Genomic DNA, 70,823 nt, shown 5'->3' with positions numbered 1-70,823 from the left:
TGGAGGAGAACCTCTCTGACTTACTAACCACAGCCCTTTCCCACTCCACCTTCCTTGTAGTGCTCTGGTCTTTCACACAGTGTGTCACAGAGGGCAGGAGAGAGAAGTTTCTTTGCTCCAGAGGGGAAAAGATAGATTTGCTCTCCAGATTTGTCATCTGGAGAAAGTGGCAGCTTGCTTTGATAACAAATAATGCAGAGAGCCATAGCCCTGGCACAGCCTGCAAGTTATGACTAACATGGGCAGTTTGTCAGTGGCAAGTTAGGAAGAGAATTAAACACACACCACCATGGCCCAATACCTATGGACTCAAAACTTGGTAGACACCTAAAGCCACCTAATTCATAGAGATTGAAGGTGACATATCAAACCCAGCAACTATAACCAATGGTTTGTTCCAGCCCTTCTTCTAATGCAGGGCACAAGAGAGACAGAACCAGCAGGTGCAAAGAGCTCAGGGGTACAGCTGCTGCAGGCTGGATGCATATTTCACACTGCTGGTCAATACATCACCTGGTGTCATCACTGGGACGTTTGCTTGGCATAGAATGGAGAGTAATGGGTGCCAGAGAAAATGCTCATGGGAAGGAACCTTACGAAATCAGGGCCAAAGACATTTTTCAGTCATCCTACCTCGACTTCAGCAGGGCTTTAGACACTGTCTGCCATAACCTCCTCATAGTTAAGTGTAGGAAGTGTGGGTCAAGTGAATAGACAGTGAGGTGGGTTGAGAACTGGCTGAAGGACAGAGCTCAGAGGGTTGTGATCAGCAGTGCAGGCTCCATCTGGAAGCCTGTAGCTAGTGGTGTTTCCCAGGGGTCAGCAGTGGGTCCAGTCTTGTTCAACATAGAATCACAGAATTGTCAGGGTTGGAAGGGACCTCAAGGCTCAGCCAGTTCCAACCCCCCTGCCATGGGCAGGGACACCTCACACTGGATCAGGTTGCTCACAGCCACATCCAGCCTGACCTTAAAAACCTCCAGGGATGAGGCTTCCACCACCTCCCTGGGCAACCTCTGCCAGTCTCTTACCACCCTCATGGGGAAGAATTTCTTCCTGACATCCAATCTGAATCTCCCCATTTCTGGTTTTGCTCCATTCCCCCCAGTCCTATCACTCCCTGACACCCTAAAAACTCCCTCCCCAGCTTTCCTGTAGGTTCCCTTCAGATACTGGAAGGCCACAATAAGGCTTCATCTTCATCAGTGACTTGGATGAAGGCACAGAGTGGCCCCTCAGCCAGTTTGCTAATGATACTAAACTGGGAGGAGTGGCTGACACCCAGTCAGGCTGTGCTGCCATCCAGTGAGACCTGGGCAGGCTGGAGAGTTGGGTGGATGCAAAGCTGCAGCAGCATCACTTCTTGGTGCTTAGGTCAGTGAAGTAATTGTAAGTCGTAGGAGGAACTTTCTTAACCCCAAAGCACCATTGTGAAGTTCCTGACTCTGCCTTGGAGCCAGAAGAAGATTTGTCTGATTATTGGTGGTTAAAGTGTTGCTCTCAGAGTGTAGCTGCTGCTTTAGACCCATTTCTATCGAGGTTGGAAGTGGTCCTTGAGGTTGGAAAGAACTTGAGGTTACTGTTCCTTTGGCTTGCTCCAGAGGTGTCATGGGTTTTGCTCCTTCCAGTACCTGAGCAAGCAGTCAGTAGTTACAGTGAGACTGTTATCTCCATCATTAAACAATGTCTGCTCTAATGAATATTATTAATTTCTATGCAGCTGCTGCAATTTGTGCTTTCAGGACTTTTTATGGCCAGATCTGTGGCTTTGTTGTTCCTTTGCTTCTTCCTCCTGACTCCTTAAGAGTTTTGCTTTGGTAGACAAAATGCCATTTTTATCTCGGGGCGTAAACTGCTTCCCTGTTTTTTAGCAACAATGGCAAGTTCTGATTGTGACCAACAAAGCCATTCTGTCCAGTTCTGAACCTCCCACTGATCTCTGCTGGCAGGAGCAAGGCTCCTCTGGTTATAAAATACCACAGGGCACTGCACACTGCTGCAAATACTCCACTCTAGGCACAGAAGCAAGTGGTTTTCACAGAAGCTCTTCTGAGGTCTCTTGGAATCTTCATGTTTTTGAGGTTTTCTTTTGTTATTAGAGGAACTGTTGTGACAGCTCATTATTAAACCAGCATTAAGCTACTGAACTAGCTACAGAAACCATTCCCTTGCCCTCCACTTCCCATGGCTCCTCTCCTCTCCTCTCCTCTCCTCTCCTCTCCTCTCCTCTCCTCTCCTCTCCTCTCCTCTCCTCTCCTCTCCTCTCCTCTCCTCTCCTCTCCTCTCCTCTCCTCTCCTCTCCTCTCCTCTCCTCTCCTCTCCTCTCCTCTCCTCTCCTCTCCTCTCCTCTCCTCTCCTCTCCTCTCCTCTCCTCTCCTCTCCTCTCCTCTCCTCTCCTCTCCTCTCCTCTCCTCTCCTCTCCTCTCCTCTCCTCTCCCCTCCCCTCCCCTCCCCTCCCCTCCCCTCCCCTCCCCTCCCCTCCCCTCCCCTTTCCCTCCCCTCCCCTCCCCTCCCCTTCCCTCTCCTTTCCCTCCCCTCCCCTCCCCTCCCCTCTCCCTCCCCTTCCCTTCCCTCCCTTTCCCTCCCCTCCCCTCCCCTCCCCTCCCCTCCCCTTCCCTTCCCTCCCTTTCCCTCCCCTCCCCTCCCCTTCCCTTCCCTCCCTTTCCCTCCCCTTCCCTCTCCTCCCTTTCCCTTTCCCTCCCCTCCCCTTCCCTTCCCTCCCCTTCCCTTCCTTCCCCTCCCCTTCCCTCCCCTCCCCAGCCCTCCCCTCCCCTCCCCTTCCCTCCCACTGCCCCACCCCTCCCCACTGCTCCCGTCCCCTCCCCTCCCCTCCCCACCACTCCCCTCCCCACCCCTCCTCTTCCCCTCCCTCCCCTCCCCTGCCTGTTTACAGCCCCTGTAAGTTTTAATTCTGTTCCTTCCCTGTCTCCTCAAGTACTTGGCCATTTCAGGGGTTGGTATTTCCAACAGCCTCCTCTTCTCCAGACTAAACAGCTGCAGTTCCCTCAGCTGCTCCTCTGCAGCCCTGTTCTCCAGACCCTTCCCCAGCTTTGCTGCCCTTCTCTAGGTATGCTCCCACACCTCAATGTCCTTCTTGGTGTGAGGGGCCCAAAACTGAACCCAGTATTTGAGACATGGCCTCACTACTATGAAAAGTTTTTATGTGGAGCTCCTCAGACACAGCCATCCAGGATCTTCATTCCTCTGCAGCAAGGAGCATGACACAGCCTGACATAAAAGCAACCAAGGAGACGTGATGAAAACTTGACCCTCTCTGGTGATCTCTATTGAGCTATAACTTCCATGTCTCCAAGTGCTCCTCTCCAGCAAGGAAATAACAATTTCATTCCTTCACTCATCGTTCAGGAAGCTGTGGGGACCCAGGCACCTTGAGTCTCAGAACATCCTTCCTCTCCAGATACTGTACTTCAAGTGTGGTGCCAAAGACAGGGAAGAATGCAAAATCCAATCTTCTTCTTTAAAAACAACAGGAAAGGTGGCTTCCCTCTGTCACACTGGGTGCTTATGGCCTTGCTGGAGTGAATTAGCTTTTCTGTGCTGGGTTTACTTTGCCTCTCCATGTGCCAACTGGAAATCCTGGAAGGGCTGACCTAAATCTATAAAGAACTGATAAACACATGGGTTTACCACTCAGATAGGAGTGGTTCCACTGTTCCATGGGATGCTGAGTGCCTGGCAGTGGAAAATGTATGCTCTGACAGTCTGGATATCATTTATCTTCACATGAAACCTGGCATGGGTTTTCAAAACACTTTTAGTTTATGTTAACAGATTTTTTATTTGACTTCCTCCCATTGTTAGAGGGAACACATCCCCTGATGACTGGCTGCACAATGCAGCAGTAAAAGTGCTCAAAAATAGCTTCTGGTCTGCACAAGTGAAAAGAAAAACAAAACAAAACCAAGAGTTGGATGAGTTGCCACATGTCGGAAGTGCTCAGTTTACATTTGTGCATTGAATGTATTGCAGTGAAGCACAAAACCAGTGCTGCTCACTTCAGCCATCAAGTGCACCTTTACTGGTGGTGTCCAGGACCAGAATTACAGAATCACAGAAACGTTCAGGTTGGAACAGACCCTCAGGAGCACCAAGTCCAACCCAGAATCCTACTCTGCAAGGGTCACCCCTAAACCATATCCCCAAGCACCTCATCCAAACCACCTTGAAACACAGCCAGGCTTGGGGACTCCACCACCTCCCTGGGCAGCACATTCCAATCCCTGACCATTCTTGCTGGGAAAAATGTTTCCTAAGGTCCAGTCTAACCCTACCCAGTGGCAGCTTGAGGCCATTCCCTCTTATTCTATCACTAATTACCTGTGAGAAGAGACCAGCACCAACCTCTCCACAGGGTCCTTTCAGGTAGTTGTAGACAGCCATGAGGTCTCCCCTCAGCCTCCTCTTTTTCAAACTAACCATCCCCATCTGAAAGCACAGTGCTCTGCCAGCTTCTTGCTTTGATAGCTGCAGAGTTTCAAACGAGTGGATAATAAAAGTAGAAGAATTAATTCAGTTTTAAGTAATTAGGAAAATGGAATTGTTTCAGTTGGAATAGCTCTTTAAGCTCCTCCAGCCCAACCATTCTCTTAACTCCACCAAGGCTGGGGCTGAACCATGGCCCTCAGCACCACAGCTCTGCTTCTTTCAGACATCTCCAGGGATGGGGATCCAAACACCTCCCTGGGCAGCCTGTGCCAGGCTTTGAGAACCCTTTAAAGGATGAAGTTTCTTCCAATGTCCAACCTAAACCTGCCCTGATGCAACTTGAGGCCATTTCCTCTCATCCTATCACTTGTTACTACGGAGCAGAGACCAACGCCCATTTCTCTCCAGCCTCCTCTCAGGAGCTGTAGAGAGCAATGAGGTCTCCCCTCAGCCTCCTCTTCTCCAGACTGAACAACCCCAGTTCCCTCAGCTGCTCCTCCCCAGCTCTCTTCTCCAGACCCTTCAGCAGCTGCTTTGCCCTTGTCTGGACCTGCTCCCACACCTCAATGTCCTTCTTGGAGTGAGGGGCGCAAAACTGAACCCTGTGTTTGAGGCATGCCCTCACCACTATGAAAAGCTTTTATGTGGTGCCCCTCAGACACAGCCATCCAGGACCTTGGCATGAGGGGCTCAAACCTGAACCCAGTACTCAAGGTGTGGCCTCACCAGTGCTGAGTGCTGATTAATAGACCACTGTATTTTAAACCCCCCAAGCAACCAACTGTCTGCACTGTCAGTGAGATAGTGATGATGATGACCCTGAAGCTTGAAACTTCTGAGGACAGAGCAGTGGAGTGTTCTTAAAAGACATTTCCCATTTGCTGTGTTGTGCTATTTGCTACAGAACTGCAGGAGGATGTCCTCAAAACCCAGTGTATGAATGAAAGTGTAGAAATGGCTTCCTGATGAAGAGAAATTAAGTAGTGCTTCACCCATCCCAAGTTCTTGTGTGTTATGGAAAACTGTTCTCACTTTTCTAGGGCTCAGAAGTGCTTTTGTTTTTTTTGTCTGTTTGGTTTGTTTGTTTTTTGGTGTTTTGGGTTTTTTGTTGGTGTTTTTTTTTGCCAAAACATTGAGAGGACAGAAGAATATAAAGTGTAGAAGCAAGCTGGAAGCCAGGAATTCCCTATGCACCCAGCTCTGACTCAGAGGGACTGCAGAACCCATCCATGTCACTATCTCAGTGATGGCAGCTGGCTTTGGCAGCAGCTTTTTAACTCTGGGGGGGCTGCAGAGGATGTTCTGCTCTTGAAGAGGAGAAAGCCTACAGAATCAGTAGGTTTCTGTTGAAAGGAAGGTGATGGAAATATTCCTGATACAGCAAAGCTCAGCAGTTTGTTCCCAGGCTGGTGAGGCATCTTTCATCATCTGTCAATTGAGTGCTGTTGTCTGAAGTCTGATGTATCTTACTGGTTGGGCACTTGGGACATAAGGGAACATGAGGCCTTCATTGCAAGGTGTAAAGGTATGAAGGGGGCTGCAGGAGAGCTGGAGAGGGACTTTGGACAATGACATGGAGTGACAGGACGAGGGGGGATGGCTTCAGACTGGAAGAAGCTGGACTGAGATCAGGCATTAGGAAGAAATTCTTCCCCATGAGAATGGTGGAGAGGCTCTGGAACAGGTTGCCCAGAGAAGTTGTGGAGGGTCTAAGCCTGAAGGTGTTGAAAGCCAGGTTGGATGAGGCCTTGAGCAACCCGGGCTGGTGGGAGGTGTCCCTGCCCATGGCAGTTGGAACTGGACGATCTTTAAGGTCCCTTCCAACCCAAACCATTCTGTGATTTCCACTGAACACCTCTGCAGTGAGGACACCAAGCTGGTTTACAGTTAATAGATAAAGAGAGATAAGGAAACAGCATCAGAGTTAAAAGAACTCTAAAGTCCATCTGCCCAGTCCTGTTTCAAGCTAAATTCTTTCTGAAGCCATGGGCAGTCATGTTTGGTGAAAAAGGATAATTGTCATTCCAGGCCCCATTGTGCTGCTTCTATCATCTACTGCATTAAGGCCTGACAAATATTTAATGGGATTAAACCTGTCTTCAGCTCCAGATTAATACAGCACTGAGAGGGCATCAACTTTATTAGAGCTCCATGTAGCAGATATTTGAATCCTGACTAGAAAACCTCCTTTGAAAATATCTCATCAGTTTTCCATCCCTGTTCTATTCCTGCTCCATCATCACTTCCCCAAATATGTTCCCATTGATTTAATAGTCCCTTAGCTTCAGCAGCTTTTGAGGTCCCCCTTTCAGCAGCTCTGCTCTCACAGGCCAGAGCTGAACAGAAATTACTCAGTGCCTAGCAAGGAGCTGCACTTTCTCAGCAACTGCTAAAATCAACGAGACTTGACATATTCAGTGCAAAAGGGAGCCTCTGCTTCTTCCAGGCTGAGATTCATGGAACAACTCCTCCTTCTTGCTGTTGAGTGAGCCTATGTACAGATTGTCCTGTAAGAACCAGGAAGAGGAACGGAAAGTTAGTCTCCACTTATCTACTGCTTTAGACAGCCAAATACAGCATTCATGGAACCACAGGATCATAGAATTGTTTGGGTTGGAAAACCCCTCTAAGATCATCCAGTCCAACCATCAACCCAACGCCACCCCAGCCACTAAACCATGTCCCCAAGTGCCACGGCCACACATTTCCTGAACACCTCCAGGGATGGTGACTCCACCACCTCCCTGGGAAGCCTGTTCCAATCCCTGACCCCCCTTCAGCAAAGATTTTTTTTCTAATCTCCAACCTAACCTACCCTGGCACAATTTCAGGCCATTTCCTCTTGGTTTGTTGCTGATACTAAGGAGTCATTTATGAATGAAAAGACACATAGGATCCTAGAATCATAGAAGGCATCTGGTTGGAAGGGACACTTGAAGGCCATTTTGGCTGTTAGGGGTTGGATAATACCTTCTTTCTCTTGATTTTCTTCTACAATAGGATACAATACTTACCATAGGATCATGGAATTACAGAATGGCTCGGGTTGGAAGGGACCTCAGAGGTCATCTACTCCAACCTCCCTGCCATGGGCAGGGACACCTCTCAACTACACTTGGTTGGTCAAGGCCTCATCCAGCCTGGCCTTGCACACCACTGGGGAGGAGGCAGCCACAGCCTCCCTGGGCAGCCTGTTCCAGAGTCTCACCACCCTCACACTGAAGAACTTCTTCCTCAGCTCCAGTCTAACCCTGCTCTGCCTCAGCTTCAAACCATTCCCCCTTGTCCTGTCTCCAGACACCCTGGTGAAAAGTTCTTCTGCAACCTTCAGGCAGCTCTGAGGCCCCCCTGGAGTCTTCTCCTCTCCAGGCTGCACACCCCCAGCTCCCTCAGCCTGGGAGCTGCTCCAGCCCTTGGAGCATCTTTGTGGCCTCCTCTGGACTCTCTCCAGCAGCTCTGTGTCCTTCTCCTGCTGGGGACACCAGAACTGGATGCAGTTCAGTTATGATTCTGAGAATCTTTTGAGTTGGAAAAGACCTTTAACAGCCAAGACCTCAATGCCTTTCTCATAGTGAGGGCCCTAAAACTGAACCCAGTACTGAAGGTGTGGCCCCAGCAGTGCTTGTCTGATTGCAACCAGGCAAGGCATCTTCTCTCCCTCAGGCCTCCTTGTAACCAAATGTACTCTGCAGGCTACACTCTGATTGTGTGGCCTTTTGCAAACAGATGTTAACTTCTCTGCCTGTGCTTCAAGCCAAGAAGAAACAAATGAGCTTCTATTCAGAAGCTGGGTGTAAATATTCAACAGATGCTTTAGAACAGGGGGGAAAAAATCCACAGTTGTGCACTATTTGAGCAAACATGCCTGCTAAAATCAATGCATAATTAATGGCTTTGCTGCCTCACAACTCAGGCGCTGGTTTGAACAGCCCAAAGTGCTGTAGAGTTTTTTGCTCCCAGCTGTGGCTGTAAATGAAATTCATTTGGCACATGCTAATACCTGCCATTGACAACCAGGTCAGGTGCTGAGCCCTGCACTGCTCCTCTCTGAACCATCAAGAACCTTTGTGCTCTTAGAGAGGCTCAGGGTTTGTTTCTGTCACACAGCCCTCACTCCAAGAAGGACATTGAGGTGTGGGAGCAGGTCCAGACAAGGGCAAAGCAGCTGCTGAAGGGTCTGGAGAAGAGAGCTGGGGAGGAGCAGCTGAGGGAACTGGGGGTGTTTAGTGTGAAGAAGAGGAGGCTGAGGGGAGACCTCATTGCTCTCTACAGCTCTCTGAGAGGAGGCTGGAGAGAAATGGGCGTTGGTCTCTGCTCCCTAATAACAAGTGACAGGATGAGAGGAAATGGCCTCAAGTTGCATCAGGGCAGGTTTAGGTTGGACATTGGAAGAAACTTCATCCTTTAAAGGGTTCTCAAAGCCTGGCACAGGCTGCCCAGGGAGGTGTTTGGATCCCCATCCCTGGAGGTGTTTGAAAGAGGCAGAGCTGTAATGCTGAAGGTCATGGTTTAGCCCCAGACTCAGCAGAATTAGGGAATAGTTGGACTTGATGATCTTAAAGGCTCATTCCCAACCACTGTGGTTCTCTGCTTCTCTCTCATCTCTTCTAAGTATCTTCCTGTTGCCCCCTCTCAGGCACACCACATTATTCCAAGGCTGGCAGAGCCCCCTCTCAGGCACACCACATTATTCCAAGACTGGCAGAGCCCCCTCTCAGACACACCACATTATTCCAAGACTGGCAGAGCCCCCTCTCAGGCACACCACATTATTCCAAGACTGGCAGAGCCCCCTCTCAGACACACCACATTATTCCAAGGCTGGCAGAGCCCCCTCTCAGACACACCACATTATTCCAAGACTGGCAGAGCCCCCTCTCAGGCACACCACATTATTCCAAGGCTGGCAGAGCCCCCTCTCAGGCACACCACATTATTCCAAGGCTGGCAGAGCCCCCTCTCAGACACACCACATTATTCCAAGGCTGGCAGAGCCCCCTCTCAGACACACCACATTATTCTAAGGCTGGCAGAGCCCCCTCTCAGGCACTTTATGAGCCATGAGAACATTTTAATCAGTTGGCATTTCCCTAGCTAAGGCAGCAGTGGTGCTGCTGCTGCACAGCTCTCAGGCTGCCGGCTGGCTTTGTGCTCTATAAATGATGGTGTCTGTCTGCAGAAGAGAAGTTTGCATTATGTGCTGATGAATGGACTGCTGTGGGTTTAATTTAAATGGATGATCATCATTTATTTTGCAAATTAATATCAACCTTTCTAGGAAATTTCCATTATGTTAAATTGCATTTTCAAAAGCCTGTTACACGAGCAACGTGAGCCTGCTCTGAGCCATTGAATTAGCATTTTCTGTCACGCTGGAGCCCTCCAGAATATCAGCTGAAGAAGCACAGATTGTTCAAGGTTTGCTGCCTTGCTGAAGTGCTAAGGAAGGCTCTTTGGGTGAAAAGATTTTTCACCTTACTGTATCAAGCTGCAAAGTGCTACACCACCTTTAGCTTCAGCACAAGAAGGATACGGAACCATTGGAGCGGGTCCAGAGGAGGCCATAAAGATGATTAGAGGATGGAGAACCTCCCCTGTGGGAACAGGTTGTGAGAGTTGGGGCTGTTCTGCCTGGAGAAGAGAAAGCTCCAGGTAGACCTTAGAGCAGCCTTCCAGTGCCTGAAGGGGCTACAGGAGAGCTGGGGAGGGACTTCTGACAAGGGCTGGGAGTGACAGGATGAGGGACAATGGCTTTGAGCTGGGAGAGGGGAGACTGAGACTGGAGATGGGGAAGAAATTCTTTCCAGTGAGGGTGGGGAGACACTGGAACAGGTTGCCCAGGGAGGCTGTGGATGTCTCCTCCCTGGAGGTGTTCAAGGCCAGGTTGGATGGGGCCTGGAGGAACCTGGGCTGGTGGGAGGTGTCCCTGCTCTTGGAAGGGGGTTGGAACTGGATGAGCTTTAAGGTCCCTTCCAACCCAAAGCATTCTTTGATTCTATGATTGCCTGTGCCAGTGGTGAAGCAGACCCAGTGACTCATTCTTACCATACACACTAATGTCAGGACTTCCAGAATCCCCCATTTTCCACCTGCTAACACATGTAAACAAGATCTATTCCCACCCCAAGCCATCACAGCAGGCAGAGGAAGTGTTTCTTCTGCACAAAATCACAGTTTCATGCTTTTAAAAAGGTGTGAGAGCTCTTAGAGAGATGATTTCACAGTCAGAATTAGGAGCCCATTTAAAATGCACCTGCAGTTGCTCTGGACATCACAATTCATCCCCAGAGCACACATGGAGGGTGGAGAGCAGAGGGCAAGGTCAGCTTACGCTGTTGAGAGCAGAGCTGAGCAGTTTTGCTCTGCCCTGTTATTTGGAAGGCAGTTTAGAAGGGCACTTGCTCCTTACAGAGCCACAACTGCTGCCTGAAGTCAAGCAAAAACCACCTGGATGAAGGGACAGAGTGGACCCTCAGCAAGTTTGCTGATGATGCCAAAGTGGGAGGGTTGGCTGCTACCCCATCAGCCTGTGCTGCCATCCAGAGAGCCCAGGACAGGCTGCAGAGTTGGGCAAAAAGGAACCTTATGAGGTTCCACAAGAGTGAGTGTAGAGTCCTGCACCTGGGGAGGAACAGCACCAGGCACCAGTACAGACTAAGGGTTGTCCTGCTGGAAAACAGCTTCATGGAGAAGGACCTTGGAGTGCTGGTGGAAAGCAAGTTATGCATGGGACACCAGTGTGCCAAGAAGGTCAATGGTCTGCTGGTGTGCATTAAGAAGAGTGTGGCCAGCAGGTCTAGGGAGGTTCTTCTGCTCCTCTACTCTGCCCTGGTAAGACTACACCTGGAGTACTGGGTCCAATTTTGGGTTCCCCAGTTCAAGAAGGATAGGGATATAGTAGAGAGAGAGTCCAACAGAGGCTATGAGGATGATGGGGGGGCTGGAACATCTCTGCTATGAAGGAAGACTGAGAGCCCTGGGGCTGTTTAGTCTGGAGAAGAGAAGGCTGAGAGGAGATCTTGTTAATATCTACAAATATCTGAAGGGTGGGTATCAAGAAGAAGAGACCTGGCTCATTTCAGTGGTGTCCTGTGATCAGACAGTGGGCACAAACTGCAACCCAGGATGTTCCACCTCGACATAAGGAGCAACCTTTTTGTTGTGAGGGTGCTGGAAGAACCCTGGGGCAGGCTGCTCAGAGAGGTTGTGGAGCCTCCTTCTCTGGAGACTTTTCAGACCCTTCTGGACATGTTCTTGTGTAACCTGCCCTAGGTGACCCTGCTTTGGCAAGGGGGTTGGACTGGACACTCTCCAGAGGTCCCTTCCAACCCTACCATTCTGTGGATCTCTGATGAATCCTGACTGAATATTGTTTCGCTACTGCTGTCAGTGTCCTTATGTCTTGAGGCAATCACTGCAGGACAAGATCACTGACTCTCCTAGGATCAGCACCCACAGAGGCTGAACTTACAGGACCACAATGTTGTATTAAACCCAAGCTCTGCTCCCTGGAAGTACAGACCAGTGTTGTTTTGTGAGGGTTTGGAGATTTTCAGATACTGAAGACAAAAAGAGGCAGCAGAAGGAGAAGTAACTTAGATCCATAGACTTTAATCAGTCTTAAATGTGCTCTGGAGGTATCTGGACAGATGTGGTTGTTAAGCTCTGTATCAACAGTTCTGCTCTGCAGTTAAAGTAGTCCCAGGGAGCTACTTCAGAGCTAATTGATGCAGTGTCCCTCCTAACAGTAGATGAGAGCTGGGAAAAAACAGCAAATGTGAGTTCTTCACACAGGTGCTGGAAGGAGACAGCTCCTTAGCTGCCAGCTATCAGGCACCAGAAATGGGTTCCCCCTGTCTCCACACATGGTTTGCTGAAGTTCTCACCCAGGCTCTGTGGCACATGTAGCCTTGGGGTCTTGGTGTGCCCACCAAAGCCCTTCCTGAGTGCTAAAGAAACACAGCAGCAGTTCTTTGTCTATGAGAAGCTGCAGCAAACAGTGCATGGACACAAGAATCCTCATTGTGTGCTTCTGTCTGGGGGTGTCCTGGAGCACAAAGCTTGTGAGAAGTGACTGAGGGACCTGGAGTTGTTCAGTCTGGAAAAGAGGAGGCTCAGGGGAGACCTCATTGCTCTCTACAGCTCCCTGAAAGGAGGCTGGAGCCAGGCGGGGGTTGGTCTCTTACCCCAAGTAACAAGTGACAGGATGAGAGGAAAGGACCTCAGGTTGCACCAGGCAGGTTTAAGTTGGACATGAGGAACAACTTTTTTCTCTGAAATGGTTGTAAAGGCCTGGCCCAGGCTGCCCAGGGCAGTGGTGGAGTCCCCATCCCTGAAGAGGTTTCAAAACTGTGTAGCTGTGGTGCTGAGGGCCATGGTTTAGTGGTGAGCTGGCAGTGCTGGGCTCATGGTTGGACTTTGCAAGGTCTCTTCCAACTAAAACAATTTTATGATGCTAAAAGTGGGAAATGAACAGAGATGGTGGAGCCACTCAACTCTTTTTCCAGAAGGACAGGTTTGTGCTTCAGGGGTCTGGTGGGATGTCAGATCAGAAGTTCCTGAGAAAACTTTCAAGTTCCTGGAGAAAACCTCAATGGACTGTACTGAGATTTCCTTCTGTTGTCCTGATACTTGTGCCTTATTGTTTTCTCTGCTGTGGAGACCCCACTCCTGCCTGCTCTCCACCCCTCAACATTATTGCTCTGGCTTACTGCTCACAGGTGTTCACATGAGAATCACAGAATGGCTCAGGTTGGAAGGGACCTTAGGGATCATCTGCTCTAACCTCCCTGCCATGGGCAGGGACACCTCTCAAATAGACTGAGCTGCTCAAGGCCTCATCCGCCCTGGTCTCGAACACAGGACAGCTCTGTCAGCTTCCTGTTCCCTGATGCTGAGAGCCCTGGGGCTTTTGAGTCTGCAGAGAAGACGAGAAGGGATTTAATAAATGTTTATAAATATCTGAGGGCTGGGGGTCAGGAGGGAGGGGACAGGGACAGCCTCTGCTCTTCTCAGTTCCACCTGGGATAGGCCAAGGGGCAATGGATGGAAACTGCAGCACAGGAGGTTCCACCTCAACAGGAGGAAGAACTTCTTGAGTGTGAGGGTCCCAGAGCCCTGGAGCAGGCTGCCCAGAGAGGTTGTGGAGTCTCCTTCTCTGGAGCCTTTGCAGCCCTGTCTGGATGTGTTCCTGTGTGACCTGTGCTGGATTCTCTGGTCCTGCTCTGGCAGGGGGTTGGAGTAGAAGATCTCCAGAGATCCCTTCCAACCCCTAACATCCTGTGAGCCTGTGATCCTGTGATGCTCTTTTCCTCTCACAGCACAACAGACCTGCATAATGAGCTCCATCTCACAGGGACACAGACAGCCAAGGGAGACTTTGAAGATGTTTCCTCAGCCTACTGACAGAATTAGAATCATAGAATCATTTAGGCTGGAAAAGACATTCAAGATCTTCAAGTCCAACCATGAACCTATCACTGCCTACTACTAAACCATGGCCCTCAGCACCACATCTACAGAGCTTTGAAACCCCTCCAGGGATGGAGACTCCACCACTGCCCTGGCAGCCTGGTCCAGAGCTTGATGACCCTTTTGAGGAAGAAATTGTTCCTCATATCCAGCCTAAACCTCCCCTGGTGCAACGTGAGGCTTTTGCCTCTTGTTCTATCACTTGTTACTAGGGAGCAGAGACCAACCCCCACCTGGCTCCAACCTCCTTTCAGGGAGCTGTAGAGAGCAATGAGGTCTCCCCTCAGCCTCCTCTTCTCCAGACTAAACACTTCAGCTGCTCCCCCCAGCTCTGTTCTCCAGACCCTTCCCCAGCTTTGTTGCCCTTCTCTGGACCCACTCCAGCCCCTTGGTATCCTTCTTGCAGTGAGAACTGCAATGGTAAGTTTTGGGCAGAGGATTTTTTTTATATTAAATTCACCAGCTTCTTTGCCCTTCTTTAGACACACTCAAGCACCTCAAGTATTTCTTGTACTAAAATAAAATGAGCCTACAGTGCTTCTTAATGCTTCTCTTTCAAATCCTTGCCACTTCTCTCCTGAGCCATTTTGTTCTGTGGCCAAGCTGAGATGGCTCCAAGTGCCACTGCTGGCTCCTGGGTCACACTTTCAGAGTTGGGGCTGTTCAGTGTGGAGAAGAGAAGTCTCTGAGGTGACCTTATTGTGGCCTTGCAGTATCTGAAGGGGGCTACAAGAAAGCTGGGGAGGGACTTTTTAGGATATCAGGTAGTGATAGGACTGGGGGGAATGGAATAAACCTGGAAGTGGGAAGATTCAGGCTGGATGTGAGGAAGAAGTTCTTCCCCATGAGAGTGGTGAGAGCCTGGAATGGGTTGCCCAGGGAGGTGGTTGAGGCCCCAGCCCTGGAGGTGTTTGCAGCCAGGCTGGATGTGGCTGTGAGCAACCTGCTGTAGTGTGAGGTGTCCCTGCCCATGGCAGGGGGGTTGGAACTGGCTGAGCCTTGAGGTCCCTTCCAACCCTGACTGATTCTATGATTCTACGAACTGTGGCCCAAACTCACTCCCAGGCCATCCTCCTCAGCCTCAGCCCTCACACCAGTGATTACAGGTGGCTAGAGCAATGATGGCATTGGGATTTGAGTTGCTGGAGCTGTACAGCCAGGCTCCCTAGGTGCTGCAGTTGGAGTGTGATGGATTACAGTGCCACATGTCACCTCCCTGCGCCCTCCCTGGCTCAGGCTGCGTTTTCAGCAGGGAGATCACACAGTCACAGAATTGTTTCAGTTGGAAAAGGACTTTTAAGATTATCAAGTCCAACCATTCTCTAAACTTTACCAAGTCTGGTGCTCAGCCTCTTTTTCTTCAAGCTTAACAACCCCAGTTCCCTCACCCGCTTCACTGCCCTTCTCTGGGCATGCCCCAGCCCCTCAGTGTCCTTCTAGTAGTGAGGGCCCCCAAAACTGAGCCCTGTGCTGAGATGGTGGCCTTTGAGCAGATTGCTTGCCAGCCTGAGTGCCCTCTGAACAGTTTGCCCTCTTTGACTAAGGCAGTGGTACCAGGGGATGGTGAGCTGAGCTGGAAAGGCTGTTGGATGTTTTCTGGATGGGTTATTCCATACAACAGCTTATTGAAAGCCACTTCCAACCTGGCCTTGAACACTTCTAGGGAGGGGAAGTTGTGAATGCTCCCTCCTTGAAAGTGTTCAAGGCCAGGCTGGATGAGGCCTTGAGCAAGCTGGTCTAGTGGGAGGTGTTCCTACCCATGGCAGGGGGTTGGAACTGGATGATCTTAAAGGTCCCTTCCAACACAAATCATTCTGTGATTCCATTCCACAAGAAGCTCAAAAGGAGCTCTGAGATGTGGCTGATTCATGCTCTTTTTGCTTGACAGCACCTGTTGACACTTAAGTATGTGAATGATTCAACTAAAGTGCTCTCCTCCCTCTCACTTATCCTTGCTTTGAAATTGGGCATTGGGCATGGGAAAATTACAGGTTAGTGCAGGGTGATTCACAGAGCAGCACAACAGGCAATTGTTGCTGGCATCTACTGATGACTTCATCCCTTGGTGTTGTTTCAGCAGCAGAAAGCAGCTTTATTTAGGATGGGTTTCTGACCCTTCACACAGATTCTTTCTTTGTCCTTTACTTCACACTTGTCCATGGCCAATCCTTTTTTTTTGGCTGTACTGAAACCTTAAAAGTACATCAGGAAGAAAGAGGCTGCACTCCTACTTTTGCACCAAATGCTAGAGGTCACTTTTCTCTTGTTTCCTTTGATGTCTTTGGGTCAGACACCAATGCACTGAGCCACCTTTGCAGACAGCTTGGTATCACACTGCAGAAAGTCACCTTAGGAGTAGGGTCAGCCACAGAGCCCCTATACACAAGCTGTATGCTGTCTGAAGAACTCAGCACCCAGAGGGGCCCAGGGGCACCCACAGACTGGTGGGAGGTTGATTGTCCCTGTTCTGGCACTGGCACAACAGCAGGAAATGTTGCACGTCTTGAGTCAGCACTGCAAACACACAAAGACCAACTTGGCTTGCACACAGATTCAGTGCAGGGACAGAAACGTGGCAGAGACACACAGCTAGGTGTGCCCAGCTCTTGGAGCATCTCCTGACAAGGAAAGGCTGAGAGCCCTGGGGCTGTTGAGCCTGGAGAAGAGCAGCCCTAGAGGGGATCTGATGAGTGCTCAGCAAGAGCTAAAGGGTGGGGGGCAAGAGGCTGGGGCCAGACTCTTGGCAGGGGTGCCCAGCCACAGGACAAGGGGCAATGGGCACAAACTGGAACCAAGGATGTTCCACCTGAGCAGGAGGAGAAACTTCTTTGCTGTGAGGGTGCTGGAGCCCTGGAGCAGGCTGGCCAGAGAGGTTGTGGAGCCTCCTTCTCTGGAGAGCTTTCAAACCCCTCCTGGCCATTGTGCTTCTGGGCAAGCTGCTGTGGGTGCCCTGCTTTAGCAGGGGGGTTGGACTGGATGATCCCCAGAGGTCCCTTCCACTCCCCACCATGCTGGGATTCTGTCACTTCTGTGATCAGCAGCCACTTTCCTGATGAAATCTGGTTAATGGTGATTCTTATGACTATAACATTTCCAGACCTTTCCAGTTCAAAACCAGGGGCATAAATTAGTGACCTGAAGTCCCATGCTTTGCTGGGATTATTTGTGTGGGCTTTACCTATCAGTGGAGTGTTTCAGAGGCGTTCAAGCAGCTCCTCGGGAGAGCTGTAACCCAACACCAAGCACTGCTTCTCAGTCAGCAGCTCTGCTTCAGGGGCTGCCATCCCGAGACAAGGCTGGAAAGCAAATCCCCCTCATTATTCCATCCTCTCTTCTCAGAAGGGTTTCATAGCAGAGGTAGCACTGCCACACAGCAGATGTCTACCCAGGGCTGAGCCTGTCCTTGCATCCTAAGAAAAGAAGATGGAACCTGTGTTTAAGGTCCATATGGGTGATGCTGGCCAAAATATGCGTGGCTGGACAGAACCCCATTTCCAGCTGTGCCTACACATGGACCAAAACACCCCACAGAAGCCTTCCCAGGAGAGGAAGTCCTGAATTTGCCTGGAGAAGATGAATCTCAAATCGTTCTCGCAGAGGATTTTTTCCCCTTTGCATAGATGTCAGTTGAAGCATAAAATCTGTTAGAGCCATGCCTCCAAACCCAGAAGGTTTGGGGTGTCATTGACACCTCATGAATATCAGAGCAGGCTGTGCACAGTGCTGAGCAGCTGCACTGCAGCACTCTCTGCTCCCTTCAGCAAGGCAGAAATGCTTCTCCCCTAAAAGAAGGCTCTGGGCGTTCACAGAATCACAGAATCAAAGGTAGAAGTTGGAAGGGACCTCTGGAGATCACTCAGTCCAACCCCACTGCCCAAGCAGGGTCACCCAGGGCAGGTCACACAGGAACACATCCAGGTGGGGTTAGAAGCTCTCCAGAGGAGACTCCACAACCTCTCTGGGCAGCCTGCTCCAGGGCTCCAGCACCCTCACACCAAACAAGTTTCTCCTCATGTTTAGATGGAACTTTTTATATTCAAGTTTGTTCCGTTAAAAAAAAATAGTCCTGAATAGAGGCAGCTCAGGTACATGGGCAGGAAAGAATAAAAGTTTAATCTGTTTGTGGTTTATTTGGGTTCTTTTGTTTTCTTTTGGATGCAGTTGAGCGGTATTGCACTCTAGTATCTGTACTAAGATGATACTGATCTCAGTGTGACAATCAGTCATGGACTAAGTTATATTTTCCCTCTGAGTTGTCCTGTCTTTGGAAGATTTTTGGCTTTCTGAATTAAAAATTATTTAGGGGAGACCTTCTCACTCCTCCCTGAAAGGAGGTTGGAGCCAGGTAGGGGTTGGTCTCTTCTCCCTGACAGGACAAGAGGAAATGGCCTCAAGTTGCACCAGGGCAGGTTTAGGTTGGACATTACAAGAAACTTCTTCCCTGCAAGGGTTCTCAAAGCCTGGCACAGGCTGCCCAGAGAGGTGGTTGAATCCTCATCCTTGGAGGTGTTTGAAAGAGGCAGAGCTGTGGTGCTGAGGGCCATGGTTCAGCCCCAGCCTTGGTAGCGTTAGGGAATGGTTGGACTCCATGATCTTAAGGGACTCTTCCAGCCAAATTAATTCTATGGGGCTGTTATCTTCTCTCTGATATCATGTTATAGGACAAGAGACAAGGTCTGAAATTGTGCCAGGGCAGGGTTAGCTTGGAGATTAGGAACAATTTCTTTGCTGCAAGAGTGGTCAGGGATTGGAAGAGGCTGCCCAGGGAGATGGTGGAGTCCCCATCCCTGGAGGTGTTCAAGAAACCTGTGGCCATGGCACTTGGGGACATGGTTTAGTGGCCATGGTGGTTTTGGGTTGATGGTTGGACTTGATCTTGGATATCTTTTCCAAGCAAAACAATTCCTTGATTCTGTGGCTCTGTGGTTCTCTGGCTCTATGGTTCTGTGATTCTGTGTGTTTTCCCCAGCCTGGAGTGATTCAGGTTTTATAACACAGGCTCTTGAGCGTTTCCTGCTTAAATCCCTTTGCGTCCTGTTGGAAATTTACCCCTTTGTAATTCCAGAGAGCATTTCGTGCAGATTTAATTTACTTTTGCCACCAGATGGCACTTGCAGTGGGTTTATGCTGGGAAAATAAGCGTGCAAGCTCTCCAAGGCAAAAGCATTAAAATCAATTTAAAGGCAGAACACTGTTTACAAACAAGGCTTTTGCATAACAAGGGGCTGCTCGCTCTGCCAGTTGGATTCTGCAAGAGCTGATATGCTGTGTGTCATCCAGCTGCATATTTACTCCCTTCTTTGTAGCAGGAGTGATGTGCACTTGCAGACCTTGTCAAGAATTCCTCCTAATTTTGCTCTGAATCAGGGTAAGATGAAGAGTGGTGTCTGAATGATGGCTTTGCTGACCTTGAGTTCACAGCATGATGCTGGGGATGGGGAATCTGGCTGATGAATAATGGCAAAGGCACCTGGTGGCAAATAAAAAGGAGAATGAGAAATGGAAAGAAGGAGAAGGGAAAGGGAAGAAGAAGGAGAAGGAGAAGGAGAAGGAGAAGGAGAAGGAGAAGGAGAAGGAGAAGGAGAAGGAGAAGGAGAAGGAGAAGGAGAAGGAGAAGGAGAAGGAGAAGGAGAAGGAGAAGGAGGAGAGGAAAGAGGAAGTAAAAAGACAAAAACCCCAAACCCAAGCAATCCCTTGTCAGATTACAGCTGTGGCCTTCAGCAAGCAGGACAAGGGCTTTGTCTGTTCCAGGTTCTGAGTTTGGCTCTTGCAGGGAGCAATCCCTTTTGTCAGGCTTACTCTGAGATGATCCTGAGGAACAAAGGCCTGCATGATGCATAAGCTGTACTTGTGCTTTGGGTGGCACCTGGCTTCAAGGAGCATGCTGACACTGGGTAAAGGCTCCACGCTTGCCCTCCTGGCATATATAGCACAGGTGGTGACAGGGATTCTGGGGGGATAAAGGAAAAAACCCCTAACAGACAATAACAGAAGCCAAAGAGGAGCATGCTGAAACCTGCTCACAGTTGTGGCTATGCCTTTTTGAAAGCCCTTTTTGCTCCCAAGGCCTGGATTTATTTCATTCTACATCAGAGACTCCTGGCCATCTGTGGTAAACGTCAATTTACAGCTAGCAGCAAACTCAGAAGTGGCACAAGGAGGAGCTTTAGACACCCAGCTTTTGAAGAACATTAGCCAGGGAGGGAATGTTTTGCACTGTGAAAGAGAAAGGCTGAAACTCCCTCCCCATACATTAAAGTAATGGAAGAAGGATGTTCCCTAACTGATCTGAGGAACCCAAACAACCTGAGAGATTTTCTCTGTGTTGCTTTTTGGAAAAAGGACTTTTCCAGGCATTTCAGACCCAGGCATTAATAATGCATCCTCTTCCTGTAGTAATTTGGAAACTAAATGCAGTAAGAGACTTTAAAATGCCTGTGTCACTGGCAGGCAACCCAAAGCTCACAGTTAACAGTCCTGTTATAGTATCCCTCAAAGACAGGTTTCAAGATCACTCACCCCAAAGTATTTGATTAGTGCCACTTCTGTGCTTCTGTAGAGCTACTCACATGAGTTAATTCAAGATCCAGAGGATAGTTCTTGATTACATGGAGCTGTGGAATGTAAAGCTCAGTGCAGTAAAAAGCTTATAGCGAGATCAGGATTAGCTTTGCCATGTGGGAAATGGATCAGATTTATCACATCATTTACACAGCACCTTCTCTATTAAGAAAGCAGCAGCATTTCCAAAAGCAGGAATTCACTTAGTTATCACACAGCCTCTTCTACCAGGCTAGGCTGAGAGAGTTGGGGTTGTTCAGCCTGGAGAAAGCTCCAGGGAGACCTTCTAGTGGCCTTTCAGTGCTTCAAGGGGCCAGCTGGAAAGCTGGGGACAGAGCTTTGAGCAGGGCCTGTTGTGACAGTACAGGGGGTGATGGTTTGAACTAAAAGAGGGAGATTCAGACTGGCAAGAGGGCAGAAATGTTTGACACTGAGGGTGGTGAGACCCTGTCCCAGGTTGCCCAGAGAGGTGGGAGATGCTCTGTCCCTGGAGCCATTGCAGGTCAGGTTGTTTGGGACTCTGAGGAACCTGTGGTAATTGGGGATGTCCCTGCTGACTGCAGGGGTTGGACTGGATGAGCTATAAAGGTTCCTCCCAACCCATCCACTTTGTTGGAGACCTAAGAGCTGATTGGGATAATTGTTGTCCAGCTGAATTTTGACAAAGCAATGTGCAGAGACTCATGAGGACAGGTGGTGAGTTTTCTGGGCTTCATCCCTTTGCACTTTTGCTTTCAGGTAGAATCCCAGTTCATCTTTAGGTTGAAATCAAGTTACTTTGGCCCTCAGATACTTCATTGACAGGCTGAGTTCTGAAGGTTCCTCAGAAAAACTCTTCCCTCTGCTGGTCTGTGATCCCCAGCAGAAGTGGTCAGTGAACGTTTCTCCTTCCATTGACAGATTTTCAGCCTGTGAACATCCTCTTTAGAGATGGTGCAGACACAGGGAGAAAAAAACCCCATCCCTTCCATAAGGAAGCACATGTCTTTTGTTAAACACTTCAGCTGGGCAGAAGCTAGCTGGGAAAGCTGCCAGAGACTACTGCATTCTTCTCCAACCTCTAACAAGAGCAGGATTGGTGCTTTGTAGGAGCACTGGTCCCAGTCAAGCCTTTGCTCTGACAGATCAAACTCACCAGCACCTAAAGAACCCTGTTGGTAGGACCAGCTGCTAGGAGCCTGTGGGGATGCACCACATTCACTGAAGCATTTTCCTGGTGAGTTTTTAACAGTGACAGGAAAAGTGCAGCCAAATCCAGAGCTCCCTGAGGACAACCTGCCCTTGAGACCAGAGCTCCCCAAGCATCCATGGTGCTCTGTGGCCCTTGCTTATGCAAGCCTAGGTTCTGACTGCAAGAACAGACAAAAAAAAAAGGGAAATAATTTTTAAAAGCTTCCCCCCCCACTCCCCCCCCACTATTTGGCAATTATGAAGCAGCAAATCTCTTTTTTCATGTTAGCTTTGACAGAAAGAACTCCCTTATCTCTAAACCTCCACAGAGTTCAACAGAGCTTAACCACATCACTCTGGGGCTTCTCCCTGCAGCTGCAGGAAAATGCTCAGCCCATGGAGAGAGGCTGGTGAGTTACAAATGCTGGTTGGAAGATGAAGTGATAAAGGACTTCCCAAGGCTTTGGGGCTGAAATGGTGAATAACAGACTGGTGTTACTGCCACGGGCCAGCATCAGTACATCTCATCCCCTCCTCTCTGCTTCTCAGCCCTGTGAAAGAGAAGAGATAAGGAAAGGTTGATCCTGCCTGACCTTAGCATTTTCTTGTTCAGCTTTTCATTTCCTGGGTTTGAATCTTTACCTAAGACATCTGGAGGTTTAGCACTGTTTATTTGGACAAGAAGCAATTGAAATTGATTTGTCCATGTTGTGATGTATTTTCTTCTTTGGCAAAGGACAGAAGAGTTTCCAGTCTGAATCTGCAGATCTATTTTTAAGCATTGCAGCAAATAAAATGAAAAGAACTTAAATTTCCCTCAGCTGCAGTTGGTGATGAAGCTGGGGTATGATTTTTACTCCTTGTTTACAAATGAAAGGTTATTTCTCCTCTTCACACATATATACACACACACACTGTCTTGGGTAACCATACATGACTGGAGTTTCTCCTCAGCAAAAAGGAAATGCTACGAAAGTCTGAGCGACTGCAGAACAATAGGAGTGAAAAAACAGTGAGAGCAAACAAAGACTCTTCTCACTCATTAGCACAAATACATCTGAATCTCAAGATCAGAGGATGTTAGGGGTTGGAAGGGACCTCTGGAAATCTTACAGTCCCATCACCCTGCCAGAGCAGGACCAGAGAATCCAGCACAGGTCACACAGGAACACATCCAGACAGGGCTGCAAAGGCTCCAGAGAAGGAGACTCCACAACCTCTCTGGGCAGCCTGCTCCAGGGCTCTGGGACCCTCACAGTAAAGTTCTTCCTCATGTTGAGGTGCAACCTCCTGTGCTTTAGTTTTCATTCTTTGCCCCTTGTCCTATCCCAGGGGGCAGCTGAGCAGAGGCTGTCCCCTCCCTCTTGACCCCCAGCCCTCAGCTATTGATAGACAATGATCAGCTCCCTCTCAGCCTTTTCCTCTCCAGACTAAACAGCCCCAGGGCTCTCAGCCTCTCCTCCCCAGGCAGTGCTCCAGTCCCTTCAGCATCCTTGGAGCCCTCCCTTGGACTCTCTGCAGCAGATCCCTGTCCCTCTGGAACTGGGGAGCCCAGAACTGGATGCAATATTCCAGGTGAGGTCTCACCAGGGCAGAGCAGAGGGGGAGGAGAACCTCCCTGGCTCTGCTGGCCACACTCCTCTGAATGCCCCCCAGGACCCCCTTGGCCTTCTTGTCCCCCAGGGCACATTGCTGTCCCATGCAGAACTTGCTGCCCACCAGCACTCCCAGCTCCTTCTCCTTGGGGCTGTTCTCCAACCTGTCCTGCTGCAGTTTATTCTTCCTCCCCAGGTGCAGGACTCTGCACTTCTCCTTGTTGAACCTCATCAGGTTCCTCTGTGCCCAGCTCTCAGTCTGTCCAAGTCTCTGAATGGCCTCACAGCCTGCAGGTGTCTCAGCCAAGCCTCCCAGTTTGGTATCATCAGCAGACTTGCTGAGCAGACTCTGTCTGTCTGTCTCCTCATCAATGGCATTGATGAAGATGTTGAACAGCACTGGACCCAGCACTGATCCCTGGGGGACTCCACTGGTCACAGCTCTCCTGCTGGGCTTGGCACCACTGACCACAGCTCTTTGGACTCTATTTTGTAACCAGTTCCCAATCCACCTCACTGTCTGTCACAGAACCAAGTCACAGAACCCCAATATGGAGGGGGGTTGGAAGGAAGTCTTCAGAGTAGGAGCCTCCACAACCTCTCTGATTTCTCTGTTGTTACAATTCATACAAAATAAGTAAATAGGGGGTTTGCCTCTAGGTTTTCTTGTTGACAAGGGTTCACTAAATGACACAAGCAGAACATTCTAGATGTTGATTAAGTCTCTTCATCTTCAGTCACATCAGTGCTTCCTGGCTCCTCTGTACATCTTCCTTTGAATGCTGCTGTTTTAAACCACTTGGTGGGACACAAGGTCTTAATGAGCACCTCTAAGGGCTGGGAGGTATGGAGAGGTATAGAAACACAGAATCATAGAATAATAGAATTATAGAATGGTTCAGGCTGGAAGGGACCTGGAAGCTCATCCAGTCCAACCTCCCTACAGTCAGCAGGGACATCCCCAACTAGATCAGGCTGCACAGGGCCTCATTGAGCCTCACCTTGAATATCTCCAGGGAAGAGATATTCAAAAGGACAGGCATGGCTGGATTTCTGAGCATTGAGAAGTCACTAAATGCTGTAATTTAGGATCAGCCATGCAACCAAGTTCTTCTCTTGGAGAGTGGTGTGCCTTGCTTCCAAAGTGCCCGCCATTTTATCCATTGGATTCAGGCAGAAGGACCAGGATACAGACTGAAATTATCATAGCCTGTTAGACTGAGTTTTCAGCATTTTCCCCATTATTACTTTTTTCTTCTTTTCCTAATTCAGCCTCTCCTTGAAGGCAGAATTATTTTCCTAATGAAAAAAAAACATTACTGTGCCATCTAAGTGAGTCTCTGTTCATGGCATCCTAGCAAGCAACGTGCCAATTACAGATATGAAATGAGAACAAGAAATTAATGAGAAAAATCATTTGTTTTCATCAAGGTAGGTGTCCAATTTAAAATGCCTGAGGCAGAGGAAATACACATTTCTGAGGAGTACATCTCTTCTCACAGTTGCTTCTCCTGACTATGCCCTAATTTCTCTTTCTGTGGATGCTTGAAAAAAGAAAAGGATATTATCTGATTTTCATGTTTTTTCATACTCTCACCTGTTCCAGTGTTCCACCACCCTCATGGTGAAGAACTTGTTCCTCACATCCAATCTCAATCTGCTCTGCTCTAGTTTGAAGCCATTGCCCCTGGTCCTGTCCCTGCAGCCCTTTGCAAACAGTCTCTCTGCAGCCTTCTTGTAGCCCCCTTCAGGTCCTGGCAGGCTGCTATTAGGTTTCCCTGGAACTTTCTCTTCTCCAGGCTGAACACCCCCAGCTCCCTCAACCTGTCCTCACAGCAGAGCTGCTCCAACCCCCTGATCATTTTTGTGGCCCTTCTCTGGACCCTCTCCAACAGGTCCACATCCTTCCTCTGCTGAGGGCTCCAGAGCTGCACACAGTGAGCGTGTACCAGGTGAGGTCTCAGCAGAGCAGAGCACAGTGCCAGAATCACCTCTCTGGGTCTCTGGCAATGCTGCTTTGGATGCAGCCCAGGCTGCCATTGGCCTTCTGTGCTGCAAGCTCACACTGCCTGCTCCTGTCCAGCTTCTCCCCCACCAGCACCCCCAAGTCCTTTTCCTCAGGGCTGCTTTCCATCCCCTCCTCCCCCAGTCTGTATTGGCAGTGAGGATTGTTCCAGCCCAGGCTCAGAACCCTGCACTTGCTCTTGTGGAACCTCATGAGGTTCACCTGGGCACCACCTCTGCAGCTTGTCCAGGTCCCTCTGGATGCCATCCTGTCCACTCAGCTTGGTGCCATCTGTACACTGCTGATGGTGCCCTCGATCCCAGTGTGTTGAACACATTCACTGCAGCTCTGCAGTTTGAGACCTTCTATATATTAATTGTTCTTTGGCTTGAGAATCTTCTTTTTCAAGTTGGTAAGTTCCATTGTTAATTTCACACTGCTGATGGTGCCTGGATCCCACTGTTTATAGCATTGATACAAATATTAAACAGCACAGGTCCCAGTATGGACCCCTGAGGTACACCTCCATGTCAAAGGATCTTTGTCCCCTTTGCTGTTCAGCCTTATCTAATGTGAAGCATTTCCTTCTGGCACTTACCTGCTCTTGACACCAGCTATTTCATCTTGTGGCATCCATTACACTCCTTCAGTCACAGTTTAGCCTACAACTTAAAAATATTAGGTTTTAATGAAAGGTGTCCTTCATTCCAGCTCTGATTTGGCTTTGCTCTCAGCCTAAGTACCCAGAAATTATTTTCTGCACCATTTCTAAAAGAACTTGTTTAATTAACAGAGGAGCAATTACAGCTGCACTGAAAATTCCATTATATTGATTACTAAATTGCAGTTATAAATTCAATTTAGTCCCCTTTTAAAAATTACTTGCCACTCTCACAGCAAAATTCTTTCTGGATTGAAATGGTCTCCTTTGGTTTCACTCTGAAAGATTAATTTGAGAAGAAAAAGAGCCACAAAACTATCCCAGAGCTCCTCTTAAGCCCTATTCTCAATATGAATTATCACAAACTGAGTTGTAAACAACTTGCTTTGGGCCTGTTTGTTCTCATAACTGGTCATGAAAATCCCTGTGATCACCCTAAGCAGGAAGCTTAAGCAGCTCAAGGTGAATTTGTAGTCCACATATTCCCAGGAAATTCCACCCAATTAGAGCTCAGGATTGTCTGACCACATATCAGAAGTAAATCTGGATGTGTGAGCTCCTATCTCTTCCCAACTGAACTGATAAGCACTCATCTACTGCCACAGAAGACTACTACACACACCTCACTGACCTTCAGCAGAAGCACAGGTGCTTTTCTTCTTGTGCTGACTCTCTGCTCCAGGATTCCCCAGGGTGCTGCTGGTATCCAAGGGCTTATGGAGTGGCTTGGAGCTCCTCTACAGCTTGCATCAGGAGTGCATTTGCAAGTATTTCACATGGGTTTATTCCCCTTCCTCTCACTTAGGTAGAATCACAGAATCACATGGTGGAGGTTGGAAGTGACCTCTTGGGGATCATGCGGTCTAAGGCAGTCCCCTGCTCCAGCAGGGCACCCACAGCAGCTTGCCCAGGAGCACAATGGCCAGGGAGGGTTGGAAGCTCTCCAGGGAAGGAAACTCCACAACCTCTCTGGGCAGCCTGCTCCAGGCCTCCAGCACCCTCACACCAAACAAGTTTCTTCTTCTGTTCAGGTGTCACGTCCTGGGTTCCAGTTTTGCCTGTTGCCCCTTGTCCTGTGGCTGGGCACCACTGACAAGAGTCTAGCCCCAGCTCTTGCCCCCCACAGGTCCTTTAGCTCTTGCTGAGCATTGCTCAGATCCCCTCTGGGGCTGCTCTTCTCCAGGCTCAACACCCCCAGGGCTCTCAGCCTTTCCTCCTCACAGAGATGCTCCAGGCCCCTCAGCATCTTTGTAGCCTCTGCTGGACTCTCTCCAGTAGTTCCTTGTCTCTCTGGAATGGGGGAGCCCAGAACGGGACCCAGTCCTCCAGATGTGACCTCACCAGGGCAGAATAGAAGGGCAGGAGAAGCTCCTTTGACCTGCTCTTCTTCATACACCCCAGGAGAACATTGTCCTTCTTGGCCACAAGGCACATTGCTGGCTCATGGGGAACTTGCTGTCCATCAGCACTCCCAGGTCCTTCACCATGGAGCTACCTTCCAGCAGGTCACCTCTCACATGTCCTGGTGCAGTGTATGGTTAATTCTTGCCTGGCAAAGTGTCAAGGACGAGTTAAAGAGGGAAGGGAACGTTCTCCCTCAGTAAGCAGGAGTCTCTTAGTCATTGGTCAGTAGTGATAGGAATGTCCCATCACAGTGGAGAAACCTTAGACTGTCTCCATTCTTGGCGTCTGCTGGCAGCTTCTACCTTGCAGAGCAGCAGTTGTGAGTGCAGGGGAATTTGCTCGGACAGCAGCCCAAATCCTGATGGGCTTCAAGAAGGATCTCTGTTGCTTGTGGACCTGTGGATGTTAGACTGTAGCTGTGAGCCTGTCCAGTCTAGAAAGCCTGGCTCCTGTGCTTCCTCCTGCATGCTTTGTCACCACAGTTCATTGTACTGCATGGAAACTGGGCTTCAGGTGTCAGTCTGCATGGTGCTTTGGTGTTGTGACAGTGCCACCAGCGAGCAAGTAGCTGTAATTCTTTTCCCCAAAGTAAGGTAAGACCAGGGAGAAGCCTCTGGGAGCTATTTTCCAATGAATATTTTTCCAAATGGATGAGGTCAGTGTCATATGAAAACCAAGGAGGCAGAAGTCATGCAGTGATTTGTGCTCAAGCTGAACTTTGCCCTCTGCCTTGCTCTTACAAAATTCTCTTGGAGGCCACCTCTTCATCACTCCTGCATCTCTCCTGCTCTGCCCACCTCTGATCCCCCCTCTCTCACATCAGGGAATGTTCTCCTGCTGTGAAGGCTTATCCAATGTACAGAAAACATTGGAGGTTTTCTGTAGGTGCCACTCTGTGTCACACCACCCTCCTTCGTGTGTCCTGACACATGGCATACATGGTCCTGATCTCATAGCTGGACACTCACCAGGGTTCATCTCCAGTGGGCTGATGGTGGGGCACCAGCTGAGTGGCACCAGGACACTGAACATTCTTTGCAGCCTGTTTGCTGCATGATTTTGAGATTCCTTGGAAGAAGAAGGCAATAGAAGCCACACTGCTGGGCTGGGCCACTGCTCCAGGAGGCCAGACACTGCCTGTGAGATGAACCCTGCCTCTAAGGTGTTAAATAAAAAATAAAGGAACAACGTTGGGCCTGAAGTCCTTTAGAAACTAGAACTTCTGGCTTGTTCCTTCTCCTGGTGACACAAAACCCACCTTTGAAACCTGGCATCTTGCTTCTCTTACTAGCATCTGATTTCTGCTTACAAGCCCCAAGCTCCCTTTCCTACCACAAGCCTTGTGACAATAATCTCTTGTAAACCACCATCAGAATGCCACACAACTTTTTCTTAGATCAATGAGAGACTCCTTCTGTGTACTCCAACCCCTCTTCTGCAAAGAAAGAATACTTGACCAGGTATGAGGTCAACCCTGGAGTTGCCGACACTTCATTCCAGGTGGCTGCTTGCCTCCCCTCAGGTGCCTGTACAGCTCTGTGGCACCTGAGCAACGAGGCTGAGGCTTTCCCCCGAGCAGCTTATGAACTGTTGGGAAAGGCACTGAGCTTTAGAAGAGCCAGAGGCACCCTCAGGTTGTAGAGCACACCAAGCTTGAGGGAGCGTTGGATAGGAGGCTCCACAGAAGGACCTTGACAGGTCAATGGGCTAAGGCCAGTGGGATGAGATTCAACAAGGCCAAGTGCTGGGTCCTGTACTTGGGTCACAACCACCCCATGAATGCTCCAGGCTTGGGGCAGAATGGTTGGGAACTTCCTAGTAGGGAAAGACCTGGAGGTGAAAATGCAAATGGGTGTTGGTCTCTGCTCATGAATAGCAAGTGATAGGATGAAAGGAAACAGCCTCAAGTTGCAGCAGGGGAGGTTTTAGGTTGGACATTAGAAGAAACTTCCTCCCTGAAAGGGTTCTCAAAGCCTGGCACAGGCTACCCAGGGAGGTGGTTGAATCCCAGCCCGTGGAGGTGTTTCAAAGGGGCAGAGCTGTGGTGCTGAGGGCCATGGCTTAGCCCCAGCCTTGGCAGAGTTAGAGAACGGTTGGGCTGGATGAGCTTAAAGGGCTTTTCCAACTGAAGTGATTCCATGGCTCTGTGCTGACTACCACAAGCTAAGGATGACAGCATTGCAGCCCACGACTGCAGGCATGTACAGAAGGCAGTAGAAGGTTCAGCTGTAGATGTGAGATCTGAATGCACCAGTCAGTGCTGCTTGCATGAACTGCCTGCTGATGTGTTAAAGAAAAGTTCAGCTGGCTCCTCCAGGGTGTGCAGCTCGAGCTGCAGAGTTTGGTCCAGAGCTAATCCATCTGAAGCACCTAACTTAAACCCAGTCTTGAACTCCAAGGAGCCTTTCATAAAAGCATTTCCTTTACCTTTTGTTGGTTTCTGCAAATCCTCTCCGTGCATCTTGTTTTGGGAAGAGGTACCAGGGAATGGAACAGGCAAAGAAAAATTACACCTTGCTGTGCAGAGTCCTTGGGAAAGGATTGTGGCTGCTTGTGTCCTGGCTGATTACAAACACTGTCGATGTCAGGCAGCCAGGGACTCCAATGTGAAAGTGTGGCATGAATTGGCGAGGAATGTTTCCTGCTTTGGGGAAAGAGGGAAAATCAGAAATGGAAATCATCAAGGAAAGGGAGTGCAGAGATGGCTCCTGGCTTTCACTGGGCAGTTTGTGGTGGCAGAGGCATTGAGTGCAAGGCTTCCCATGTGCTGGGGGATATGCCTGCTGGTGCTTTGGGTTGTGGGACAGGTCCTGCTTTTCCAGTTGAGGGAGGTTCTCCTCCCCTTCTACTCAGCCCTAGTGAGGGGGGCACAGTGCTGGGCTGGGTCACAACCCTGGGAGTACAGGGTCCAATGCTGGGCTCCCCAGTTCAAGACAGATAGGGAACTACTGGAGAGAGTCCATCAGAGGCTGCCAAGGTGCTGAGGACCCAATAGAGATTTATTTACATTTTACTACTTTCTGTTCAAGATCTGTGAAAATTTTTAAAGGCATAGCCTAAAACTACCACAGAGGAGGAAAGGCTGAGAGCCCTGGGGCTGTTGAGCCTGGAGAAGAGCAGCCCCAGAGGGGATCTCAGCTAAATGGTAGGAGGCAAGAGGATGGGGCCAGACTCTTGTCAGTGATGCCTAGGGACAGGACAAGGGGCAAGGGGCAATGTTCCATCTGAATAGGAAGAGAAAATTCTTTGTTGTGAGGGTACTGGAGGCCTGGAGCAGGCTGCCCAGAGAGATTGTGGAGTCTCCTCTGGAGAGATCCAGCTCCCCCTGGCCATTGCGATCCTGGGCAAGCTGCTGTGGGTGCCCTGCTTGAGCAGGGGGGGGTTGGACTGGATGATCTGCAGAGGTTCCTTCCAACCCCACTATGCTGGGATTCTATGTGCTGCTTAGCTTATGAAAAGGGACAGTCTGAGACAAGCTGTGAGCCAGCCATAAGAATGCTCTTCTGGTAGTTTTTGTGTTTAAAAAGGTTAGGCTTGGTGTCACTTAATTTTCTAACTGAGCAGATCTGAACAAGCTGGATCTGCTTTTACAATCAGTGTCTTACACACAGAGATTGAATACATTAGTGACTCCATGAATATGCTTATCTTCTAAGTTTGCCTCTGCTTGTTCAGCTATGGAGCGTGATGGAGCACACAGCCCCTCTGAGGCTGGCAGAACCATCCCCTCAGAACGGAGCACATCTTCCTCTTTCTGAATGCTGAGTGCCACCAGCCTACAAAGCACACCAGGAACATGCTCTGGGAGCCAACCCCAGGGCACTTCTGGGGGGGTGGGGGAAGGGAGTACTGTATTTATCAGTCTAATTTATGTTTTCCTGGGAGGGCTGTTTCCAGTAGGTTTCATTTTCTCCATAGGAAAGCACAAGCAGCTGAGCTTCTTTCCAGTGAGGGTGGGGAGACACTGGAACAGGTTGCCCAGGGAGGTTGTGGATGCTGCCTCCCTGGAGGTTGCCCAAGTTTGGATGAGGCCTTGAGCAATCTGGTCTGGTGGAAAATGTCTCTGGCCATAACAGTGGAGGCTGGAACTAGGTGATCTCCAGCCATGACAGTGGGGGTTGGAAGTAGATGATATCTAAGGTCCTTTCCAAACCAAACCATTCTGTGATTCTCTGACTCTGAGTGGCAGGTCAGTTCATTATCTTGTCACCAGTATCCTCACAAAAAATCCATCCAAAGTCACCAGAGAGAAAAGAGAAGCCAGTACCCTCACAATCCATTATTCCTCAGTCAGCTCATCCAACGAGGCTGTAGGACACCAACCAAGACACAACGTTGCCATTTCCTGTAGCCTGTAAGAGAAAGAAGGGAGCTGATCCCACTTCTCACCTCCCTCCAGCAGCGCTGCCCAGGCCTTGTGGACTCAGTGATTTCTACCCAAAAAGATCCTTACAACAGATCTGTACTGAGGTGCTGCTGCTCCACTTCAGCTGTCCTTCCTCTGAACTGCTTAACAGGCTTTTACTGTCTGCAGATACATTAACGAGGTTTGAGTATCTTACTTTGCATTTTATTTTGCATAGAAGAAGCAGGTTCCCCCTGGCTTTATTTATCGATTCGACCGCATTCTGCCTGCCTCCAACACCACTGTGCAGGTTGCCTCAGCGAGCTGTTGTGCTAAGCATTTCTTCCACAAACTGCTCTCCAGCAAGCGCATTCTGAGCCAAGAGTGCTCTGAGAACAGTTACTGTCAACACTTCTTGTCAAAAATACTGACCAAGTTGTTAGAAGAGGAGCTTGGGCTCCTCAAAGGGCAGCTAAAGGCTTTCCGGGGAATCCAGGGTCCCCACTAGAACTGGAAATCAGTCATAGAATCACAGAATTGTTTCAGCTGGAAAAGGCCCTTCAAGGTCATTGAGTCCAACCATTCTCTAACTCTACCAAGGCTGGAGCTGAACCATGCCCCTCAGCACCACAGCTCTCCCTCTTGGAAACACCTCCAGGGACAGAGAGGCTGTGTAGAACCTCCCTACTCTCAGGCAGATCAACATTTCCCACCTTAATGTCATCTGAAACTTACTGAGAGTGCCCTCAACCACCTTCTCCAGACCCTTGACAAAGAGAACTGGCCCTGGTGCAGAGCCTTGATGGAACACCCTTGTGACCATTTGGATTTAACTCCATTCTTCACCACTCTTTGGGCCTGGCCATCCAGCCAATTTTTGACCCAGCAAAAGACCTACCCATCCAAGCCAGCAGCCATGCTTCAGCCCTTCATGCTTAAGTCACTTCGACGGACACCACAGCCCTTCGTTGTTTGTATGTCCAGAGCAAAACAACTGTACTGGTAACTTGTTTCTACCTGCAATCAGAAGGCTCCTGAAGCTTGCCAGGTGAACCCCTGTGGTCCTGGGCTGCAGCCTTTCTCCAAACTAAGCTGTAAAGGGCAGAGTGAGAAGCTAAGACATACACCTCGAGTTTGGAGCTCCATCCCAAGAGCTCTATTCCCTCATGCTACGGAGAGATGTGGAGAGCCTGGAGACTCCAATGTTTTCATCATGCATGGCTGCTGCTTGTCTCCACTGCCTGGCTCTGCTGGATCAGACATGCTTCAACGTTGTGATTCTGGCACATGTTAGTGAGAGCCGAAGCCACAAGCTAGTGCTTTAGTGACAGCAGAAACAACTGCTCTGAGGAGGTGTCACTAATGGAGCCAGGAAGATGCTGAGGGGCCTAGAGCATCTCTGTGAGGAGGAAAGGGTAAGAGCCCTGGGGCTGTTGAGCCTGGAGAAGAGCAGCCCCAGAGGGGATCTGATGAGTGCTCAGCAAGAGCTAAAGGGTAGGGGGCAAGAGGCTGGGGCCAGACTCTTGTCAGTGGTGCCCAGCCACAGGACAAGGGGCAACAGGCACAAACTGGAACCCAGGATGTTCCACCTGAACAGAAGAAGAAACTTGTTTGGTGTGAGGGTGCTGGAGCCCTGGAGCAGGCTGCCCAGAGAGGTTGTGGAGTTTCCTTCTCTGGAGAGATTCCAAACCCACCTGGATCCTGGGCAAGCTGCTGTGGGTGACCTTGCTAGCAGGGGTGTTGGACTGGATGATCTCCAGAGTTCCCTTCCAGCCCTACCATGCTGAGACTCCATGAACTTGCAAAGTTCATGCAAAGGTGGAGATAAGAGGTAGAAAAAGGAGAAGAAAGAAAAGAGATATGTAGAGGAGGGAGGAGAGGGTCATGTCTTCACATTCCTATTTTCTTCCTGCAGTATCTCCTCATTTCCCTTTTCCACTCCCGGTTCCCCACAAGCATTCCCAACATACATCCCCTCCAGATGAGGCAGGACCCACATCTTAGCAACTTTCCTTGGCTTGCTCTAGCCTTCACAGGAAGCACCCACGGTGCTTCCATATGTCAGTGCTGCTGCTGGGCGAGGCAGGGGGCTCCGCTGACACCAGCTTACTCCCGTCCCACTCGGGGCACGGGGCTGGAGCCCCCGCCTCGAGGGGAGCCCGCACCCCGGGTGCCGTTACAACCGTAAGCTCCCGTTCCCAACCGTGCATGGACACCTCTGCTATCCACTAGCTCTGCAGACCGCCTGCATGGCCGCCCCTGCTCCACGCTTCTCGCCGGGCCCTCTCCGGCTCGCCCGGGATTCGCCGGGGCCGCCCCCCACCGCCCCGCTGCGCTGGACAGAGGCATCCCGGAGCCGAAAGCTCCCCCGGTCCCCCAGCCCGCACCCGCCACCCCTCTCGCGGCTCTGCCAGAGCGGGGCCGGGCTGGCGGCATCCCCCGCACCCACAGAAGGGGACTGCGGGGCTTCGCACCGCCGTGCCCCCGCAGCCGCCGGCCCCCCGCAGGAGGCGGCCGCGGTACTTAAAGCGCGTCCCCCGCGGCGGGCAGCGCGGAGCGAGCGGGGCTGGGCTGCCGGCTCTCATGCCCGGCTGCGGGCTCGGCGGGGGTGCGGGCTGCGTTGCCAGGCGCCCAGAGAACCAGGCTGCGACTCGGGCAGGGCGGGACAGCGGCCGGGCGGCGGCGGCCCCAGCGAGGCTCCGAACGGCATTAGCAGCTGCAGACGGCGGCTCAGCCCTCGCTCGGTCGCGGGAAGCGGAGTGGCAGCAATGGCGGCAGGGGCCGGGAGCCGCTGCGCGCCTGGGCAGCCGCGGCTCTAGGAGGGGAAGCGCGGAGCTGGCGAGGGGGGCCGGTTTCCGGCGGGTGATTTATTTCTGCCCTCTCGCTTAAGTTCCCAGAGGAGCGGGGCTGGCCGGCACCGGTCTCCCCCCGCGCCGCCGCCCCACCTGCTCCGCGGCGGCTGAAGGTGCGGGGCGGCCATGGAGAGCCCCGCCGAGAACCCCAGCAGGGCGGCGGAGTACCTGAAGGAGCTGAACAAGATCATCGAGACGCAGCAGGAGCTGCTGGAGAAGCAGAAGCGGCGGATCGACGAGCTGGAGCAGCAAGTGGCCAAGTTGTACCACGAGAACGCCCGGCTGCAGGACGAGCACCACCGGCACCTGGCCACATGCAGGCTGCAGCCGGGCGGCCCCCCCGCCTACCCGGGGGTGCTCAGCGCCATCCAGGAGAACGCCCAACACGAAAAGTAAGCGCTGCCCGTGGTCCCCGGCCCGCTCGCCAGGAGGCTCCTGCGCCGCGGGGCTTCCCTTGCCCTCCCTTCTGCCCGCTGGCAAGCCGCGGAGCTCCCTGCGGGTGTGCCTGGGGTGAGCCCCGCTGGACAGCGGCGGGGACACCGTAGCCTGTGCGTGCGGACCCTGCCTGGCTGCCGGTGCCTTGTCTGTTCTCCAGCTGGGATGGCCCAGGGCGGGGATCTGAGCCGCGGCAGCACGGCTGGGGCTGCCCTGGCTTAGCTCCATTGCTTATCGTGCCCGTGCCGGCCGGGCCCCGGTAGCCTCCGTGCTGAATAGGGACCGGACACGCCGCCGTGCCTGCGGGGCAGCGGGAATGGGGTGCTGGGAGGAGCGGGGAGGGCTCTGTTTAGCTTCCCGCGGCCTGCTCCGTACTGGGGGCACCCCGGGAAGCTGCTCAGCCCTTCGGGGATGTCCTACGGGGGATGCTCGGCGCTCGCCGCCGCCGTGCGCGGGGATCCACGGCGCTCGGAGGAGCCTTGGCCGGGCGGAGAGCCCGGGCTGCCGCCGCTAACGAAAGTGACCTGGAGCGGGGTCAGTAAACATTGGCAGCTCGCCACCGCGGGCTGCTGCCCCTGCCCCTGCCAGCTCGCCCTCCGCGGAGCCGCCTCCGCCCGCTCCCCGCCGCTGCCGCTCCCCAGCCCCGCGGAGCCGCCGTTAGCCGTGCGCGTTCCTAGCCCCCGGACAGCCCCTCGGTGCCCGCCGCTCCGAGGCAGCGGCAATTCAGGCAGGGCCGTGACCAGAGTCCTGGCGCTGTTCCGGCGCACAGAAAGTGCCTGGGACTTGGGGATCGACAGAGCGGGGCGGGCAGAGCACGCGTGGGATCAGAGCCCGCTCGGGCAGCTCGCAGGGGCTGCTTGGCACCGGCTGCCCTCCGGCGCCTTCTTGCTGCTCCTTAGGCACCGACTCCGGGCGCTGCTTTTCCGCCGGCTGGCACCAGCCCCGTAGGAGGCAGCGAGGGGCGAGCTACGGCTGGGAGCGCCGGCCTGGAGCCGCGGTGCCCGAACCCGCCCGAAGGCGGCGGCTGAAGGGGCTGTGGAAGGGTCGCCGGGCGCCCAGAGCCCCCTTCGCCTGCTCCGCGTTCCCAGCGCCTTGCCCTGGGCGCTTTGGCAGAGAGGATAGGGAAGCACCGCTTCCCCCTGTCCACTCCTTGCTGGCGGCGTTGCTCTCAGGAGATTTGTTGGTGATGTTGGGCTCTTTCCTGAACTATGCGAGTAGCTCCTTAAACACACTGGAGAGCACCAGGTGTCAATTAACCCTCAACCCCATCAGGAAAAAGAGCTATTTCCAGGAAACATGGAATGTTTGCACAGATCCTACCCCATGCATCCACCTCCAGTACCCAGGGATTTTTTTTTGTGTGGCTGTGCTTCTATTCCAAGACGTCAGCTCAGCTATCTGGTCCCATTTGTCTCTTGCAAACGACGTTACTAAACATTGTACAAATGGCTTGCCTGGCTTGATCATATTTCTCTTCTCCAGCCCCGGACTCATTTGTAGAGTCCTTGCTGGACAGGCAGCTCTGGGGACTCGCGGGCTTTTAAGTCTCTTAAGTGGATTTGATGCTGGGATCAGAATTAATCTGGGATATTTATGGCAGAGTTGTATTGCTGTGATGCATAGCCTGTGGGGCTTACTGGGGAAGCTGGGAGACAGCCCCCTTGGTGAGTCTGGTCTTGGGCTGGACCCTGTGCCCCATCTGTGTGTCTGCAGGGAGTCAGATTTTCAGGGCCTCTTCATCTGAGGAACCCTGTCCCCTTGGCTCGACCCATCTCTGTCTGTGAGCCCAGGTCTCCAGGAGGGCCTCGTTGGCGGGTGGGTGGGGCTCTTCCCAGCTGCACAGGATGGGAGCTGTGGGAGTGGCTGTGGAGCCCCTGGCTCTGTGGGAGCACGGGCAAGAAACAGCCTCTGAATCAGTTTGTTCTCTGCATATGGAAGATGGAGGAAGTGTCTAGCTTGGAAAATAGAAAATGCTCTTGGTTTAAAGTCTTATCCCAGGCCCCCCAGTTACTTTGGGTGCGTGAAGGGCAGGTTCTGGGTGTCTGTCTTCCCCTTCAGAGGCTCAGTCCCAGTCTCCCTAACACTATGTCTGGGTGGGCAGGAAGGATCCCATGTTTGCTGTAGCTCAGTGTGGGCTGTCCGTGGCTCTTGCTTTGGGGCCTCTGCTTTAGGGGGGGGGCAGTGTGTCAGGTGGCACATCAGCTTGTCCCCTCCTGTCCCCAGAGCATAGACCTCCCTGGCTCCCTCCTTGCAGGGGCAGCCAGGCTGCCTTGTGTCCCAGTACTAGGAGGGATCTGCCTACTCTCCAGCAACTCGCAGCAAAATTGACTGGAATCCCTTTGAAAGGAAACTGGCATTCTCTCAGCCAAACTGAGGAACTGGTGCTTATGGGAAGCCTTTCTACAGTCCTTGTACCCTGAGATTTGGAACAGTTGTTTCCTAAGCCACTTAGACTCTTGTCTGTAGCAGCTCAGTCGGTGTGAGGTGGATGTGCATCACTGACACAGGTGTCAAGGCAGCTGTTTCCCATTACCAGGCAGTGGTTAACTGGTGTGATACAAAAGGAGGCATGGAAATTTTAGAGAAGGCAAAAGGCTTATAATCATTTCTTCATAAAATAGCTTTAAGAGAAAAAAAACCCACAACAACAAAACAACAGAGCTCCAGAAGTCTTGGAACTTTTTAGTTCTCACAATGGGAAGAAGACAGAGCTGAAGGCTGCTTACAGAGTTTGGAAGAGCTGGGCTGTTTGCTGCAGTTCTTCAGCTGGATCTCTCCTGGGCAGCTGTTACTGAGCCCAGCAACAGGTTTCTGCAATTAAAAATCACCAGCCCTGTAAGGAAATAACATTCTGGGCTGTCTACTTCCAAACTAAGGAGCAGAGCAGAAAGTTTGGTTTGTGTGGGTTGCTCTCAGTGGGAGGGAAGAGCAGAGGGCTGGGGCAGCAGCTGCTCCTTAGCCTGCAAGGAGGAGAACCCCAAAAGATTTGGGTGCTCTTTCACTTAATTTGGTTGTTAATTTGCTGAGTGCAAATCAGCCTTAAAATCCACAAGCGGAATGAGGCTAATGAGTTGATTACAAGGCTTTGTGAGATCTAATGAATCAGCATGTTAGAGATAACAATGGGTGTTTAACTCATTAAGCTGCATAAGACTAATTTTCAGTTAATCCATTTCATTTAACGTTTGAGGAAGCAGCCAGAACTTCTAGAACTCGGCTGCTCCGCATGAGGGAGGCATGTCCTGTGCAGCCAGTCTGGTAGATAAGCAAAAGCAGATGTACTGGATCTTCTCATATCTATGCAGATAGAGTTTTTCCAGCTCTGGAAATTCAGCAGTGGCTTGCTGCCAGCTTAGGGAGCGATATTTATACGTAACCTAATCAAGTTACAAACCGTGCTGCTTGTCCGCTGAGGAAGTGCCTGGGAGGAAGAGTTTGAGCAGGAGACAGAAGAAGAATTATCTGCTGAGACAGAACGTTTTTAGGAGGGTGTTATTTGTAGCTCAGCTTCAATTGTGCACCTGGGCTGGCTGATTTTATTTTTAAGTGAATCCAGGACTGCCTTTGTTATCCAGGGAAAAACAGTCACAACTTGGAGCTTAAAGACATCCTGGCTGCATTTACCAGACACCCTCGGTCTCAGCTGAGGTGTGCTTGGTGCAGTCTAGTGAGTGGAAGTTGTTGCTCTGGTGACAGTCACATGTGAAGGCTGCTTTGTGGCCTACATAGAACGAGCTGGTGGCTTTGCATGTCGCTCTTGGCACTGGATGCTGCCCTTGCACACAGCCTCAGCAGGAAGCCAAAGATTGCATTAGTATAGAGACCAGCCTGACTTTTTTTTCCCCCCCTCCCTCCCTCCAGAGATGTCCTTTTCTGAGACACTGTTGGTATGACGCAAATCCCATCTCACTGTCTGTGCCATGCTCCAACAGCAGCTTGTTTGTGTTTGGCTTTGGTGAGGAAGAGGTATCCAGCATCTGTTAGAGTATGCTCGTGTTTGGGCAAGGTTCTGCTCTCTGCCTCCTTGTCAGCAAGGCTGTAGATGAAGTGCTGCTGTTGGTCCTCTGTCTCAGTCAGCGGTGGAGGAAAGTGAGATTTGTGACTGATAACCTTGCTGGAGGAAATCTGCAGGAGAGGTGCAGTTCTTGCTGAAGGGTGCACCTTTAGCTTGTTTTGCTCGTGAAGAATGTGTCTGTGAAAAGCACAGCGTGTGTCCAAAAGGAATGGGTCCCTGCCACAGCAGAGCTACATATCCTGCCAGCCCTACAGCAGGGAGGGGATGGTGCAGTTCTGAGGCTTGGCAGGATGTAAACTGGCATCTTGCTGAGGAAACCGGGGTTGTTCAGCCTGGAGAAAAGGAGGCTGAGGGGAGAGACCTTGCCCTTTACAGCTCCCTGAAAAGAGATTGGAGCCTGGATGGTCTCTTCTCCCAAGTGACAGCCTCAAGTTGCACCAGGGAGGTGTAGGTTGGTAATCCCTGAGACAGGCTGCCCAGGGCAGTGGTGGAGTCCCCATTCCTGAAGGGGCTTCAAAGCTGTGTAGCTGTGGTGCTGAGGGCCATGGTTTAGTGGTGAGCTGGCACTGCTGGGTTAATGCTTGGACTTGATGATCTTAAAGGTCTCTTCAAAACGTTTCTGTGATCTTCAACTAAAGTCAACAGAATTGTTTTCTGTCAAGGCATAGCTGGAGCAGTATGACCACTGAGCTATGAGGATAAGGATTTGACCCTGAAGGAGCTGGGTGCTTGTGCTTTTGAAGCATTCCTTCTGGTGTCATTAGTGGGATTTACACATCAGCAGATGAGTTCAGCATCTCTTAGAACAGGCATTCGTTGGTCTGGCAGGCTGGAGGAAATCAATAGTGTGAAGATCTGTAATAAGACATGAACTTGCTAACTAAACTAAATTGTTTTGGATCTCTTGAATCATAGAATTGGAAGAGACCTTGAATCATAGAGTTGGAAGAGACCTCAAGGCTCATCCAGTTCCAGCCTCCCTGCCATGGAGAGGGACACCTCACACTACAGCAGGTTGCCCAGAGCCACATCCAGCCTGGACTTAAAAAACTTCCAGGGATGAGGCTTCCACCACCTCCCTGGGCAACCTGTGCCAGTGTCTCACCACCCTCCTGGGAAAGTATTTCTTCCTAACATCCAATCTGAATCTACCTACTTGTAGTTTTGTTCCATCCCCGCAGTCCTGTCACTCCCTGACACCCTCAAAAGTCCCTCCCCAGCTTTCTTGGAGCCTCCTTCAGATACTGGAAGGCCACAAGAAGGTCTCCTGGGAGCCTTCTCCTCTCCAAACTGAACAACCCCAACTCTCTCAACCTGTCCTCATAGCAGAGCAGCTCCAGCCCTCTGCTCATCCTTGTGGTCCTTCTCTGGACACCTTCCAGCACCTCCAGATCCTTTCTGGAACAGAGGCTCCAGAGCTGGACCCAGAGCTCCAGGTGTGGTCTGAGCAGAGTGGAGCAGAGGGGGAGAATCCCCTCCCTGGCCCTGCTGGCCACACTTCTCTTGCTGCAGCCCAGGCTCTGCTTGGCTTTCTGGGCTGCAAGTGCTCACTGCTGGCTCCTGCTGAGCTTCTCCTCCCCCAGCATCCCCAAGTCCCTCTCCTCAGGGCTGCTCTCCAGCCTGTATTGGTGCTTGGGATTGCCCTGGGCCAGATGCAGGACCTTGCACTTGAAATACTGACAAAGTCTTGTAGTTAATATCTGCTGAATGACAATCCAGAAAGACAAATTAATTGGAAAACTGATGGGTATAAAATAGCTCATAAAACAAGGTGGGGCAAAAAGCACAGCGATGACTAAATGTTGTGCTGGTATCAAGAGAATTCCTGGGAAATTAGAGGAGGGACTAAAAAATGATCCAGAAAGAAAACAGCAAACTGTGGTGGTATTTTGGGAGAGGAACAACGAAGCAGCAGAAGGTAACCCATCCTGTAACAGAATGAGTTTCAAACAGAGGGTTTCAAACCATGAAGGAATTCTGTCCCATTTAAAGCAGGCCAGACCTAAGGAATTCCAAGTCCTTGGCGGATCTGAAATCCCTCTCTAATGAAGCCTTTCAGGCTGCTGACACAGAGCACAGCTTTTGAGCTCCTTAACTTTGGAGTTCCTGCGTTCTGAACTCGAAGAACAAAGTGCATCTCCATACGAGTTAGTGCTTTGATGTTCCTCCTCGCAGATTCACTGTCAAGGAAATGGAAATGTGCTCCCAAAGATCTGCTCCTGGAAAATCCTTGGCAGTGGTCCTGGATCCTTGGTCATTGGTGAGCACATGGAGGCTGCTGTAATTACCATGAGTCCAAGTGTGTGTCTTAAGCTCTCCTTCATTCTCCTCCAAAAGTCTTTGCTCCATACCAAGCCTGCATATGATGCAGGTAGGTCACCAGCAGCATACTGGTTGCTCTCTCTTTCTCACGTGAGATGTGGAAATAGAGACACTCAGGCTCAAGCAACTGTGTCCTCAACTTCTCCTTGAGAAGTTGGCATAAGGCACTCAGAGCATAAGGCTCTGGGGTCAATCCTAAATAGGAGTGTCATCTCCACTGGAGTAATTCCTACTTGGCAGCCAGGTATTTCCCACCATCTCCTCCCTCCCCCATTTTTTTAATTAAATTAGAGGGACAGCACTGAACAAGCACATAGAAACATGGCTTATATAGGGGAGGAGCAGACTTGTGCTAGATTCTGTGGTCCTGCTCTGGCAGGGGGGGTTGGACTCAAAGATCTTTGGAGGTCCCTTCCAATCCCTGTCATCCTGTGATATGTGACCTGTCCTTCCCAAATGTCCAACCACGGTGCTTTGGGAGAACTCAGCTTCCAGTGGAGTAGAGGATGTTAAACTTGGTCCTTATCCACTTAAAGCCTTTAGAAGAAGGCAAATGACAGATGGACATATTTCTGTACCTGACTTGCAGGCTCATTGGCCTGGTTGTTGGCAGAGGAAGGCAACTCTCCATCAGTTCTTTGGGAAGGTGGCTTCTGGCAGAACAGAATCTGCAGCTCTTCTGAAACCCTGAAGCAAAATCCATCACACTCAGAGAAGTGTCTGTAGGAAGAGCTTATTCAATGGCAGATTCCAGAAACTCTGAGGGAAGGATAACAAGGTATTTCAAGGTGTTTTCTTGTGGCATACTGATAGAGTGGAGTAAATTATTAAATGCTTCTTGCAAGTAGCCTCTCCAGAAGCTTAAGCTCATTTTTCACACCCAGTAAAACTTAGGTGGCTTTCCTTTGTGTGCTGGTCAGTGATGCCAAACTGGAACTGCTGTGCTGGGTTCAGTGTTGTATGCCAGACCATGGCCTTTAGATGCTGAGCTTCTGCCTGGAGTGCCTGTGGAAGTGCACAGGCTCCTCCAGGGCTTTCTGATCAGGAACAGCCACAGATGCCTGCTCTGCACTTGCAGTTTTTGGCAGTGTTTAATGTTGTGGGCCCCTGTGTGGTACAGCTCTGGAGACCTGCAGAGCATCGCAGTAGCCTGAACTTCCCCCAAGTCTGGGCTCGTTGGCAGTCACAATCCCCCACATGGGAATAGTTGCCTGTAAAGGAGGCAGCCCATGCCCAGATGAGTTAAGTTTTGGTTAATGAGAGCCTTTTTCTGTTGGAGGGCTCCTGCCTTCTGAGTGCAGGTAGCAAGGAGGTCATCTCATGCTATTCACCATGGGTCTGTGGGAAGCTGCTTAGGTAAATGGATTTTGCAGGCCAGAAGTACTTCCTGATATGCAGCCCACACTTGCATTATTCTAATTTGATCCCATCGTTCCTGCTCACACTCTTTCTGTTATGTTAATGCCACCTTTTTTGGGGGTATTTTGCAGCTTGTGGATACTTTCAGGCTATTCTTGCCTGTGCTCCTTGCTTTCATCCTTGCTCAGCCAGCCTGTGAATGAGGCTGTCACAACTCCACTCTGCCTTTACCCTTGCCTAATTGTGCTCTTTTCCTCAGCAACGTTGTGGGGTTTGAAATGTGGATAATGTGAGCAGGGCTGGGTGCAGCAGAGCAGCGTGATTTGAGGAGGCAGCGTGCGACTGCATGTTCTGCTGGGGTTTAAGTCCTTTGCTGGCTGTCCCTGCTGCAGGCTGCTCTGTTTCCTCACCCCCTTGGCTGCTCTGCAGGTTCTGCAGGGTGTTTCTTTGGAGTTCACTGTGTGCCAGTGGAAGAAATGCTGGTTTGTGCTGGCTGGGAACCTCGATAAGGATTGTTCGCCTTTCTGGTCCTTACCTTGGTGTTGTGATTAAAGACAGAAGCAGGAGTAAGAGTTGTTGCTTTAGTCCCATCTGGTGACCTGGTGTTTGCCCTTGGCAGAACCACGGGCTGATAATGATTGTTATTTCACAGATGGGCAAGTCCATGCTCAAGTTAACCATTGTCTCTTAGTAGGTTGCTCAGAGATGTAGGTAAAAAAATAATTGCATTGAGTTCCATGCTTGAGACAAGCTTTTTTCTGAGTCCTGGCTTCCTTCGTGGCTGTATCCCAACTCGTTTGTTTTTAATGAGGTTATTATTTGTGTGCTTGCTGTAAGGAAAAACTAATCACGTTGCCGCAAAGTGGCCCAAATATTGCAGCGAGGTGAAGGCTGTGGAACGGAGCAACTTTCAGCTGGGGGGCTGAAGCCCCGAGCCCGCTGTTCTGGAGCAGCTTTCAGCTGGGGGGCTGAAGCCCCGAGCCCGCTGTTCTGGAGCAGCTTTCAGCTGGGGGGCTGAAGCCCCGAGCCCGCTGTTCTGGAGCAGCTTTCAGCTGGGGGGCTGAAGCCCCGAGCCTGCTGTTCTGGCGCAGTGGGGACCCGCGGGACTGTGTTTGTCACACTGGCTCCGGACGGAGTCTCGCCCTGGCCCTCCCCGAACGGCAGCGGCTTGGTCTCAGGACTTTTGCTCCCTCTCCTGGCTCCTCCCGAAACTGCTCACAGGTCTGTCGCCAGCGCCTGCAGCTCCTGGCTGCGCACACAGAGTAGCTTCTGCAGCCTGCCTGCTCCTGCATCTCTGGAGAGCGCTGGAAAGGCTGCTCTGAATGGGGGGAGGGCATGTCATGGGTTCAGGGGAACTTGTGCCCTTGTGGCCAGTGAGGCCAACGGTCTCCTGAAGTGTGGACTGCAGGGCAAGGGAGGCCTCTTACTCTTCTACTATGCCCTGGTGAGACCACATCTGTGTATTGTGACCAGTTTTGGGCTCCCCAGTTTGAAAGAGACAGGGATGTCCTGGAGAGCGTCCCAAAGGAGGCCATGAGGGTGATGGAGGGACTGGAACATGTCTGATGAGGAAAGGCTGGGAGCCTTGGGGCTGTTTAGGCTGGAGAAGAGCAGCTTGAGAGGGGATCTGATCAGTGGTGATCAATACCTAAAGGATGGTGGGGCAAGGAGGAGGCAGTCTCTTTTCAGTGGTGTCTTGTGACAGGACAAGGGGCAGTGGACACAAACTGGAACCCAGGAGGTTCTGTCTGAACAGGAAGAGAAGATTCTTTGGCGTGAGGGTGCTGGAGGCCTGGAGCAGGCTGCCCAGAGAGGTTGTGGAGTCTCCTTCTCTGGAGACATTCCAAACCCACCTGGATGCATTGCTGTGTGATCTGCCCTTAGGTGATCCTGCTTTGGCAGGGGGGGTTGACTCTGTCTCCAAAGATCCCTTCCAATCTCTGGCATTTTATGATTCTTCTTGAGTCTTAAAGTGCAGTTAAACTTTCTTTTCAAATGGTAGCATTGAAAAAAAAAAAATTCCCAGTGAAAAGAAATCACTCTGCTGTCAGGCATCTGAATGAGTCTTACTGCTGGGCTAGATAAGAAAAGTGCTGCTGCTGCTGGAAACAAGATGTGCATTATTTGCATGTTAATAAGATTTCTAGGCAGACTTGCCCACAAACACCAGCAGAGACAAAGCCATGCATGAACCTTGCACTGCGCTGCCGTGATTGGGCTTTGCTAAGTGTCAGCAGCGCTTCCCTCTGAGCGACTGGACAAAGCCAGCAGGGAAGGAAAGTGGGGAAGCCATCCTCCTGGCCTTCAAAAGGTAGGATGCAGCTGCAGTTGATGTTTGTTGGGGTCTCTCCATCTTTACAGTGAGGCTGGTGAGATGCTGGAATGGGTTATCCAGAGAGGAGATTGAGACTGGAGATAAGGAAGAAATTCTTTAGAGTGAGGGTGGTGAGACAGTGGAAAAGGTTGCCCAGGGAGGTGGTGGATGCCTCGTTCCTGGAGGTGTTGGATGAGGTCTTGTGCAACCTGGGCTAGTGGGAGGTGTCCCTGCCCATGTCAGGGGGTTGGAACTGGATGATCTTTAAAGTCCCTTCCAACTCAAATCATTCTATGAGTCTATGAATCTTTGCTAAAATAACTGAGGGGGCGTGGACTGCTCATGCTCTGGAGCTTTGAATGACTCTCTTTGGGTATGGAATATGCAGCTACAGGGTGATCAGGCTGAAGTTTGAACAAGCCAAGCTTGCCAAATGGTGTTCTTCCCAGGCTGTGGGACTTGGACTTGGCTGCGGTACATCCCTGCAAACTGCTTGCTGCCCTGAGAGGATTTTAACTGACAGGTTGGACTGTCAAATGGTGCTTGATAACCATACTTGAAGGGACCAGCTCTGAGCTGTGGAGGGTCTTGGCTTGGAACAGTTATGAAAAACTTCATGCTAGTGAAGCTTCTTCCCAGCAGAGGGTGAACCCCTGCCTTGTGAAGCTTCTTCCCAGCAGAGGGTGAACCCCTGCCTTGTGAAAGTGGTTTCACAAATGTGTTTTCTGAGAAGAGAGCTTCTTGACCACTGATTGTGTCTTTTTGTTTTTCCTAGTCACCTCTACCTGTTTCCTGTCCCCTTGAACAACACTTTACTGGCTTATTACTCCTGCAGCTTAGGTTCTATGTCTGTGTCCCTTTGTGTTCTTTCTCTTGGGTATATCTCCTGCAGTTCAGGTGTGAATTTGAGTGGCATGAAGTCTGTGAACTGTGATTAAGGTGAGCTGATGACCCACTTTTGTGCATTTGCACCAGCACTTCAGTCATTTCAGCAGCATCTCTGGAGTCTCTAAATTAAAGATTCATAGAGTGGTTTGGGTTGGAAGAGGTGTTAAAGATCATCTAGTTCCCACACCTCCCACTAGCCCAGGTTGTTCAAGGTCTCATCCAACCTGGCCCTGAACATCCACAAGCTCCCTGTTCCAGTGTCTCACCACCCTCACTGTCAAAAATTTCTTCCTAGTCTCCAGTCTTAATCTCCCTTTCTCCAGCTTCAATCCATCCCCCCTCATTCTATCACTACTCATAAAAAGTCACTTACTGTTCTTCTGCTTCTTCCCATCATGAGAAGGCTCCTTCAGAGCTTTGATAATCAGAACAGAGGCAGAAGGAGCAACCTATATTTAAATGAGAAGAGATGAAATTTTTCCTCTCCTTTAATCAACATTTTGTAGCAAATGGTGACACTCATTCTGATGCTAGCAGCCTCTACTTGGAGCTTGGTGGGTGGATGGAGTCTTGTAGGACTTGAGAGTTATCAGCCAGTTCTCCTAAAGTCCTGCTGCCCCAGTGAACAAATCCCTGCCACGTTTCCTGGCCACCACTGTTGAACCAGTATGCATCAGGCTGTGTACACGAAGTCTGAATTACTGGCAAGCTGAGCTGGTTTTCATTTGCTTTCTGTTCAGGGGGAATGATGCTGAAGCTATTGTTTGTGCCACCCTCTGTTTAGTTCTCCCACTGCTAATTTTCAAGCAGCTTGAATTCTGTAAAATAGAACTTTCCATTCTGCTGCCATGCTACCAAAATCCAGCTCCTGGAAGGGCTTCACTTTTCTCCTGTACTTTTTTCCATTGTGGAACACCATGGGGAGATCATTGGTCCAGGATGTGTGAAGGCTGTCTCGTGAAGTTAATTACAGGTGACACTTTGGTTTTGCAGTTACTTGATAGCTCAATTCTCTAATTTGAGCCAATCTACTGTATTTCGGTTCATCAGCTGGTGACCTGAGAGGGCCAACATGCTGCCTTTCTTTAGAGCCTTCAGTGGTTCTTGTGTGCTCTCTAAAACTTAAGAAGGCAGGAGGAGGAATTCAGCTTGGGTCTCCTACATAATACAGAAGACCTTTTAGTCCTTGGATTTAGGGCCAGAGGAAATGGCCTCAAGCTGTGTCAGGGAAGGCTTAGGTTGGATGTTAGGAAAAATTTCCTTGCTGCAAGAGTGGTCAGGGACTGGAACAGGCTGCCCAGGGAGGTGGTGGAGTCCCCATCCCTGGAGGTGTTCAAGAAACCTGTGGCCATGGCACTTGGGGACATGGTTTAATGGCTATGGTGATGTTGGGTTGGCAGTTGGACTTGATGCTCTTGGAGATACTTTCCAACCTTAATGAGTCTATGAGACAGTCTGTGAGGCTTGCCTTAGTCAGCTTTCTGTTGAAATAGCCTTTAGAACTCAGAGCAAGCAGGTTCCATCATCCTGAAGTGACTGCTGTAAGGGACGCTGTGTGACAAAGCTGAGTTGTTTTGGAGCTTGGCTTCTGCTGCGCTGCAAATGGGTGTCTGCAGGTTTGGATTACTCAGAGGTGAGTGCTTGTCATGCCCAGGAGATGCTGTTGTAACCAAAGAACAGTCTCCTTGATTAAATCGAGAGAACAGTGACTGATTGCTACTGAACTAACAAGGCAGGGCAGGCTGGGGTGGGAACTTCCTTATGAAGGTGTACATGGAGAGCCTCAGCCTGACTGTCTGCACTTCTATCACTGCTGGTGGTCCCCACCAGTCACAGGGAGAACCTAAAGGAGAAGCCTTGCCCACTGCCATGTGTCACTTGCTGCTTAATAGGAGTTCTGGAGCATGTCAGCTTCTGGCAGTGGACAGCACACTTGGCTCAGTACACCTCAGTCTCTAGTTGGGGCTGGTTATGGATGAGAAATGGGATATTTTAATAACACAAGGTGAGCATGGTCTCTGCTCATCTTATTGAGTCAATCACAGAGTCACAGAATGGCAGAGGTTGGAAGGGACCTCTAGAGATTGAGTCCAACCCCCCTGCCAGAGCAGGATCATCCAGGGCAGGTCAGACAGGAATGCATCCAGCTGGGTGTTGGAAGTCTCCAGAGAAGGAGACTCCACAACCTCTCTGGGCAGCCTGCTCCAGGGCTCCAGCAAAAAAGTTTCTCCTCACGTTGGTGTGGAACCTCTTATCTGTGGAACAGTCTTATCCCAGCTGTTCCTTGTCCTATCACTGTGCACCACTGCAAAGAGCCTGGCACCTTCATCTTGACACCCACCCCTCAGATATTTATGGACATTGATCAGATCCCCTCTCAGCCTTCTGCAGACTAACCAGCCCCAGGGCTCTCAGCTCTTTTCATTGGTGCCCAGTGATAGGACAAGGAGTAATGGGCACAAACTGGAACCCAGGAGGTTCTACCTTAACTTGAGGAGTAACTTGTTTGGTGTGAGGGTGCTGGAGGCCTGGAGCAGGCTCCCCAGAGAGGTTGTGGAGTCTCTTGCTCTGGAGGCATTCAACACCCATCTGGATGTGATCTGCCCTAGGTGATTCTGCTTTGGCAGGAGGGTTGGACTTGATCTCCAGAGGTCTCTTCCAGCCCCTACCATTCTATGACTTTAGGCATGTGATGTGCACTCAAGGTGTTTGCAGAGGTAGCTGCCATGTCTGTTCCGTGGGCATGCTCTGGTGGTGTGCCAGCAGCTACACTCTGTAGGTGCCACTGTGCTCTGAGCACTGACTGAAGTGAAAGGTTTGGGGTCTTTGGGGGTGGTGACTGCTCCAGGACATGTAGGGCTGCCATGCCTCGTGTTGCACACAGGCTTTAATGTCCTGCCCTGCAATGCAGCTGGGCTCTTGTAATGGTGCTAAATTCAAAGGGATTCCTTAGCCATGCTGCTCACGTGGCTGCAGTGGAGGGACTGCAGAGAGCTGAGCTCTCATTCTTCTTCATTCTTGCTGCTTACCTTGCTACATTCACTTCATCTTCCTTTCACCAGTGATTTCCAAGTGGAATCTGGTTCAGGCTCCATTCTGCTTGATAGGCTTTGTTCCCTCAGCAGTTTCCTCAGAGCTGTATTCCTCCAGAGGAGGAATTTCATCTTTGTTATTCAAACCCAAACCAACCTGATCCGTGCTGTTTAAAATCTGTGGCTTGGGGCCAGGATCCACTGGCAGCATGGGCCCCAAGGTGTGTGGTGTGTTCTGTGAGCACTGCTTCTTGGACTGGCTGTCTTCAGAGGCTGCAGTGGTGTCCTTCAGTGATGAGGAGATAGCTGGTGAAGGGTCTGGAGAACAGGGCTGATGAGGAGCAGCTGAAGAAGCTGAGGTTGTTCAGCCTGGAGAAAAGGAGGCTGAGGCTCATTGCTCTCTCCAGCTCCCTGAAAGGAGGTTGGAACCAGGTGAGTGTTGGTGTCTCCTCCCAAGAAACAAGTGGTATGAAACCAAATGGCCTAAAGTTGCATCAGGGGAGGTTTAGGCTGGACAATAGAAGAAACTTCTTCCCTGAAAGGGTTCTCAGACTGGCACAGGCTGCCCAGGGAGGTGGTTGAATCCCCATCCCTGGAGGTGTTTCAAAGAGACAGAGATGTGGTGCAGAGGGACATGGCTTAGCTCCAGACCTGGCAGAGTTAGCGAATGGTTGTACACAATCTTGGAGATCTTTTCCAAGCAAAACCATCCTATGTTGAAGGTCTTCATGGTGACAGTAAAGCCAGAATTCAGTCGTAGGGACGTCCCTTTGGGTGTTTCCTTGCTGTACAGATGTTGTGATCACTGGTTCCTTGTTGTGGGGTTAGGTGTGTTTTGACTTTGATTCTTGTATCCCACCTTTCTAGACCCATAGCAGGAGCATTTGATTCACCTTGTTTTCAAGCTGGGTGTGCACTTGAGCAAACATCTGCTTTAATCTGCTTTTTTTTTTTTTGGTGTTTTTTTTTTTTGTTATTTCTACTTAGCTTTCTGCTTGACCCGGGCAAGACTCAGGATGGGGATTCTTCAGCCTTAGGTGTAGCTTTGCTGATAAAGTTTACTGCTAAAACCAAATATTGTTGGTCTTGGTGATGTTTAAAAAGCCAGAAGTGGTCTGTGTCCTGTTGAGTCTTGAGGAACTGTGTGTGCCACGGAGGTTAGCAGCCTCTGCTTACAGAATGGTAAAGTGGTAGTGGTTAGGAGAAGGTTTGGATGAAACCCAGAAGGTTCTATCTAAACAGGAGGAGAAACTTCTTTGGTGTGAGGGTGCTGCAGCCCTGGAGCAGGCTGCCCAGAGAGGTTGTGGAGTCTCCTTCTCTGGAGAGCTTCCAACCCTCCCTGGTCATTGTGATCCTGGGCAAGCTGCTGTGGGTGCCCTGCTTTAGCAGGGGGTTGGACTGGATGATCTCCAGAGGTCCCTTCCAACCCCACTGTTTTGTGATTCCCTGTGGTTCTCTGCCCTCTCCTATTGGTGCTATAGTCACCTTTATGAAGTAAACACTTGGGAAGATTTCCTTGTTGGTGTGACATTGCCTTTTCTTGTCTTAATCTCCCTGACTCAGTTGAGTCCCTGAAGAATTGAGGTATTGATCTGTAGGGGCAGGGCTATGACCAAATGCAAATGAACCAACAAGATCTGAACAAGGTAAAATCTATATCCACCTTTCATGCTTTGAGCTTTTAATTGAGTCCAGCACTACTTGAGTGCTGGGGGTTGTCATCACTTTGTTTTGCAGCAAAGGAGAAAGCTAACTCCATTCTGCTTTGCCTAAGGTGTGGCCTGAGTGCTGGTACAGTGCTAGCAGTGACAGAGTGTTCCCACAGCCTTCTGCACTTGGAGCTGTGGAGTTAGTGGCTGTGCTAATCAAGTGCTTGGAGATTTAAGTATCAGTGGTGGGAAAGAGGAGAGATAGTACCACAGATTTATAATCCAGCTGCAGGAAATTGTTTTCTGTGAGCTTCTTCCCTAGCAGTTTGGGAAGAAAGCTTTCAGGGCAGTGACTTGGGGCTCCAGAAGGGGTGATGCTTTTACATAAACAAGGGGAAATTGAGGCTGGAGAGAAGGAAGAAATGTTTGACACTGAGAGTGGTGAGACTCTGGCCCAGGTTGCCCAGAGCAGTGGGAGATGCTCCATCCCTGGAAACATTCCAGATCAGGTTGTCTGGGGCTCTGAGTGACCTGCTCTAGCTGGGGATGTCCCTGCTGACCACAGGGAGTTGGACTGGATGAGCTTGAAAGGTCCATTCCCACCTAAATCAATCTGATTCTACAGTTCCCTGCTGAAATCTCTCCTGTCATCATACTACCATGAAAGTTTTGTTTGAGCACAGGTGTTCAAGCAGTGCAGGCTTCTCTGTCTGGTGTTGACTTGGGTAGTAGATGAAATCTCCTGGGAACATGAAACCATTCATAATTTTAAGCTGTACTCAACAATGAAGTCGCAGAGGACTCTCTTTCCCCTTTGCCCTATGCACAGGTCTGGAGTGGAAATGTTGTCCTCAGAGATTGGAGACTGAGTTGTGTTTATGAAGTCAGATCACAGTCCAGATGTGTGAACATGGACTTGTGTTGAAATCTGACCTAGGCAGTAGGTGGTCTGAGAGGCTAAAGGACAGCTAAGTGTCTTCAGTGCTGTGGTTGGACCTGACACCCTAAAGGAAACCAAGGATCCTTAGAAAAGCAGAAAGCATTCCATGAGTTTTCCCACACCCTTTTTATCCTTCTCAATATTGTGACCATTTTAAGCTGGTATCAATCTGCCTGTCTCAGAACTTACCACTGAGAAACTGCTGCTGATACTGGTGCTCAAAAATAGATCCCAGACTTTGCATCTCCTAGGGTTTGATGTGCTGGGTACTTTCCCCACCTACATTTTTCAACCAGCTCCTGACTTCCTACAGCAACCCACATGTAGCTGAGAAGAGTAGCTCCTAAGCAGGAGGCTGGCTGTCCTCTTGCCTGTTCCCTCTGAGGAGAAGGAAGAATTTCTTTCTTTTCAAGCCCTTGCAGAGTTATGTAACTCTTCTTTGGGAAAGTGCTTTCTAGCACTGAGCTTTGCTCATTATGTAATGTGATGCATCACCAGAACTTGCTGACATAATCCGTGATCTTCATCTGGAGCTGCTGATCAGAAAGAGAGGCTTGCCTTGACCTCACTTACCTCTGAGGGCTCTGTGCCTTGAGTATCTTACTCTGGAGTAAGGAAAACTGCTAGCAAATGGAGTGCCAGGCTGGTTTGAGCAGTGCAGGATCTGACTCTTGTGTCTTTAGCCCTGTGGGACTGTTTTAAGAAGCTGTGCTGGTTTGAGGCCAGCCAGAACATCTCTTGCACTGAAAGGGACAAAAGAATGACACACGCAAACGGATTGGAGAGTGGTGGAAAAAGTTTAAATGGAGAAGCAATTGGTGAGAATACAGAAAAACTACACAGCATAGTGGCAAAGAACATCCTAAAGCATACAGAGTCCCTTTACATAGTACCCAGAGGTTTCTCAATCCTTTCCTCCTACCACCTGAGAGTCTGCCCAAAACCCCCAGGGCTCTTCCTTCCCCCCTCCCACTGCTAGGCAAGTCTCAGGCTGGCCAGGTCTGAGACTGCCCCCCCCTCCATTCTCCTCCTGGCATTAGGCCTAGTCAGGCCTAAGAGGCCTTGAGGATACCCCCCCGGCATTACCCGATAAGAGAGGACATCTCCCATGGGAGCAGAGAGGGAAGAAAGAGGAAGAGGATGACTCTGCAGATGGCTTTATAGGGCGCAGGATTTATGGGTAGAAATACGCCGTTTCCTGTGTCCACCCCTATTGGGCAGGCACCCAGGACACCAGAGGTGTATCTCATGCAGCAGTGGCAGGGGGCACCCAGCCCAAACTGCCACAGAAGCTTTTTGCCGTGTGATCATCTTTCCAGAGCAGGTGCTTCCCAGATTTTTACGAAGTGATTTTGCTGTAAGTGTAGCTTGGCTTGACCTTCTTTAGCTGTTCCCTGAGTCATCTTGCTGTGAGCGAAGGGAATGATGAAATCACTTTACAGAAGATGTCTGAAGGGTGGCTGTCAAGAGGATAGAGAGAGTCTCTTTGCAGTGGTGCTCTGTGACGGGGCAAGGGCAATAGACACAAGCTGGAACCCAGGAGGTTCCACCTCAACATGACTAGGAACTTGTTTCCTGTGAGGATGGCAGAGCTCTGCAATAGGCTGCCCAGAAAGGTTGTGGTGTCCTGGAGAAAGTCCTGGAGACTTTCAAAACCTGCCTGGACATGTTCCTGTGTGGCCTGCCCTGTGTGATCCTGCTTTGGTGGTGGGGTTGGACTTGATGATCTCCAACAGGTCCCTTCCAACCCTACCATTTTGTGACTCTGGGATGAAGAGTCCTTTGCAGACAGTGCCATGTGCTTGAGAATAGCCTTTGCTGATGATAAGCTGTCCAATGAACCTTGATGCTACCATCACAGTTAACTAACTTTACCCAGGCAGCTGTCTGAGGTCACTGGAGCTTTGCTCAGTGGTAGAGCTTGCCCATGGGGGTTTGCCATAGAAACATAGAATTGTCAAAAATCAAAAACTTGGGGTTGATCTTTAGTTTGAATGAATCTGGGTGCACTTTTCAGCTGCTGACTTTGAGAAGGCACATTCTCTGTGCAGAAGATTTGCTGATAGCACTTCTCAGGTTCTTCTCTCGAAGTTTGCAAAATTAAAGCAGGTATGGGAAACTCATTTTCCTCCTTTCTTCATGTTTATCATCAAAGAATCACAAAATTATCAGGGTTGGAAGGGACATCAGGGATCATCCAGTTCCAACTCCCCTGCCATGGCCAGGGACACCTCACACTCCAGCAGGTTGCTCACAGCCACATCCAGCCTGGCTGCAAAAACCTCCAGGGATGAGGCTTCCACCACCTCCCTGGGCAACCTGTGCCAGTCTCTCACCACCCTCATGGGGAAGAGCTTCTTCCTAACATCCAATCTGAATCTGCCCATTCCTATTTTTTTTTCCATTCCCCCCCCAGTCCTATCACTCGCTGACAGCCTAAAAAGTCCCTCTCCAGCTTTCTTGTAGCCCCCTTCAGATACTGGAAGTCCACAAGAAGGACTTCCAGGGAGCCTTCTCCTCTCCAGACCAAACAGCCCCAACTCTCTCAGTCTGTCTCCAGAGCAGAGCAGCTCCAGCCCTCTGTTCATCCTTGTGGTCCTTCTCTGGACACCTTCCAGCACCTCCAGATCCTTCCTGCAGTAGGGGCTCCAGAACTGGATGCAGGTTGTTGATGTTAATGCTTTACCTTCACATGTGCTCCTGTGTTCTGTCTGAAGGAGTACCTGGTGTGCAAGTGACCCTTGCTGTCATCATCATAAATCTGGAGTGAAAATGGTCTGATTTGCTTTGTGACTTGTGACTTGGGAGGTGAGTTGAGTTCATAGGAGGCTAATTGCAGCTGGTGGAGAGGTTCTTTTGGCTGCTTTCTCTGAGGAACAGTTCTGAACCAGCTCAAAAAGAGAACACATTTTGAACCAAGCCCTTGAAGTTTGTTTCTGGATTGTTTGGTTTTAGCACTTAGCTTAGAATCCAGAAGGCTTTCTGAAACCCTTCACCCCTGTTTAGCTAGATCTGGCTGCCATGCTGAGTGCATCACCTGCAACTCAGAGATGTTCTTTTGAAACTTTTATGAGAGGAACTGAAAATTCCATTTTGTAAGTCACAGAATGGTAGGGGTTGGAAAGGGACCTCACTGAGTCCAACCCTGCTGCCAAAGCAGGATCACCCAGGGCAGGTCACACAGGAACACAACCAGCTGGGTCTTGAAAGTCTCTGGAGGAGACTCCACAACCTCTCTGGGCAGCCTACTTCAGGACTCCAGCACCCTCACACCAAAGATGTTTTTCTTCCTGTTGAGGTGGAACTTCTGGGTCCCAGTTTGTATCCACTGCCCCTTGTCCTGTCACAGAACACCACTGAAATGAGCCTGGCCTCTTCTTCTTGCCCCCCACCCTTTGGATATTTGTGAACATTAATAAGATCTCCTCTTAAGCTGCTCTTCTCCAAACTAAACAGCCCCAGGGCTCTCAGCCTTTCCTCATCACACAGATGTTCCAGTCCCTTCATCATCCTCATGTCCTCTCTTGGACTCTCTCTAGTATATCTCTGTGCTTCTTGAACTAGGGAGCCTATAAGTGGACACAGTGCTGCTTGCTAGCTGAAATGCCAACAGACACCTCAGGTGTGTGTCCCCTGCTCAGCCCAGCACAGGGTTTGCCCCTCGGCTGAATGGATGCTTCTGCTGCTGGGGAGTTAACTGGGATGGGTTCCCAGGGAGGCAGCAGTGATTGCTCAGAGGGAGCTCTTAACTGTTACAGATCTGCTCCTGTTCCAAGTAATGGGATTCTTTCAAGAAGTCCTTCTTAATAATTGATGTCCAATAATTCTATTATCTTCCCCAATTAAAACCCTTTCTTTTCTGTTAAGAAAGGGGAATTAACAGGAAAGACTCTTGTGGTGCCTGTAGCTGTCAGTGTGCCAGATAAGGGTTTAGTTGACTCTGAGTTCTTTGTTAGCAGCAAAGATTTCTTCTTTTCTTTCACTTAAGCAGGTTGCTTTCTGTTTCCAAGGAGCAATGACAATGCAGGATGAATAATTTCCACATATTAGGTAGATCCCTGGGAGATGGAAACCCTTCTCTAATTACAGGCCTGATTTCTTTGAAATGTAAAGCAAAGTTCTAATAGTGATGCCTGGGATGTGGTGACTGCTGAAATGAACTGCAGTGCCTGGAGGATTGGGAAGCTTGTGATGCTGTCAAAGCAGAGAAGTTGTCCTCTTCTCTCTTGGCTAATCTTGTATTTAACACAAAGGGTGGAGGTACTGTTGTTGTCCCCAGTACACCTGGGAAAATGTAGGGAATGAGGAGTGGTTATAGATTCACAGAGTGGTCTGGTCCAGAAAAGACCTCCAAAGGTCATCCAGTCTGACCTCCCTGCACTCAGCAGGGACATCTCCAAACTAGATCAGGTTCCCCAGAGCTCTGTCCAGCCTCTCCTTGAATATCTCCAAGGATGGGGCCTCAGCCACCTCCCTGGGCAACCTGTTCCAGTGTTCCACCACCCTCATGGTGCAGAACTTGTTCCTCACATCCAATCTCAATCTGCTCTGCTCTAGTTTGAAGCCATTGCCCCTGGTCCTGTCCCTGCAGGCCTTTGCAAACAGTCTCTCTGCAGCCTTCTTGTAGCCCCTTCAATACTTGCAGGCTGCTATTAGGTCTCTGTGGAGCCTTCTCTTCTCCAGGCTGAACACCCCCAGCTCCCTCAGTCTGTCCTCAGAGCAGAGCTGCTCCAACCCCCTGATCATTTTCATGGTGTCCTCTGGACCCTTTCCATCAGGTCCATGTCCTTCTTGTGTTGAGGGCTCCAGATCCAAACACAGTGCTCCAGGTGAGGTCTCACCACAGCAGAGGACAGTGGCAGAATCCCCTCCCTGGATCTGCTGGCAGCACATCTTTTAATGCAGCCCAGGATGTGATTTGCCTTCCTTGCTGCAAGCTCACCCTGCCTGCTCCTGTCCAGCTTCTCCCCCACCAGCACCCCCAAGTCCTTTTCCCCAGGGCTGCTTTCCATCCCCTCCTCCCCCAGTCTGTATTGACAGTGAGGATTGTTCCAGCCCAGGCTCAGAAGCCTGCACTTGCTCTTGTGGAACCTCATGAGGTTCACCTGGGCACCACCTCTGCACCCTCTGGATACCATCCAGTCCCTCTGCTGTATCGACAGCACCACTCAGCTTGGTGCCATCTGCACACTGCTGATGGTGCCCTCGATCCCAGTGTGTTGAACACATTTGCTGCAGGTCTGCAGTTTGAGACCTTCTATATATATTAATTGTTCTTTGGCTTGAGAATCTTCTTTTTCAAGTTGATAAATTCCATTGTTAATTTCTTGGAACAAGTGAACTGAGCTGAAGTATCTTTGCAAGGATATGTTTAGTATCAGGTTCAGATTAAGTGTGTCTGAAAACCAGCACCCTTCTCTCAAACTGGGAATGACAACAGCAGGATGAGCTCTTGTCAGCATGAGGTGAGATCCTGGTCAGCAGGTGGGCAGGGAAACTTCATGGGGTCAGCTTGAAGTGAACAGAAGAGCAGGAGATGAAGTACAAGACGATTAAAACTAGAGGAATCCCACAGAGGTAGCTGTGACAGAAGTTCCAGTCCCAGTACAGGATCCTCACTGTGGATGCAGCATTGAAGAGGTTCACTGAGTCTCAAATCAGCAGCTCTTGTTGGTCTGTTCAAACGTGGAAGCTTAGGGATAGCAACCCCAGGGTCACTCCCAGTGTGTCTGCCTTGTTCTTATGCTACTTGCCTGCTAGCAGAGGGAAGCTGAAGAGAGGTGGAGGCTTCTGCTGGAAGTGTTTCATCACATCATCTAGCACTTACCTTACAGGAGGTTCCATCTCAACATGAGGAGGATCTTCTTCACTGTGAGGGTCCCAGAGCCCTGGAACAGGCTGCCCAGAGAGGTTGTGGAGTCTCCTTCTCTGCAGCCTTTGCAGCCCTGTCTGGATGTGTTCCTGTGTGACCTGTGCTGGATTCTCTGGTCCTGCTCTGGCAGGGGCTGGAAGATCTCCAGAGATCCCTTCCAACCCCTAACATCCTGTGAGCCTGTGATTGTGCTGTGAACCCAACATCCCAGGGATGGATTCAGTCCATACAGAGCTTAGGAATGCCCTCACTCACCAGGTGAGATGTCTTATATTGAGGACCTAGTGCTGTCTTGTCTTGGTGACTGTAAAAAAGAAGCAGTTCCCTTTCCAGGTCAGCATGTGCTCAGTTTTGGACCCTGCAGCTTGAGCTTTCCTTGGTGACCTGTTGAGGGTATTCTGTGTGCTAATCACCTGCTAACCGAGTCCTATGGTTCTGTTTGCAGTGTTCCTGTAGGGGATGGAGCAGGCAAGGCAGGCAGCTTTTGTGGTACTGATGCCCTGCCCAAGAGGGACAAGGGGGTTAGGTATTTGCTGATGCAGGATCCAACACCCTTGGCAAAAGCAGGTTGGGCTGTTCCTCAGCATGGAGAGACCCTGTCTCAAAATACCATGTCCCCAAAGAATGCAGGTAGAAGACTAAATCATTCATCTGCTTCATTTGTGACCTCTCCTGTGACTGCTATATTTAGACAGCAAGTGACTGTAAGTGACTTTAAAGGTTGAACTAGATGATCCCTGAGCTCCCTTTCCAACCTGGAATTCTAGGATTTTTATTCTTGGTTTGCATTTTTCCTGTTACAGAAAGGCCAAGGCTCTTTCTGTAGAAAGCAAAATGCAAACCGAGATGAAATCATAGGTGGCCAAGGTGTGTGTTTGTTTAATTTTTTTTTTTTTTTCTCTTGTAGACCCTGGTGCTCTTTTGAGGCATATTTCCTCATTGAGGAGGCAAATTCATGTTTCCTGTTCTGCTGGAGCTGGAAAGCAGTGCTTCTAGGAAGCTTCCTTCTGTGCTTACTCTGCTTGTCTCTTCTGCAAGCACTACAGACATCCCTTCCAAATTTAACTTAGTGCATTCACTTAGCTCCCAGGAGGTTCTGTTTGGGGGCCATCTGTTACCTTGGCCTCACATGACAGTTCTATATGGGCTTGTTTCTCTTCACTTCCTTCACGTGGATGTGAGTTGTTTGGGTTTATTTTTGAGCTCAACAGCAGTACCAAATTTTTTTGATGGTGTCCTACCCATGGAGCTGCAGATACTCTTTTTTTTTCATTTGGATGTGACCAGTAATCCACTGTTAAGCATCAAAGGCAGCATGGAAGACTTCCTGTTGGTAAAACAGGATTATAAACATCAAAAGGTAGCTACACAGCACAAACTTATTAACTATTAATTAGGTTATTTCTGGGTACAGCAGTTGCTTTTGGACCTGCTCCCTCAGTAGCTCTGGGAAAAGGGCTGTTATTGAGGTGTCCAGGTTATCTTCTGTGTTTCTGACAACCTGATTCTTCATAGTGCAGGCTTGGAGCTGAGTTAATGCATCACTGCAGTGAGAGAAGGCATACTGGAAATCCAGTCCTGCTCCCTGCCCTGCTTTGAGAGGAAGCAAAAAGCCTATTTCCTTACATAAAAGTAATGTGGACAATAAATTGTACTTCAGAAAACTTCCCTTCCATTTTCCTGCTCCTTTTGCTGTTTAAAAAACACAAAGCAGCACAACACAAAATGACCAGAAATCTCTTCCTGCTTCTAGTGGATTTCACAGCTTGTGCTGCATTTTGCCTTAGTCAACCAAAGATGGCAAACCAGCTACTGCTGTCCCTCTGTCCTTCCTCACTTGGTCCTACTGAGGCACTGCTGGAGAACAGGGTCCAGTTCTGGGCTCCCCAGTTCAAGAGAGACAGGGAACTGTTGGAGAGTGTTCAGTGGAACCTACAAAGTGGGCCTGGAGCATCTCTGTGAGGAGCAAAGGCTGAGAGCCCTGGGGGTGTTGAGCCTGGAGAAGAGCAGCCCCAGAGGGGATCTGAGCAATGCTCAGCAAGAGCTAAAGGGTTGGGCACAAGAGGCTGGGGGCAGTGGTGCCCAGGGACAGGACCAAGGACAATAGGCACAAACTGGAACCCAGGAGGTTCCATCTGAACAGGAGGAGAAACTTGTTTGGTGTGAGGGTGCTGGAGCCCTGGAGCAGGCTGCCCAGAGAGGTTGTGGAGTCTCCTTCTCTGCAGAGATTCCAACTCCCCCTGGCCATTGTGATCCTGGGCAAGCTGTGGGTGCCCTGCTTTAGCAGGGGGTTGGACTGGATGACCTCCAGAGGTCTCTTCCAACCCACCATGCTGGGATTCTGGAATCCAGCAAAGAATTCCGCAGCTGTTGCACAGGATGAGTAGTGTCTGAGAGCTAGTACTGAAGGTCTCTCTGTCAAACACCTCTCCCTCCTCCCTGTTTACAGAGAGCAGTTCTTTGTCCCAGTCTTAGCCCTGTGTGCACTTACTGTTACCAGCACCCCTCCTTGCTCAGAAAGCTCATTTAAGCAAGCTGTTAGGTGGCTCAGAAGATACTGAGAAATGAGTCTTAATCTTTTCACTGCATCTTAGAATGAGCCTAGACTGCATCATTACTCTAATTCTTGATGTTTTCCACTCTCACAGGAAAATGATCTCATTCCTCTCCTGCCTTCCTGTACTGTGAGCTGTTGCCTGTCTTGATCAGCAGTGAGTGTGGGGCTGGTGCTAGGGGGTGGAGAGGGGCTGGTTCCCTCTGGTCTCTGAAATGGCTTCTATAGAATGGTCTGGGTTGGAAGGGATCTCCAAAGCTCATCCAGTCCAACGCCCTCTGCAGTCAGCAGGGACATCCTCCACTAGATCAGACAGCCCAGAGCCCAGTCCAGCCTCACCTTGAATATCTCCAAGGATGGGGCCTCAACCACCTCCCTGAGCAACCTGTTCCAGGGTTTCACCACCCTCAAGGGCTGGGCTCTTGGCAAGGAAAGGATATGTTCATGAAGATTGTTGAAGTTGTGTTCTGCCAGTTTTCACTGGAGTGGCCAAGAATGGCATCCAACAATGAGTTTATTTAGCTTGCTGCTTTCTATGCTCCTGAGCACAATTTTCAAGTGCTTGTGAGCTCCAAACAGCAGGTGATCAGGGATTAAATCCTGAATGCCTGCAAATGCAGGCAGTAGAGTCTGCAGCAGAGTTTCAGATGGAGCTTTGCCATTCACATCTCGAGAGTGAAATTCAAGTTTCATGGAAGTAGGTGTAGCAAACCAAGTTACATTGCTGGTGCTTTTTACTGGAACCATCTGGTGGTGAATCTTTGGCATTAACAAAAAAACCCTTGTTCTTTATGTGAGAAAGGGAAGAAAATCCTTTCTGAACAGTTAACCCAGAAAATGTGAGACTTCCCTCTCTTGCCTCTCCTCTTTCCAGAAGAGGAGTTCGGAGAACCTGAAACAGAGAACATGAAAGACATTTAAAAGGTGCCTGTGACTGCCTGATCTTGCTTAGAAACCTTGCTTAGAAATCTTGCTTAAAATGTTTTTAATCCAAAGTCAGAAATTCCCACTGTGTTCCCGTTGTCAGTACTGGAAGGTGTTTTTCAAGCAGAGGATGTGGTTTATTTTGATTTCACTCAAGCATTTGACACTGGCTCCTACAGCAGCTGTACTGAGGCAGTGTGGTCTGGGTGCTCAGGGGGTGAGGTGGATGGGGACTGGTTGAAGGAGAGAAGTCAGAGAGTTGTGGTCAATGGGATGGAGTCTGGTTGGAGGCCTGTGTCTGGTGGAGGCCCTCAGGGGTCAGTACTGGGACCAGAGCTGTTCAATGTCTTCATCAAGGACCTGGATGAGGGCACAGAGGCACTGTCAGCAAGTCTGCTGATGGCACCAAACTGGGAGCAGTGGTGACACAGGAGGTTGTGCTGCCATTCAGCCAGACCTGGGCAGGCTGAGAGCTGGGCAGGGAGAAATGGAATGAAATCCAACAAGGGCAAGGGGAGAGTCTTGCACCTGGGAAGGAACAACCTCATGGAGCAGTACAGGCTGGGGGCTGAGCTGCTGGAGAGCAGTGAAGGGGAAAAGGCCCTGGGGGTCCTGGTGGATGGGAGGTGACCATGAGCCAGCAATGTGCTCTGGTGCCCAAGAAGGCCAAGGGCAGCCTGGGGGGGATCAGAAGGGCTGTGGTCAGTAGGTCAGAGAGGTTCTCCTCCCCCTCTGCTCTGCCCTGCTGAGGACACATCTGGAATATTGTGTCCAGTTCTGGGTGCCTCAGGTCAAGAAGGACCTCAGGGAACTGCTTGAGAGAGTCCAGCACAGAGCCACAAAGCTGCTGCAGGCAGTGGAAGATCTTCCTTAGGAGGAGAGCCTGAGGGAGCTGAGGGCTCTGGAGCTTGGAGAGGAGGAGCCTGAGAGGTGACCTCATTGCTGGGGATAAAGATGTGCAGGATGAGTGCCCAGAGGCTGGAGCCAGGCTCTGCTGGGTGATGCCCAATGCCAGCACAAGGGGCAGTGGTGGAAGCTGAGGCAGAGGAAGTGCCATGGGAACAGGAGGAAGAATTCTTTCCCTGGGAGGGTGACAGAGCCCTGGAGCAGGCTGCCCAGGGGGGTTGTGGAGTCTCCCTCTCTGGAGATATTCAAAGCCCACCTGGCTGTGTTCCTGTGTGACCTGCTCTGTGTGACCTGCTCTGGCAGGGGGGTTGGACTGGATGAGCTTTGGAGATCCCTTCCAGCCCCTAACACTCTGTGATCTGAAGATCAGATGCTCTGTCTAAAGTTATTTAAGGAGTAGGCTCCTAACCTTTACATGAGGGTTGTTAAATATTTCTTGCATTGTATGCACCTCTGTAAAAGCTGAAGGTGTTGAAAAGCTGGTTGGATTTCAGGAGGGCTGGGTTCAGCTTGTCTAAACCCACTGATTTTCTGCTCCACTGGGGTATAGCAAGCTTAATCTTTGTGGCAAGCTCACCAGTAAATGGGTAACTGATGAGTCTGGCGATGAACACTTAGAATTAAAAGACAATTTACCACTTACAAATTGAAAGGGCAGGGTTGGTAAGGAAGAGAATTGAGGACTTCTTTCCCACATGAATTAGAAGATCACATTCTGAAGTGTTGTGAGGAAAGTTGAGGCCAGAGATCATGGTGACATAATGAGACAATAAGAGTAAGGAGCAGCCTGCTTAGGAATGAATTTGTAGCTCCATTTGGGAACACTTCAGTGGGGGAAATTGGGTACAGAAGCACTGAGTAAACATAACCATAGTGTCTCAAAGCTCTGAAGTAGCTGTCCCTTCCAGAGACCCATGGGCTCAGGGCACTGTTCCAGAGCCAGTACTGGATGCACAAAATTGCCTTCTTCAAAGAATCCAGGAGTGTTCCTAACTTCCCCCTTGAGACTTATTTAATTACAGTGATGAAGTGGGATGGAGGGAAGTGCAGCAGATTGTCTAAGAGAGCTGCATGTCCACAGTAGATTGGGGAATCTGTTTTGTTCTGTGCCTTCCCTGAGTTGCTGGAGCATGTGCAGAGAAGGGCAACAAAGCTGGGGAAGGGTCTGGAGAAACAGGGCTGGGGAGGAGCAGCTGAGGGAGCTGGGGGGGTTCAGTCTGGAGAAAAGCAGGCTGAGACGAGACCTTCTGACTCTCTTCCACTCCCTGAAAGGAGGTTGCAGTGAGGTGGGGATTGGTGTCTTGTCCCAAGTAACAAGTGACAGGACAAGAGGAAATAGCCTCAAATTGCACCAGGGCAGGTTGCACCCAAAAGGTTTGCAAGGCTTTGGAAGAGGCTGCCATCCCTGGAGGGGTTTCAAAGACAGAGAGCTGTGGTGCAGAGGGCCATGGTTTAGTGGTGACATGGCAGTGCTGGGTTAATGGTTGGGCTTAGGATCTGGAAGCTCTCTTCCAAGCCAAAGGACTCTGTGATTCCATGTGTAGCACATTGCTTGGTGTTTCTAATCTCGTGTGTCCCAGGATTTTTAATTCTCAAGGGAATACTCCTTTTCCCCACACTCCTGTTTCCCTGTCTCTAAACAACTTCTCTGCTTATTTGTCACTTCTGATTGCAATCCAATTACAGAAGGTAGCCAAATATAGCCAAAGGGGACTCTGTGTAAGGAAAAATGAAGTTTTATATATATAATATCTATAAGATGTGTCTGTCTGTATGTAAGAATGAAATGGTTACTTTCAGTGACAAGCTGGCAAATGTACATTTTCAACTCCTTTGCTCTAAATGGATAGAACAAGAGCAATTTCCATCTTCCTGCCCTTTCCACTTCTGTCTCTGGCTTCATTTTATGGAGTCACAGAACTGTCAGGGTTGGAAGGGACCTCAAGGCTCAGCCAGTTCCAACCCCCCTGCCATGGGCAGGGACTCCTCACACCCAGTTCTATGGTAGTGGGGTAGCTGTAGTGTTTTAAAGCAGTGCCACTGATCATTCTCTGCACTGAAAGTTCAGCCACCAGGAAGGTGGTCGAATCCCCATCCCTGGAGGTGTTTCAGTCCCACAGAGCTATGGTGCTGAGGGACTGGACCTTAAAGGTCTTTTCCAAGCAAAACAACTCTGTGGTGGTGGGGTAGCTGTAGTGACCCCCTTAATGGATTTTACCCACCCCTTTAATTACCCCTGATGTGGGTGACAGTCTGATACTTTGCTGTTGTTTTGGTGCACCTATTAGCATCCTTTTGCTGGACTTTAATTTCTGTTATCAATTAACACCTCTGTCAGTAACTGCAGACTAAACACAGCTGCACAGTGGTGTAGATGTTGACTTCATTTTGTTTGGATTGCAGTGAGCTTACCCTGGTGAACTTGGAATGCAGTTTTAATACTGAAGTGATGATTCTTCTGTCCTCTCCTGTGTGTTCCAGCAGTAGGCCATGGACCTATGCTCTCCTGTGCCTTTTTATAGCTAAGCCTCCTGTTTCCAGATCATGTGCTTCAGGGCTGTGTGGTGTAACCTTTCCTGGCAAATCAGCTTAACTCAAGTCTGGCTTGCAGGAGGTAGGATGAGACTAGATTTCAAAGTTAATAATGCTAAATGATATAATGTCCTGACAAGCCTCTAACCCTCAGCCCTTGCACATGGGCTCCTTGGTGTTGGGGGGAATTAGTGCAGAGCATAGGGCGGGCTGGGAGGTGAAGTTTCTGGGGAGATCAACAAGCTGCACGTCAGCAGCAGGGAAGTGATTTGAGGGTGCAGAAGCAGCTGAGGACATGGTGGAGCAAAGTGTTGTTAATACAAACCAGCAATGCCTGGGTTTGCTTGGGGGGGGAATCTTTGGAGTTGTGGCATGAGTTACTTTTTTTTTTGTCGTTTGGAGGAAGAGCTGCAGCTGGGGAAGTGGAGAGCTGCTCATTAATAATACAGCAGGCACTTATCTTTGATGTGGAAGAACACATAGGCTGTGCTGGAAACTCACAATGGATGTTTAAGAATAATCCAGTATTAGTGCTCACACAGGAAACGTATTTAGGAGCCCACTTTGTCTTGGAAATTGGGATGGTGCTTGAATAATTTACCAGGCAATGAAATGACTGAGGGCTGTTATACCCTGCTGGAGATGGCTTCTTGTGGAGTAAAATGCTCCAAAGGTGGGGATGACCTTACAGCTCCTCTGTATTTACCTTAAAACTGTGAATGCAACTGCTTTGGGCTTTAAAGGAGCTGAGAATTGCAGGCTGTGGGTTCAAGTGTAGGCTGTTAAGACTCAGAGAATGGCTTAGGCTGGAAGGGGCCTCAGAAGTCATCTACTCTAACCCTCCTGCCATGGACAGGTGTTGCTGTCCCCTGATGCAGGGGCCATTGGGTGACAAATGTACAAACCCCATTGCTGCTCTAGCAATGGAATTCCAGAAATGCAGAAAGCAGGGAACCTCAGAAGTCCTCTCAGAAGTCTTTATTGCAGCGTTGCAGAATCCCCAGCATTAGAGTGTCTTTAACAGAAGTAGTCCTGGAAGCCCTTAACAGAAGCAACAGCTAACTAAGAGAAGTAAAAGTCCCTAGCAGCCCTAACCCCCCAGATCTGTTCTATTGCTCAGAGTGGCTGTTTTTATACTCTTTGTTATCAATCCCTTATCAATCCCTTAACCAGTAAAACCCAACCACATCTATAGGTTCAAGTCTTTTCCCAATGAGAGGTCCCAGTCTATCAGGAACATGCTTCTGCAGCATGTTCCAGTCAAAGAGTGCCAAGATGTGAGAATGTTGTTCTTGGCACACATGGAATGTGATTATTTTGCTCTTCACAGCATGCAATTGGTCAGCTAGAAAGCATTTTGCAATCCCATGCACTCTGTACACATCCCAGCTCTTGTTTGCAGGATAGTGGCTGCAGCAGACAGGGACACCTCTCAACTAGACTTGGTTGGCCAAGGCCTCACTTGGTGGCTCAAGGCCTTGGTTAGGAGTAAATTCTTCTGCACAGTTACTTTAACAATTTGAGCAGCCTTGGGGGTGCTGGTGGAGGAGAAGCTCAGCAGGAGCCAGCAGTGAGCACTTGCAGCCCAGAGAGCCAAGCAGAGCCTGGGCTGCAGCAAGAGAAGTGTGGCCAGCAGGGCCAGGGAGGGGATTCTCCCCCTCTGCTCCACTCTGCTGAGACCACACCTGGAGCTCTGGGTCCAGTTCTAGAACCTTTATTACAAGAGGGATCTGGAGGTGCTGGAAGGTGTCCAGAGAAGGGCCATGAGGATGAGCAGAGGGCTGGAGCTGCTCTGCTCTGAGGACAGACTGAGAGAGTTGGGGTTGCTCAGTTTGGAGAGGAGAAGGCTCCCAGGAGACCTTCTTGTGGCCTTTGAGTACCTGAAGGGGGCTCCAAGAAGGCTGGGGAGGGACTTTTTAGGGTATCAGGGAGTGATAGGACTGGGGGGAATGGAAGAAAACTAGAAATGGGGAGATTCAGATTGGATGTTAGGAAGAAGTTGTTCCCCATGAGGGTGGTGAGAGACTGGCAGAGGTTGCCCAGGGAGGTGGTGGAAGCCTCATCCCTGGAGGTTTTTGCAGCCAGGCTGGATGTGGCTGTGAGCAACCTGCTGTAGTGTGAGGTGTCCCTGCCCATGGCAGGGGGGTTGGGACTGGCTGAGCCTTGAGGTCCCTTCCAACCCTGACAATTCTGTGATTTTATGATTCCTGGTGTTTAGTTTCTCTCAGCAAATTCAGTTAAGTTTGGCATCACGGAGGGCTAATCTGATGTCATCCAAAAGCAGTCTTTAGGTAGGACTGAAGCAGAAGAAAAAGCAACTGTAAAGAGCTTCCAATATCTCTGTTCTACTCCAAGTGAATCTCTTTCCAGCCTCTGACTGAAGCTTGGTAGCTGTGGAGAGAAGCCAGTCCATGGGCAGGAGGGAAGCCAAAGGCAGCTGTCAAGAGGAGAAGCTGGCAGCTGGGCAAAGTCTTTTAAAGTAATTGTGTGGGGGGCAGTGGGTAAAAGCTCTCACATATTTTTCCAGCCATTCTTGTAATTTCACTGCATCACTGATGGAAATAGAAGCAAACAAACCCCAACCCAATACATCTGCAATAGAATAGGAAGATGGGGAGTTCAGTCACCTTGCAGGATGAGGACTGAGTTTGGGCATGGTATAAAAAGAGGGTAAGGAAGTGTTGTTACCTGGGAGGTGTCTCACAGTATTTGGCATTTGAATTCCCACCTCCTACAGTCACACTTCAGAATTCCAGCTTTTCCTTGGAGATGGAGGATAGTTTTAAGATGTGGCACATCCTAACTTTTAATGCTCTGTGTGTGGGGAAAAAAATCATTTGGCTTCAGTGAAGTGCCAGAAGTGAGAGACTGGTCCCTGGTTTTGTTTCCAAAGGAGAATATTTTGTTGAAGCCTTTGCCAAAAAACTTGACACATTAAGGGCAGGAGTGTGAGGAAAGGGATTCAATTTGCAGAGAAGCTCCTCACTGCAAACTCGAGGTTGAAACAGATTGTGGGTTTGAATGGAGGCACCAGAGAGATATTCTGCAAGAGCCTTACCAGCAGCACATAGGAAGTGTTACAGCAGTGAGTTGTCATTTTTATTTGCTGAGACAGACTTTTGTTAGACACTCAGCTGCTGTTGTTTATCAGATGCAAATGTTTGGTTTGTAGCCTTTCTTCCTCCCCTCTCTCCACACCACACCCCTCTCCCCCCCTGCCCTGGGATATAAAGCACAGGTTAAAACTCAGCAAGCTTTGGAGCAGACCTGAAGTGCCCTGGTGTTGGAGGATCTCTGAGCAGTTTATAAACTAAGCATTATCCAGGTTACATCAATCCCTGTTCCTCAGCACTCCCAGATGCAAGGCAGTGATGAGCTACTTCTGTTATGTCACCAGTGTGACCTATTTCCAGCCTTCTCCATTTAGCTTGCCACTGAGACCAGGGCAAAGTTATTTAAAGTGATCTTTTTTAGGCTTCATGCTTCTCATCAGGGGACAACAACTGGCTGGGTGTAACCTGGGATTCAAGTTGTTGATCTTCTGGAGGGTAGGAAGGCTCTCCAAAGGGATGTGGCCAGGCTGGACTGATCAGCTGAAGTCAGTTGAAGGAGGTTTAGCAAAGCTGAGTACTGGGTCCTGCACTTGGGTCACAACCCCATGGATGCTCCAGGCTTGGTGCAGAGTAATTGGAAAGCTGCCCAGCCGAAAAGGAGCTGAGGGTGCTGGTTGGCAGCAGCTGAACATGAGCCAGCAGTGCCCAGGTGGCCAAGAAGGCCACCAGCATCCTGGTCTGGATCAGCAATAGTGTGGCCAGCAGGAGCAGGGAAGTGATTGTCCCCCTATAGTCAGACCTGATGAGACTTCACCTTGATTACTGGGTTCAGTTTTGGGGCCCTCACCCCAAGAAGGATATTGAGGGGCTGGAGCAGGTCCAGAGAAAGGCAGTGAAGCTGGTGAAGGGTCTGGAGAACAGGGCTGGTGAGGAGCAGTTGAGGGACCTGGAGTTGTTTAGTGTGGAGAAGAGAAGGCTGAGAGGAGACCTCATTGCTCTCTACAGCTCTCTGAAGGGAGGTTGCAGTGAAAGCTCTTTGTGCATGCTGCTGGAAACCATGGGACAGATAAGAGCCTTTCCAGCAGCTGATCTACTGGCTGCCCTGTTTACCCTCATCTTCCAGGGACTTACTGGGTATTTCATTTGGTTCTTTGGGAGAGTAGAGAAGCCAAAGGATGCTTTCCTGCATCCACCGTGAGTCTCATTTCTAATGACACATAGGGGCTGTGTCAGCTTTCCACTTGTCCTCATGAAAACAACAGCTTTGGGTGTGTTTGTGATCTCAAGTTGCCCAAAGCCTTGGAAATATTAGGAAGAGCCTCTGAGTTACAGGTTGCATGAACTGTAGCCCTGGGGTTCTTGCACTGCTGTGGGACACTTGGCTTTTCCTCTGGAGTAAAGCAGTTCTGTGCCACGGGGTCTTCTTTTATTTTTAATCCATTTACTGAAACAAGGGGTGGTGATTTTGTACTAAAAGGGAGATTCAGACTAGATGGAAAGAATTTTTTCACACTGGGAGTGGTGAAACCCTGGCCCAGGTTGTCCAGAGAGATGTTAGATGCCCCATCCCTGGAACCATTCCAGGTCAGGTTGTGTGGGGCTCTGAACAACCTACTCTAGAATCACACAATTGTTTTGGTTGGAAAAGTCATTTGAGTCCAACCTTCAATCTAAGACCACCATGGCTCTTAAACCATGTCCCAAAGTGCCATGTCCACATGTTTCTTGAACACCTCCAGGGATGGTGAAAATCTTGTTGCAGATGTCCCTACTGACTGCAGAGAGGTTGGACTGGATGACCTTTAAAGATCCCTTCCAACCTCAACCATCCTCTGGTTCTAAGAAGTAAAAAAACCCTACAGCCCAAAGCAGCCTCTCAATGTAAAGTTGCGTTGGACCTTTAAACTCGCCCAGAAATTGGTTTTATCCATCAGCAGTCCTTGCTAACACCACATCAGTAGGGCTGCCTCCTGACGTGGTTTACTCAACTGCTTCCCAGTAAATACTGATGTTTCAAACAGATGCAAACTCCTTGTGAAAGAGGCAAAATAAACTCACAAGGTGGTGTGGGTGAGGGGAGAAGGAATTAGTGCTTTAAGTGGATGCTATTTTTCTGTATTCCTTGTATCATTGGAGCCTACATATAAAGAGGTAGAAACCCCTTAAAAAAATAGAAAAAAAAACCAAACCAGGATTTGATTTGGAAACTTAAAATTGGATGCTTTTTACAACAGTTTAAATGTTCTGAATAGAATCCAGTTCACAGGATGTTAGGGGTTGGAAGGGACCTCTGGAGATCTTCCAGCCCAACCCCCTGCCAGAGCAGGACCAGAGAATCCAGCACAGGTCACACAGGAACACATCCAGACAGGGCTGCAAAGGCTCCAGAGAAGGAGACTCCACAACCTCTCTGGGCAGCCTATTCCAGGGCTCTGGGACCCTTCCAGTCAAGAAGTGCCTCCTCATGTTGAGGTGGAACCTCCTGTGCTGCAGTTTCCATCCATTGCCCCTTGTCCTATCCCAGGGCACAGTGAGCAGAGACTGTCCCTGTCCCTTCCTTCCTGACCCCCCAGTCCTCAGACATCGATTAGATTATCACATACATGTATTAGAGTAGTTGTATTAATACAGGTGGAGTTTAAATGGCTGGTGGAGATAAAATGGTTCTTCAAATACCAGTAGGTGCTGTGTAACTCCTTTGGATCTTTGTAGTAGGAGGCATCACATCTGAGCAAATGGAAAAGCTCTGGACTCAGGGTGTGCTTATGGCCCCTTCAGCCCTCAGCCTGTGTGTTTTGCTCTTAGGCAAGTGGCTTTCCTCCTCTAGGCAGGACCCCATCACCATAGGAACACAGTGCCTCCAGAATATTCTTCTCAGAGGAAGAGACATTTGAACAGCAGTTTCTTCTCTGCCTCAATGTGTGGGAGAAGTCCCTTCCCTTGTTTGTGCTTTACTGTACATGAATAAATGTCTCTGTGGCAGGAGGCAGGGGAAAAAGAATTTGGACGACAGTTAAGATGAGAGTTTAATGTTCATTTCTAAAGGCCATTGGTTCACTTTTCTCAAGTGAATTTTGTGTCTTGCTTCAGCAGGTTTGAGAACCATCTGCTGTGTTTGCAGGGTGCAGCCCTTCAGGTGATGGCTCAGCTGCTGTGCCTGCAGAGCAGGACAGGGTTTGTGCTCACACTCTGATGGTGGGATCCCTCCCTGCCTCTCACTTTTGTTTGCTGTAGGACAACAGAAGTCACACTGCAGAGCTCCTCAACTTGTCCCAGAGGTCACCAGTGGTGTTTCCCAGTTAACAGTACTGGGGGCAGTTCTGTTAATGTTGATCTGGAAGAGGCCATTGAGGGCACCCTCAGTGAGTTTGCAGATGGCACTAAACTGGGTGGCAGTGTTGATCTCCTGGGGGGTAGGAAGGCTCTCCAAAGGGATGTGGCCAGGCTGGATCGATGAGCTGAGGTCAGTTGGAGGAGGTTTAACAAAGCTGAGTGCTGGGTCCTACACTTGGGTCAAC

The sequence above is a fragment of the Indicator indicator genome, chromosome 15 (genome assembly GCF_027791375.1).
Source record: "Indicator indicator isolate 239-I01 chromosome 15, UM_Iind_1.1, whole genome shotgun sequence".
Lineage (NCBI taxonomy): Eukaryota > Metazoa > Chordata > Aves > Piciformes > Indicatoridae > Indicator > Indicator indicator.
The sequence above is the reverse complement of the archived record's forward strand: the minus strand, read 5'-3'. Positions refer to the sequence as shown.